Source organism: Lynx rufus, unplaced genomic scaffold (assembly GCF_022079265.1).
Source record: "Lynx rufus isolate CCGP_SWC_20201006 ecotype Redwood Valley unplaced genomic scaffold, mLynRuf1.p SCAF_8, whole genome shotgun sequence".
Taxonomy (NCBI): domain Eukaryota; kingdom Metazoa; phylum Chordata; class Mammalia; order Carnivora; family Felidae; genus Lynx; species Lynx rufus.
Window position 1 is genome coordinate 50,046,111 of NW_025814896.1, and position 60,948 is coordinate 50,107,058.

At 42.7% G+C, this 60,948-nt stretch overlaps 1 protein-coding gene and 1 pseudogene across 4 annotated transcripts; both read left to right on the plus strand.

The window, feature by feature from the left end:
* The first annotated feature begins 1,761 nt into the window (after nt 1-1,761).
* LOC124503414 (40S ribosomal protein S24-like) lies at nt 1,762-2,205 on the plus strand (annotated as a pseudogene).
* A 17,982-nt stretch (nt 2,206-20,187) lies between these two features.
* ENTPD6 (ectonucleoside triphosphate diphosphohydrolase 6) lies at nt 20,188-59,724 on the plus strand. Of its 4 annotated transcripts, none has more exons than XM_047068838.1 (15): nt 20,188-20,282; nt 22,551-22,636; nt 32,425-32,745; nt 34,340-34,416; nt 36,484-36,627; nt 37,768-37,843; nt 38,503-38,538; nt 39,441-39,529; nt 40,326-40,405; nt 41,058-41,122; nt 51,821-51,922; nt 54,446-54,586; nt 56,224-56,280; nt 57,464-57,576; nt 57,687-59,724. In XM_047068838.1, exons 3-15 carry the CDS (start codon nt 32,454-32,456, stop codon nt 57,783-57,785), a joined length of 1,371 nt encoding a protein of 456 aa, XP_046924794.1. In that variant the 5' UTR covers nt 20,188-20,282; nt 22,551-22,636; nt 32,425-32,453; the 3' UTR covers nt 57,786-59,724. The 4 variants fall into 4 exon arrangements, with proteins under 4 accessions (XP_046924794.1, XP_046924795.1, XP_046924796.1 ...); XM_047068839.1 differs by having other exon boundaries at nt 54,449-54,586; XM_047068840.1 differs by lacking the exon at nt 54,446-54,586.
* Nucleotides 59,725-60,948: the final 1,224 nt, after the last annotated feature.

The following is a 60,948-nucleotide window of genomic DNA, read 5'->3' on the forward strand; positions in this document are numbered from 1 at the left end:
GGCTCCAGGCTCTGAGCCATCAGCACAGAGCCTGACGCAGGGCTCAAACCCACAGACAGTGAGATCATGACCTGAGCTGAAGAGTAGAAAGGAAAAGCAGTGAAGGAAAATAAGCAGAGCCTAAGTCACCTGTGGAACACAATCAGGCATACCAACATATGCAGAATGAGAGTCCCAGAAGGAGAGGAAAGAGAGAAAGGGAGAGAAAGAATAGTTGCAGAAATAATAGCTGAAAACTTTCCAAATCTTATAAAAGACATTACGCATTTAACAAGCTCAATAAACTCAGAAATCCACAGCAAGGCACCTTATAATCAAACTGTTGAAAGACAAAGACAAAAAGAGAATCTTGAAAGTAGCAAGAGGAAAGTGACTGTTTCCATACAACACCCAGTGCTCCTCCCAACAGGTGTCCTCCTCAATGCCCATCACCCACCCACCCCTCCCACCCACAGCCTCAGTTTATTCTCAGTTTTTAAGAGTCTCTTATGGTTTGAATAATTTCAATTGTCTCATCTTCCATTTAGTAATTCTTCTGTCTACCTGTTCAAATGTGCTATTGAAATTCTCTTGTGAATTTTTGATATGTTGTTGTATGGAAACCAATTTGACAATAAATTTCATATTTAAAAAAAAACCTCCACCCCAAACAAACAAACAAAACAAACAAACCTTCCTATAAAGAGAACCCCAGGCTTAAACCCAAAATTTAAAGAAACGAAAACAAAAAAACCACAATGCATTTTCACCCCCAAAAATATAATGGAAGGGAACATTTTTCAACTAATTTTACAAATCACGTTTTACTCTGATACCCAAACCAAAGACATAACAAGAAAAGAATACTATAGATCAATCTCTCTTATGAATATAAATGCAAACCTCTCAACAAAATACCAGCAAACCAAAGACACCAACACATAAAAAAGATTATGTAGCATGACCAAGTGTAATTCATTCAAGGAATGCAAGATTGGTTATATGAAAATCAGTCAGTGTCAAACACTGTATTAATAATTTAAAAAAGGACAAAATCACATGATTATCTCAGACACAAAAGCATTTGACCAAAATCCAACATGCTTCATGATAAGAACTAGGAATGAAGGGAACATTCTCAAACTATTAAAGGGTATCTATGAAATCCACAGCTATACTACCATAAAGACAAACAAACCAATAGAATAGAATAAAGAGCACAGAAGTAAGTCTGTATATATATGTTAAATGATTTTCAACAAAGGTGGCAAGATCATTTAGTGGGGAAAAGGGCTATAATTGAAGCAATCTGTGTGTGTTTATGTGTCTGTGATCCAAAAAGACCTTTCCTTCTCATTATGTAATTAATTGTGTAATGTTGCCTTATCTTGAGAGAGCATTAATAAATTAGCTTATAAAGGAACTCTTTTCCTGGTTGGCTTATAGAGCAGTTGGATCATTTTTAGCCCATTCCAGCAATCCTTGCCTTTTTATTGGAATGTTTAATCCATTTACATTCCAAATAATTACTGATAAGGTAGAATTTATGTCTTTCATTTTGCTATTTGTCTTCTACATTCTTACATCTTTTTGGTTCTTCTATTACTCCATGACTGCCTTCTCTATTTAAATATTTTCTAATATATCATTTTAATTCCCTTGCTGTTTATTTCTTTCTTTCTTTTTTCTTTTTTTTTTTTTTTGGATAATTTCTTAGTGATTGCCCTGGGGATTACAATGAACTTATTAACTTAAAATAATCTAGCTCTTTTCCTCCCTGGCTGCCTAAAGCTCGACCACCATCATGAATGACACAGTAACTATCCGGACCAGGAAGTTCATGACCAACCGACTACTTCAGCGGAAACAGATGGTCATCGATGTTCTTCACCCCTGAAAGGCAACAGTACCTAAGACAGAAATTCGGGAAAAACTAGCCAAAATGTACAAGACCACACCAGATGTCATCTTTGTATTTGGATTCAGAACCCATTTTGGAGGTGGCAAGACAACTGGCTTTGGCATGATTTATGATTCCTTGGATTATGCAAAGAAAAATGCACCCAAACATAGACTTGCACGACATGGCCTGTATGAGAAGAAAAAGACGTCAAGAAAACAGCGGAAGGAACGCAAGAACCAAATGAAGAAAGTCAGGGGAACTGCAAAAGCTAATGTTGGTGCTGGCAAAAAGTGAGCTGGAGATTGGACAACAGAAGGAGTAAAGATGCTTCAGGGACTATCTGGCGTTTGTGCAGATTTTTCATGAGAGGATTCATAAACTAAGAACTTTAAAAAAAAAAAACTTAAAATAATCTAGGCCCAGGGTGCCTGGGTGGTTCAGTCAGTTAAGCATATGACTCTTGATTTTGGCTCATGTCATGATCTCATCGTTCATGAGCTCAAGCACTGCATTGATCTCTGCACTGATAGCATGGAGCCTGCTTGGGATTCTGTCTCCTTCTCTCTCTGTCCCCTCCTCTGCTTGCTCTCTCTCTGTCTCTCAAAATGAATAAATAAAAATAAACAAAATTTTTGTAATAATCTAGTTCTAAGGCTAATAAATTTCAGTAATACACAAAGACTTTGCTCCAGTGTAGCTCTGTTCCCTGCTCCCTCTTTTGTCCTATTATTGTGAAACAAATGACATCTTTATATGTAAGGAGTTTATCAATACAATTTTATAATGATTGCTTTATACAGTTGTGGTTTTTTTAATATTTATTTATTTTTGAGAGAAAGAGACAGTGGGGGAGGGGCAGAGAGAGGGAGACACAGAATCCAGAGCAGACTCTGGCTCTGAGTTGTCAATACAGAGCCCGATGCAGGGCTCAAATTCACAAACTGTGAGATCATGACGTGAGCCCAAGTCAGAAGCTTAACTGAATGAGCCACCCAGGCACCCTTATACAGTTGTCTTTTAAATCATATATGAAAGGAAAATGCTTACAAACAAAAATACGGAATACTGTCTTTTATTTTAATCTATATATTTATCTTTTCAGTATTCTTTGGTTTTTCATGTGGATTCAGATTATTGTCTAGTGTCCTTATATTCAACTTGAAAAACTCTTTTTAGTATTTCTTGTATGGCAGGTCTACTAGTGACAAACTCCCTGGGTTTTTATCTGAAAATGTCTTAATTTCTCTTTCATTTTGAAGGGTATTTTTGTTGAATATAAATTTTGTGGATTTTTTTTCTTTTCAAACTCAGAAGACAGTGTCATTTTGGCCTCCATGGTTTCTGATTGAGAATCCATCCTAGGTAATGAATCACTTCTCTCTCACTGCTTTCAAGATTCTCTCTTTGTTTTTGGCTTTCAGCAGTTTGTTTATGGTGTGTCTTGGTGTAGATCTCTTTGATTCTACTTGGAATAGTTTAGCTTCCGAAATAGGCAGACTAATGTTTTCCATAAAACTTGGGAAGTTTATTACTATTGTTCCTTCAAATCTTCTTTGTGCCCCTTTACCTCCTTTCCTTCTAGGGATTTAATTATGTGTATGTTTGTATGGTTGATGGTGTCCCACAGGTCTCTTATACTCTGTCATTTGTCCATTTTTTTTTCTTTCCAATCCTCAGACTGATCATCTCAATTGATCTATCTTCAAATTTGCTGATTCTTGATTACATTAGTTCAAATCTGCTATTGAACTCTTCTAGTAATTTTTCACTTCAGAAATTGTCTTTTTCCAACTCTAGAATCTCTGGTTCTTTTAAAATAATTTCTATCTCTTTATTGATGTTCTTTATTTGGCAAGACATTGTTCTCCTACTTTCCTTTAATTCTTTAGACATATTTTCATTTGAACAATAGCTGGTTTAAAGTGTTTGTCTAGTAAATCCAACATCTTGGCTTCCTGAAGGATAATTTCTACTACTACTACTACTACTACTACTACTACTACTACTACGTTTTTCCTGTGAATTTGTCACCCTTTCCTATTTCTTTGCATATCTCATTCTTTTTCATTGAAAACTGGACATTTTAGGTAATATATTGTAGCAATTCTGGACACTTATTCCAAGGCTATAATCACTTATTTGCTTACTGATTTGTCTGGAAGTTTTCACTGTCTCTTTCCCCTCATATAAACAACCTTTTATTTCACTCCTCAGAGAGCACAATGTTCGACACTTTCACAGTCACTTTGACCCTTCCTCTGTCCAGGGATGACAATGGTCCTAGTTGGACTTGCTTTGACTTCTCTTTCTCTGAGGAAAGAAATGTTTCCTTTATGTTTCTAGATCATCTGTCTCTACCGATATTGTATCCAGATTTAACTTCCACTAATTGCTAGCTGATTGTTCTGTTGTTTCTGACAACATTCTGGGGCATAAATTGCTCTATAATCTGATCCAGTAAAATTTGGGGCCCTTTAAAGGATTAAAGTAGGTTTTGAATCAGTGTTTGAGGCTTGCTCTGACTCCAGTGGGGATCTTCCTAGCTACCTCTTTCCCTGGTTCTATTGAAAGCATAACTGGCCCACCATTTCCCTTGTTGCTACCAGTCTCCTCTTAATTGCTAACCACCAAAATCTCCACTGCTTTTTAAAATTTTTTTAATGTTTATTTATTTTTGAGGTGGGGGCAGAGAGAGAGGGAGACAGAGGATCTGAAGCAGGGTCTTCGGTGTCAGTGAAGAGTACAGGGCTCAATCCATTGCTTTTGAGACTATGATTAGGCTTGAACTTCCCCACGTTCTATTCCATGTAAAGTCAGTCCTCTTGAGGAGAACTACAAAGTCTTTGTTATTCTTATGACCTGTCTCTCTTCCTCACAGAACCTCTGCACCACTGCCTTGTTTCTGGAGGTAGGGACAATCATCCCCCCGCCCTTCTCTTAGAATGATGCTCCTGCTTTACTAGAATGACACTAGAGCAGGGATATAGCCCTCAGCTTTCTGAGGTTTTCTCAGCCTGCTTTTTCTGGAATGGAAAGTCTAGCTTATGAATGAGCTGGGGCAAGGGCAACCAGGACCCATTATTCCTGGCCTGCCATACCTGGGGTATAACCTGTGCCCTACGTGTGGGTGCGCCTAGGTGGAAGAGGGTAGCCACAGACCTCTTGGCTACTCTTATCTGAAATAGAGCTTCTGCAACATGGAGCTGGAGGGAGATGAGAAATGTTAGTAGTCTTTCCCTCCTGGGGTGAATGTGTAACCCAAGATTGAGAACTGAGGAGAGGAGTCCATTTTCTTGATTATACCCACCTAAAATAGAGCTTCATGGAGGGAGAGGAGACGGATCATGATCATGCCTCAGTGCCACAGACACTCGCTGTTCTTACCCAGAGTTAGTAGAATTTCTTGAATAAGTGTTTTTCCATATGCTGTATGCCCTTAGAATTTTCAGACTTAAAGTGGCTATTACTTTTAAATATTTTTTTTACCAGTTTTGCTTGTTTTGCTTGGGAAAGGGTCTGCAGTGCTCATTACACCACCATTTCAGAAATGCTACTACTGTGTGCACTGAGTTTTAGGATGGTTTGTTACATAGCACTGTGGCAATAGCTAACTAGTACAACAAGGCTTTTTCTCCTAAAATAACACCTAACATTTGTTGTTTACTCTGTGCTACCCAATGGTTAGATATTATTTTTAATCTTCATTTTACATAAGAGTGATAGGCAGTAATTTCTCTGACATTGGACATAGCAATTTTTTTCTAGATAGGTCTCCTGAGACAAGAGAAACAAAAGCAAAAATAAACTATTGAGACTATATCAAAATAAAAGCCTTCTTCACAGCAAAGGAAACAACCAACAAAACTAAAAGACAAGCTACTGAACGGGAGAACATATTTGCAAATAGCATATTCAGGAAAAGGTTAGTATCCAAAATATATAAAAAACTTATACATCTCAACATAAACACACCAAAAAAACCCCCAAATAATCCAATTTAAAAGTGGACAGAAGACATGAACAGAGATTTCTCCAAAGAAGACATACAGATGACCAAGAAGACACATTTAAAAAATGCTCAACATCACTCATCAGGGAAATACATATCAAAACTACAATGAGGTATCACCTCACACCTGTCAGAATGACTAAAATCAACAACACAAGAAACAATGGGTATTGGTGAGGATATGGAAAGAAAGGAGTCCTCGTGCACTGTTGGTGGGAAGGCAAACTGGTGCACCTACTCTGAAAAACAGTATGGAGATTCCTCAAAAAGTTAAAAATAGAACTACCCTATGATCCAGTAATTGCACTACTGGATATTTACCCAAAAAAATACAGAAACATTAATTCAAAGAGATACATGCACCCTTATGTTTGTAGCAGCATTATTTATAACACCTAATTGTAGAAGCAGCCCAACTGTCCATTAATAGTGGGATGGATAAAAAAAAGGTCATGTGTACACACACACACACACACACACACACACACACACAGGAATATTATTCAACCATGAAAAGAATGAAATCTTGCCTTTTGCAACAATATAGATGGATCTAGAGAGTATAATACTAAGCAAAATAAGCCAGAGTAAGACAAATACTATATGATTTAATTAATATGTGGAATTTAAGAAACAAAACAAATGAACAAAAGAAAAAAAATAGAGAGACCAACCAAAAAACACTGTTTTTAATATTTTTAAAAAAATTTTTAACGTTTATTTATTTTAGAGAGCATGAACAAGGGAGGGCAGAGAGAGGGAGATACAGAATCTGAAGCTGGCTCCTGGCTCTGTGCTGTCAGCACAGAGCCCAATGCAGGGCTCAAACCTGTGAACTGTGAGATCATGACCTGATCTGAAATCAGATGCTTGACTGACTGAGCCACCCAGGCACCCCAAAATCAGACTCTTAACCATAGAGAACAAACAGATGGTTACTGGAGGGGAAGTGGGTAGAGTGATAGGTGAAATAGGCAAAGGGAATTAAGAGTACACTTACTTGAGGAACACTGAGTAATATGTGGAACTGTTGAATCATTATATTGTATACCTGAAACTAATATAATGTTGTGTGTTATCTACACTGGAATTTAAATTTTTCAAGAATAAAAATAAATTTTAAAAATAAAATTAAAAAAGAGTGAAGCTCAGGGAATTTGAGGAAATTCAGGAAATTTTTCCATCTGAGTTTCCTCTTTATAACTGAGGATACAATGTTTATCCCTGATTCCATTGGGAGAGGGGGAGAAAGTAGACTAGATTGTCTCTGAACTCCCTTTCTGCTCTAATGCCCTAAGATATTAACTAAGAACCAGGTTTCCAGTACCCTCATAAATAGCCTCCAAATCCCACCTTTCTGATATCAACTATAGTTAACTCCAAATGTCCTGTCTGGTCTCTGTGCCTGAGGGCTCTTCCGGAGCCTGCATGTACAGCAGGCCAGATATGCAGAGAAATTAAATCTTGGCAAATGACTGACAGAAGCTGATGTATACCCCAGTTCCCTCCTGCTTTAGACTTTGGTTCCCAAAGGGACCCAAACTAAGACTGAGAATCTGGAAATATTACTGTGGAGCAGAGGAAATTTGACTGAGTGAAAGTTGGAGCTCTGCCAGGTATGGAGAAGGAGTGCATGGCAAAGTCTATGTTATAAGGACACAGTTGGGTCAGCAATGGGGAATCAAGACAGTGATGACCAAGAGCCTTTCAAGAGTTTGGGGCACCGGGGTGGCTCAGTCAGTTAAGTGTCCAACTTTGGCTCAGGTCATGATCTTGTGGTTCATGGGTTTGAGTCCCACATCAGGCTCTGTGCTGACAGCTCAGAGCCTGAAGCCTGTTGCAGATTCTGGGTCTCCCTGTCTCTCTAAAAAATGAATAAACATTAAAGAAAGTTAAGAGCCTTTCAAGGGTCATAAAGGGCTTGAGAGAAGACAGGTCAAAAGAATTGGAGGGAAGGACAAAGGATCGGGAGTAGGTCTGCTCAGATAAAGCCTTGAAACCTGGGAGTCTCTAGCCCTAGATGAGCTTGGACACTAACAAACAGGGATGTATTTGTGAAGCAGGTATGTAGCTCTTGTTCACATGGCATTCCAAAATATAGATCAACTCTTTTTGTCCATGACTCAATTATAACAACTCTTTCACTATGCTTCTACAATGTAAGTGATGGATATAGCCAAGAAATCAAGATTGGGGGAACATCATGACCTCCCAACAACTACAAGGAACTTACCCTCAGAATGAGGATTTGGAGTGATAATCTCAAGCCGGTCCAGCTCTGACACTCCAGAGGACAGCCAGGTCAGCACAAGCCATCCTCAGGCCACCGTTAACAAAATTATCCAGAGTAATGCACCAAGCCCCAAGCCAGACATACTGATAAAGAAGCTTAGCCCATTCCACTCCACCTTTCTGTCCATCCTCATATTCTCTGCCCTCCAGTGGTTCTCCACAGGCCAAGCACATCAAGTCTTCTAGCCCCAACAAGTTACTTTTGGTTTGGCAGCTAAAAGTGTTTGCTTTGGAGCCAGAATGTCTGGGTTGGGATCCTGGCTTATTAGTATGATTTTTGGCAAGGTATCTACATCATTGTGCCTCAGTTTGCTCATCTATAGAATGAAGATAATAATCATTTTCTGAAGAATTAATTTGAAGGGTGTATGTAACAAAGTGAAGAAACCTAGCAGATACTATCTCAACCAAGTGAGTAAAGTTAACATCACCAATAATGAGCTATCAGGGCTCTGAGATGCGCTGAGAACACATCACTTTTGTGGTAAATCACTTCTGCCCAAAATACATAACCTGAATTGAATCATGAAGACACATCAGACCAACCCAAACTGAGATACATTCTACAAAGTAACTGGTGCATGTTCTTCAAAAATGACAAGGTCATGAAATACAAGGAAAGGCTGAGGGTCTATTCTAGATTGAAAAAGACTGGCAGAGACAACTAAATTCAGTACATGATCCAGAATTATATTCTGGACCACAAAGGAAGAAAGATAAAGGAAAGAATTTTTTGTTGTGTTGTGTTTTTGCTACAAAAGACACTTTTGGTACAATCAGTGAAACTTGGTCTGTGTGGGTTCCATGATAGTACTGCATTAGTGTTAAGTTTCTAATTTTGATGAGTGCACTGGATATGTAGGAGAGTGCCTTAGGAAGAACCTTAGTAAGAATACTAATTATAGCATTTAAGTTAAGCAATTAGTCTGCTCCATACAGTCTATTATATATAGTTTTGTTGCTTAACTGTTTAGCAGACAGATGTTTGATCCTTGAGGGTGTTACATATTTGTAACAATCCTAAGATCTAATATATTGGCATACAAATTTGTTTACCCAGCAGACACAAATTGAGATTTTAATCTGAATTTGCCAGCCACTGGGCCAAGCATGGGAATGCAAAGAGATGAGTCCCAGGTCCTCAGAGTGTGTCTGTTCTAGTGGGAGAGGCTGAAGGTCACCTTAAGGGAAAAAGCAAGAGGATGCAGGGTACTGATTGGTGAGACAAGAAGAATAATAGGAATTAAAAGGAGGGAAAGGAATGTGTATAGAATAAAGATAGAAATGAAAGGAAGACATAGTAAGATCAAAAAGGCCTTGTTTAAAATTACCTTTTGTGTGTTTTCTATGAGGTGAGTTTGGGCTTGCCTTATAGGTAAAGCCTTTATAAGGTAAAAAGACAAGAGGTGGCATGTGTTCAAGGATAGATAGTGTATCATCATTTATAATTATTTTAGAGAGAGTGTGTGTTTGTGTGAGTGAGGGAGAGAAACAGAGGGAGAAAGATAGAAAGAGAGAGAGAATCTTAAGCAGGCTCCATGCTCAGCACAGAGCCCCATGCAGGGCTCAGTCCCATGACCCTGGGATCACGACCTGAGCTGAAATCAAGAGTTGGACTCTCAACTGACTGTGCCACCCAGGTGCCCTTCCAGGGTATACTGTTAAATGAAAAATGTATATACAATAATGTGCATAGAATGCAATCTTTGATGAGAGTAGGGGTTTTATTAAAGGAAATGTATACACTTCTTTCCTTACATTTCCTAGAACTTCACTAGAAGGGAGTAGGAGAAATAGGGGAGTCATTGTCACCAGGACAGAGGGGAAGCATAGCTGTGGGCCTGAGGCAAGGACCACATGTAGGAAAAGGAGTCAATTAATTTTTTTAAAGCAAGGGAAAATCTAAAGCATGGAGAAAGTAAGGGTGCTTTCATTGTTACTTTAACACCTCAGATTATAAGTACTGTGTGGGTTTAAATCATTTGAGGCTAACAATTTTGAGGGAGGAAACGTGCACATGCATGATCTTGGAAGGCTTGTAGGGGAGTCTGGAGTGGCTCTAAAATTGTGTTTTTCTCAACAAACTAAAGTCCCGTGTCAGATTTTACACTCAATTTTTATAATAGATTTAAAATTCAACCAAGCCCTCATTTATTAAAATTGGGTAGCCATTTACCTACACACATGCACAGACACACATGCTCAGGAGACCTGTTGTGCAGAGGATAACCATGTGAAACTGCTGTTCAATTTTTGGAAAGATCCCCCAACACACACACAACCCACTCCTACTCTCACCCTCCACTCTGCCTCCATCTTCTGGTAATATACTGCCACCTAATGTCCCATAAACAAACTGACACATCCTCAGAAATGTGAATTCAGAAATAATGGAATATATAAGGTTAAGGATGATGCATGTTACTATGATTGAAAAATACATTAGAAACAAGTCTATATATACGCATGGATGCTTTTGTATATATAAAATACCTCTAGGGAATATAAACAAGCTGTAAACCAGGAAGGGGAACTGGGAAGCTGAGAAAATTATTGCTGTACATAATTTTGTACCTTTAAAATTTTAAGCCATAATAATGTATTGTCAATTGAAAATAATTAAGCAGTTTGAAAAGAAAAAAAAATCTGTTTATTAAATTTTGCTAGTATGTTAACTAGGAGGGCATCTTTTCTTCATTCATTGGTTCATATATTTAACAAATACTTAGTAAATGTATACTGTATGCTGGGCACTGTCTGGAGGAACAAAGGTGAAGAAAACAGATACATTCCTGGCCTACTGGAATGTAGATGCTGCTGAGAGGATGGCCTTAGACAGCACATGTTGAGCATAGCAGTGCCCATGAACGTGGGTCCTAGGATGACAGATGGTAGGGAGCAGGGCTCCCAGCCCTGCATCACTAGGATGGCAAACAATCATCTTCTATTCTCTTTAGACCTATGGTGGGATCTCATTTCAGCACTTCAGCTTACCAATATCACAAGTGTGATATAGTGGGTATTTTATTCACTCAACATCTGAAACACACACATTTTCCTCAAATACCCTTCTCAAATACAACTTAAAATTAGTAGATGCAAAGCTACTCTCAATAATTTTCAAAGAATGGATATTATAGAGATTACATCCCCAGGCTACAATGCAATCAGGTGAGAATTTACTAAGTAAAAGGTTAATTTTAGAAATTAATTCAAAAAATTTAAAACATATTTTTTTAATTTTTTAATGTTTATTTTTAAGAGAGAGAGAGACAGAGAGTGAGCAGGGGAGGGGCAGAGAGAGAGGGAGACACAGAATTCAAAGCAGGCTCCAGGCTCCGAGCTGTCAGCACAGAGCCCAATGTGGGGCTCGAACACACAGACCACGAGATCATGAACTAAGCCGAAGTCAGATGCTTAACCGAGCTACCTAGTCACTCCTAAAAACATATTTCTAAATAACTCATGGGACAGAGAGATTTTGTAATGGAATTTAGAAAATTTTTCAAGCCAACAATTATAAAAAGACAATATAGCAAGATTTGTAGGATAGAGCTAATGTGGTACTTGAAAATTTAAAGCTTTAAATACGTTACGAAAGAAGGCTAAACAGTAATGAGATGATTAATTAGAAAAAGGGAAAAACTGAATATACTCAAAGAAAGTAGGAAGACAGATAAAATAAAGATGAGAGAAATTTTAAAATATCACACAGATATAATGGAGTTGTTTAACAAAGCTAGAAGTTAGTTCTTGCAGGGAAAATGTAACCAAATATTTAAATTTCTGGAATGTTGATCAAGAAAAGAAACAGGACAAAAAGAAGTAATATTATTAGTGCAAGAGAGATTATAACTACAAATGCTAAGGAGATAAGATATGAGCAATGTTATGCCAATAAAGTTGAAAACTTAGGTGAAATGGGAAAATTTTTCACCAGAAATATACCAAAATTGCCTGAAAAATAAATAGAACACTTGAATGATTAGAAATGGAATCAGCAGTTTAAAATGTTTCACGTAGAAAACAGGCATATTCTCTCAAATGTGCAAGGAATAGAAAATTCAAAACAACACAAACTCTCTTAGGAGGTTGTTGTTGTTGTTGTTTAATTTTCAATTCCCTTTGTAAGGCAATATAACCATGACCATATATCCAAATAAGTACAATGTATGAAAGAAAATTAGAAGCTAACCTCTTTCATGAACATAGAAACAAAGAGCCTAAAGCCCATATTAGCAAATCAAATCCAACAATGTATAAAAAAAAAACAAAAAAACAAAAAAAACCATACTTTCTATTGGGAATCAGGAATGATTCAACATTAGAATTTGGGGCACCTGGGTGGCTTAGTCCATTGGGTGTCCAACTTCAGCTGAGGTCATGATTTTGCAGTTTGTGAGTTTGAGCCCCATATCAGGCTTGCTGCTGTCAGCCTGTCAGCACAGAGTCCACTTTGGATTCTCTCTGCCCCTCCCCTGCTTGTGCTCTCCCAAAAATGTACTAAATACTTTTTTAAAAAGAATTTAATTTATCACATTTACAAAATAATGGAGAAAACTCATATGATTGCCTCAATAGATTAATAAAATGCACAAAATAAAATTGACATCCACTATGATTTTTTTAACTCTTAAACTAAACTAAAAGTCCTTAAAAGGAAGTTTTCTTAATCTGACAAAGGGCATCTTCATATTTAATGATTAAAAAGTTAAGCCACTTGAGGAATTAAACAGGACAATCATCCACACAAGTCTGTCTCTTCTCTTGATAGTTAACCCAGTCACCCAGAACTTTACCTATGCTTCTTATACCTGCACTTCTTGGTGCCCCAATTAGATTTTCATTATGGTACAGGTGGCCTCTGTTGAGCATATATCAGGAAGTCAAAGGAGATCTTGTGATGACCAACATGGCAGGTAGAAATAAAAAGTCCACCTCCTCTAGTTAAGGATAAGGTTTCCTTCACATCTTCTATGTGTGTACTAGATTTTGGAAAATGGAAGACTAGCCATGAGTGCAGAGGATCTGACTTTTCTGGAGAGTTAAAGAAAAAGAATTTGGATGAGAAAGTAATTTGTGGTTATATTCTTCAAGGAATCATAAGTGACTAAGATATTTTACTTGGTATTATTATCAAAATGACCTATGAGCAATGGGTGTCTTAGAACAACCCACCCCATAGGGGTGCCTAGGTGGCTCTCTCGGTTAAGCATCCAACTTCAGGTCATGATCTTGTGGTTTGTGAGTTCAAGCCCCGTGTTGGGCTCTGTGCTCAGAGCCTGGAGCCTGCCTTGGATTCTGTGTCTCCTCCTCTCTCTGCCGCTCCCATGCTCATGCTCTGTCTCCCAATAATAAACATTAAAATTTCTTTTTTAAAAAAAAGAACAAACCACCCCATAAAAATAAATCCTGAGAAAGGAGTGTAGTTTACTCGGGAGGTGACCTCAGGGAACACCAGTAGAGTGGGAAAGTTAGACAGGGATAGGAAGAAAGCCAATATGGGTCACTACTTTGCACAACTGGGGCTCGATTCCACTGTAGAACATGCCAGAGTATTGTCCCACTTGAGGGGCAAGGAAGGGAGTGGCAATGGATCTAAGATATTCACACCTGTCATTGGCTGAGGGGTAACATTAGCTCCCTAGCACTTCCAGTTGTTGTGCATGCTTGGGCCAAAAGAAAGCTGTTATGGGGAGAATCACTGGTGCTTCCAGTAGGAAGGATATGGGTAAGGGATACTGTGGTACCATCTACTATCAGGACACTATGGAGTCCATGTTATACTGTTTTGTGTAACACAGATTTGCAGATGTCCTCCTGGATTGATGTGAGTAGATGGACAAATATGAACAGGCAGCTGCACAAAATAGTGGGCATCCTCCACTCTGTCCTTAGTCACATTGGGTAAACTGAGGGAATTTAATCATTCATCTACCTCTTCTAAAATATTCACCTCCCAAAAGCAGGGCTTTTGGTGACAATGTTTGCTACACCTCCCTGCTGTCAGAGCACTTGTACACATTTTCTGCCACAGCCCATATCATAGTTATCTGTCCCATTTCCTGCATGTCCACAATAGGTGTCGATTGGCTTCCATCATTTTCCACCTGCAGGACTGAGCTGCTTCTTCCGGGATCACCAGTGAAAGCTGAAGAAACACTATAATTAATCTATGCATTTCTTCAACAAATATTTACTGAGCATTGCCTTGGTTTGGGTTTCCTCAAAGATAGTCTGAGACAAAAGCTTAGGTGTAAGAAGTTTATTTGGGAAAGGGCACCAAGGCAGAAGGAAAAGTCAACCCAAGGGGTTGGGCATGACTGAGCTAGTTACCACCATGGGCAACTAAAGCTCAATACAGCCCCTATGAAGCATGGAAGGCTGAGGCATTCAACCCCAATAAGTTATAGGTTAACTTCCTTCAAGTTCCAGGCTGTGCCAGCTCCAGATAAAGTTCTAAGGTAAGCTCTAAAGAGGACAGCAAAGAGCTAACTGAGGTGGCAGCATTCGTGGGAACTCTCCACCACCATTGGAGAACGGAAGTCAGAAGTGGGCTGAGGAGATAAAGTGACAATGTTTGCTATAGGAACCTACCACCTGTCAGACAGAATGCTAGGTGCTGGCCATGCAACAACCATCAGGACAAATCACTTCCTTGTTTTCGTGTAACTTACCTTTCAGTATGGTGTACAAACCAACAATTAAATAATGATGGGTTTGAAAAATACTATGAAGTAAATAATGGAAAGAGGGGAAAAACAGAACTACTCTAGATTTATATTCCAAACAATTATTTGTTTGGAAGAGGTGACATTTGAGCTGAGTCTAAAGGATAAGAAAGAATCTATGTATCAGTCCATTCGGGCTGCTGTAACAAAAACGCCATAAACTGTGTGGCTTATAAATAGCAAACATGTATTTCTCACAGTTCTAGGGTCTTGGAGGTCTAAGATCAAGGTGCTGGCAGATTTGGTGTCTGATAAGGGCTGGTTTTATCAGAGGGCTAGCTTCTCATTGTAATCACACATGACAGAACGGGCAAGGGATCTCTCCAGCACCTCTTTTACAAGAGTACTAATCACATTCATCTCCAAAAGGCCTCACGCACTAATACATCACCTTAAAGGTTATGATATGAACACATGAATTTTGGGGGTACACAAACATTCAAACCATACCAGTTTACTAAGGAAAGACCTAGGGGAAGAGCTTTCCAAGCAGTGAACAGCATATGCAAACACCCATGTCAGTAAAATTGACAAATTCTAGAAATTCTAAGAATGAAATATGGTGAAGGTAATGTTATGAGTGAGGTGGACAGAAGAAAGGTCATCACATTTCCATGAGTAGACATTTCAAAATATTAAAATAAATTCAAATGGAAACTGTGAGATAGAATTTTATAACAGTTGGATTGGCAAAGATCCAAAGGTTTGTAAAGACTCCACTGGGGAAAACATGGGGAAACCTACACTCCTATACATAACTGTGGGTGTATCAGTTAGTTTAAAATGGCTAAGGAGCAATTTAGCCACATGTATCTAATATTTAAAAGAAAAGGGGGTGAGGGACACATCCTTTACGATAGCAATTCTTCTAAGAATTTTTCCTAAAGATACACTCACACATGCACACAAAAAGTCTCAGGACTCTATAGCATTATTCAAAATAGCAAGTGTCTGGAACAAGGGACCATATGGGCTAACTGCTATATAAACAACCAAGTCTCAGTGGTTTGACTGGTGAAGAAGGGCAACGTGCAACCAGGTGCTCACAATGATGACATGCCCTGTACCCAGTCCTAGTATATGCACATGGTCCCTACACACTGTCTGGTTAGCACCCACTCATTCTCAAAAGTGCCACCTCTTGACCACAGACTTAGGAGCACCATGTGCTTCAGGAGCCCATTAACAGCCCTCCCCGGGTCTCCCCCAACCAACATCATGATGGAATGGGTTTCTGGGCCAGGCCCAGAAGGGGCACACACACAGCTCATTGGCCATACACTGGCACTTGGGCAGCCCAGCCACAAGGGAAGATGGGAAGGTGGCTCCAGCTCTGGCGGGAACACACTGGGACCCACAGAGGGGACATGTGGGCAGCCCCTACCACAATTATCCTTAAGTACACTGGGGGCCTCTGTAGATGACTAACCCAAGTCAGGAGCTGGCAATCTTGGTGACTTCTAGGAAGAGTTAAGAAAATGGGGGGCACCTCTGGGACGCAGCAAAGGCAGTCATAAGAGGGAAGTATATAACAATCTAGGCCTTCCTAAAGAAGAAAGAAAGGTCTCAGATACACAACCTAACCTTACACCTTAAAAAGCTGGAAAAAGAACAGCAAATAAAGCCCAAAACCAGCAGAAGACAGGAAATAATAAAGATTAGAGCAGAAATCAATGCTATCAAAACCAAAAACAAACAAACAAACAAACAAACAAACAAAAATAACAGTAGAACAGATCAATGAAACCAGAAGCTGGTTCTTTGAAAGATTTAACAAAATTGGTAAACCACTAGCGAGTTTGATCAAAAAGAAAAAGGAAAGGACCCAAATAAATAAAATCAAGAATGAAGGAGGAGAGCTCACAACCAACACAGCAGAAATAAAAACAATAATAAGACAATATTATGAGCAATTATACGCCAATAAAATGGGCAATCTAGAAGAAATGGACAAATTCCTAGAAACATATAAACTACCAAAATGGAAACAGGAAGAAATAGAAAATTTGAAGACCTATAACCAGTAAAGAAATCCAATTAGTAATTAAAAATCTGCCAAAAAACAAGAGTCCAGGGCAGATGACTTTCCAGGGAAATTCTACCAAACATTTAAGGAAGAGTTAACACCTATTTTCTTGAAGGTGTTCCAAAAAATAGAAATGGAAGGAAAATTTCCAAACTCTATGAAGCCAGCATTACCTTGATTCCAAAACCAGACAAAGACCCCACTAAAAAGAAGAACTATAGACCAATTTCCCTGATGAACATGGATGCAAAAATCCTCAACAAGATATTAGCCAACAGGATCCAACAATACATTAAAAAAATTATTCACCACGACCAAGTGGGATTTATACCTGGGATGCAGGGCTGGTTCAATATCCACAAAACAATCAATGTGATTCATCACATCAATAAAGGAAAGAACAAGAACCACATGATCCTCTCAATAGATACAGAGAAAGCATTTGACAAAATACAGCATCCTTTCTTGATAAAAACCCTTAAGAAAGTAGGGATAGAAGGATCATATCTCAAGACCATATCTTTCATATATGAAAGACCCAATGCCAATATCATCCTCAATGGGGAAAAACTGAGAGCTTTCTCCCTAAGGTCAGGAACAAGACAGGGATGTCTACTCTCGCCACTGTTATTCAACATAATATTGAAAGTCTTAGCCTCAGCAGAGAACACAAAGAAATAAAAAACATCCAAATCGGTCAGGAGGAGGTCAAATTTTCACTCTTCACAGGTGACATGATATTCTATATGGTATCTACCCAAAAGATTCCACCAAAAAACTGCTAGAACTGATCCATCAATTCAGCAAAGTGGCAGGATATAAAATCAGTGCACAGAAATCGGTTGCATTCCTATACACCAATAATGAAGCAACAGAAAGCGAAATCAAGGAATAGATCCCATTTACAATTGTACCCAAAACCATAAAATACCTACGAATAAATCTAACCAAAGAGGTGAAAATCTAGAGAAAACTATACAAACTTATGAAAGAAATTGAAGAAGACACAAAAAAATGGAAAAATATTCCATGCTCCTGGATAGGAAGAACACATATTGTTAAAATGTTGGTACTACCCAAAACAATCTACATATTCAATGCAATCCCTAACAAAATAACACCAGCATTCTTCACAGAGCTAGAACAAACAATCCTAAAATGTGTATAGAGCCATAAAAGACCCTGAATAGCCAAAGCAATCTTGAAAAAGAAAACCAAAGCAGGAGATCACAATCCCGGACTTCAAGCAGGAGACATCACGATCCCAGACTTCAAGCTGTATTACAAAGCTGTAATCATCAAGGCAGTATGGTACTGGCACAAAAACAGACACTCAGATCCATGGAACAGAATAGAAAACCCAGAAATGGACCCACAAACATAAGGGCAACTAATCTTTGACAAAGCAGGAAAGAATATCCAATGGAATAAAGACAGTCTCTTCAGCAAGTGGTGCTGGAGAAACTGGACAGCGACATACAGAAAAATGAACCTGGACCACTTTCTTACACCGTACACAAAAATAAACTCAAAATGGATGAAAGACCTAAATGTAAGATAAGAAGCCATCAAAATCCTCGAGGAGAAAACAGGCAAAAACCTTTTGGACCTCGGTCACAGCAACTTCAGAGGCAAGGGAAACAAAAGCAAAAATGAACTATTGGGACCTCATCAAAATAAAAAGCTTCTGCACAGCTAAGGAAACAATTAGCAAAACTAAAAGGCACTCGACGGAATGGGAGAAGATATTTGCAAAGGACATATCAGATAAAGGGTTAGTATCCAAAATGTATAAAGAACTTATCAAACTCAACACCCCAAAAACAAATAATCCAGTGAAGAAATGGGCAAAAGACATGGATAGACACCTCTTCAAAGACATCCAGATGGCCAACTGACACATGAAAAAATGCTGAAAATCACTCATCATGAGGGAAATGCAAATCAAAACCACAGTGAGATACCGCCTCACACCTGTCAGAATGGCTAACATTAACAACTTAGACAACAACAGATGTTGGCAAGAGAAAGGATCTCTTTTGCACTGCTGGTGGGAATGCAAACTGGTGCAGCCACTCTGGAACACAGTATGGAAGTTCGTCAAAAAACTAAAAATACAACTACCCTAGGACCCAGCAATTGCACTAGTAGGTATTTATCCAAGGGATACAGGTATGCTGTTTTGAAGGGGCACATGCACCCCAACGTTTATAGCAGCACTGTCAACAATAGCCAAAGTATGGAAAGAGCCCAAATGTCCATTGATGGATGAATGGATAAAGATGTGGAATGTGTGTGTGTGTGTGTCTCACACACAATGGAGTATTACTCAGCAATCAAAAAGAATGAAATCTTGCCATTTGCAACTATATGGATGGAACTAGAGGGTATTATGCTAAGTGAAATTAGTCAGAGAAAGACAAAAATCATATGACTTCACTCAGAAGAGGACTTTAAGATACAAAACAGATGAACATAAGGGAAGCAAAAATAATATAAAAACAGGGAGGGGGACAAAAACATAAGAGACTCTTAAATATGGGGAACAAGCAGGGTTACTGGAGGGGTTGTGGGAGGGGGGGATGGGCTAAATGGGTAGGGGGCACTAAGGAATCTACTCCTGAAATCATTGTTGCACTATATGCTAACTAACTTGGATGTAAATTTTTTAAAAATAAATTAATTAAATAAAAATAAAATGCTTAGAACAAAAAAGAAAGAAAATGGGGGGCAAGAATAGGAGATTTATCGTGCTGTCTATTCTGTTGCATTTTCCATCACATATTACCTTAAAAAAAAGAGAGGGGACTTTAGCTATGAAAGGACCCAAAGAAAATTCAAAACTTCCACGGGCTAGTTAAGGTCAAGGTTGTGAGGTTGTGGTGGTAATTCTTTGGCCAGCACCATGGCCGGCTCTACCGCACAGAGGAAACCCTACAAGACAGGGCAGGAGCCGAATACGGCCCGTGAAGGACGCACTTGGGTGGTGGAGGCCAGACAGGCTGAGACCTCATTCAAGCCCAACACTAGCCGAACCGCCTCCGGCAGGGAACCACAAAGACCTACCCAGGCAGAAAATACGGCTTCACCGCTCAGCGGATCCAGCTAAGCCCCGCCCACACGCCGCTCCTGCGCGCTGGATCCGCAACGTTCTGCTTTGCCCCGCCAAAGACGTGACGTGCACGTAGGCGGGGCCTAGGCTCCCAGGATCCGCCGGCTCTTGGCCTGTGGGTGGTGGCCCTGGTAACGCCGGTAGGAGAGGAGAGTCGGACGCTTCCTGGGTAGCCCGCCAGCTTCCGCGAAAGGGAACCTCCCTCCGTGGTGAAGAGGGGACCCTACAGGGTAAGTGCGGGGGGGGGGGGGCGGGGACGCTTGTGGGGCCGGCGGAGTTTGCCGGACCCGGGGGTCTGCACGTGGGCCGCCCGGAGCGGGGGCGCGGAGTGCAAGAGGGGTCCAGACCCACGCGCCTGCCAGCTCCTCGTGCTTTAGCGGCGGTGCTTGCAGGCGACATCAGGGTCATTCGCACCCGGCTTTAACCTCCTGCTGCCTTAACGTCCTGGTTCCATTAGTCCTCCTTGAACTCTGGGCTCCGCTGACCCGTGAGGGGAGCGATTCGTGTTCTGGAAACTGGGTGGGCCAAATAGTAGGGGTCTCTGCCCCCAGGAAGCTGGAGCCCTGCTACATTCATTCATTCAGCAGCATTTGCTGACCGGTTCCCAGAGCTGTGCCAGATGCAGGAGATCCAGTAGGGGAAGGACTGGCAGGCCCAATTCCCTTCTGGGCCTCACAGCCCAGGTGGGAAGCCCAGGTAACGGGCAAGATCATGCCATTCTGACAGTACTGCGGATGTGAGGACAATAAACTCTGGCATTGCTGTAGTGACCAGGAATAGACCTCATAGGGTGGTCAGTCGGATATGCTGAGGCATGAGCCAGGAGTGCTCCAGGCTACCAGAGAGAGAGAGAGAGAGAGAGAGAGAGAGAGAGAGGCCAGAGGTGGATAGAGCTGGACACCAAGCTGGACTTCCTTCAGAGGAAAGCCTTGAAGCATCAGGAAGGTAGAAGAGAAGGGAGAGATAGGCAGGGACCATGGAAGGAAGGGTGTTTTTTATCTTAAGTTAGAAGCCATAGAATGGTTTTAAGGGTTGGGGAAAAGCCTGAATTGTTTTGTGAATGATGGTGGGCACAGACCCCATATCCTGGGCATCCACCCAAAAGAATCAGTCACCTAGAAGTGCCTGGGTAGTTTCAGTTGTCTCTCCAGACACTTGTAATCCAGAATCATGCATATCATGCCACATATCCTACATCCTTCAGGATGCCATGGAGGTCCTAACCCATAGCCACCCAGTGAAGGAAACTGAAACTTCTAGGAAAGAGGTTGCTTGGGGATAGGTGGATATCAACTGTGATTACAAGGACCTTCTGACGCACTGTGCAAGACTCATGATGGATGGAGGGATTAGGGTTTGTCTGGGGGAGGTTCTTGTTTTGCTGTCACCAACATATTAACAAGGTTCATGGGGGAGAAAAGCATAGTGATACAAATCCAGAAACTGTTTCTGTCTCCCCCCCACCCTTATAAGCATCAGTTGGCTAATAAGGTGTGTGTCTCTCTCCCTTGTGGAACCTCATATGACAAACCAGAGAGGTGGACAACCATGTAAAGAGATCTGGAAGAACCTCCCCTCCCACTCTGTCTTGTGAAAAGGAAACACCGGGTGATGTTAACAGGGCTGACTCATGTATGTATGCTTTTTTTTTCAGAGAAGGGGAGAAAAATCCATTTAAACCTACCAGGAGAATAAGTAGTGGTTTGTTAATGTCATTTAATTTTGGATAGGTTTTTAACATATGTGACAGTCATTTGCACACATGGCCCTTTTGTGTATTTTAACTGAAAACCTTGACGAAACTGTCCAACATATTGTGGGGCCACTGATCCAAATCAGATGAGCTTGTATTTCCAGAAGCTCAGCTACCTTCCCTAGCTTCTAGAGCGATAGCCAAGGGATGGCCAGGCACTTGTCTCGGGCACCATTGCTCCACACCCAAATTCTGCTCTGTGACCCCACCCTCCCTCTGATGGAAGGTAGCCCCCAGCTGGAGTCAGCTGGGAGCAAGATATGCTAAGCCAAACCTCTTTGCCTTTGCACACCTTAGATCCTGCCCCACCCTACTCCCAGCCTACTCTTTATTCCCCACCTGGTTTACCTTCCTTATAGCCTTGTTCTAGACTCTTCCTTTAAAGGACAAAGCTAAAGTGAATTGTTTTCCTTCTAGGGAGGGCCTGATCAACACATTTATACTTATGGTGTTAGTGGTGCCCATGGAAATGCAATTTTCCCCTCCAGAAGTTGTCTCATAGTACTAGTATCACTGAACAAACATCTTAACCCAGTGGAGTGAAACTGGCTTTTAAGTTTGGGTCTCCAGGATGTGGAGGTTCCTGTGGGCCAGGCTGTTCCTGGCTCTATGCTTCCTAAATGTTATTTTCTATTTGGACTCTGTTTATGTCATGCCAAACTTCTTGGTGTGTAACTTTAATGATGATGTGTAATTCCATGTGAGTATTTTTTTTGTTGTCTAAAGTAGAGTCTTACATTAATAGGGTAAGTGAAGTGATGGAGCACATTTGATTTGGAGACAGAAGCCAGAAAGTCTGTGCCTCACCACGTGCCAGCTCTGTGATTCCAGGCAAGTCTGTTTTCAAACATTTTCTGGGCCTTGGTGCTGTCGTATGGCAATAAGTTATGTAAGTCATATGTTATGTAGTGTAAGTGCCAGCCTTGTAGGCCTTTGGTAACAGGATATAGCATATGTAAAGTGTATTTTTTAATGGGTAGACAAATGTAATAAAGAGCAACCTTTGCCTCAAAATTTGGTATTCCACCTGTTTATCTGATCATGTAGGACATGGTTCGTAGACTAACACAGGACATGATAAAATGTGATTATGAAAAAGGGTCTTCTACCCGTCTTCTAGCCTGTGAGAGGGTAGGGTGTAGGGTGAACACTGGCTGCCTGGGGATGGGCATTCCCCAGGTCACATCTCAGCCTTGATTGTTGCTGGATCTTCTCTCTGTAATTGATTTCTTCATTCCTAATCTTAGCTAACATCTCAGTGCAGATGGTTCCCCAGGTCACAGCCCCAAACCTGCTCTCTCACAAGGGTCAGTTCCATTTCTGACCATGCCCTGCTGTCATTTCAAACTTGTAGAAAACCTGGTCACTATTGTCTCCTGCCCAAACAGCCCCTTCCCAAACAGCCTGCTTCTGTTGGTGGCCATCATCTGGGTCATGAAGCACTGTTGATGGCTCCATCTTTCCCTGACTACCAGAGAATTCCTAAGCCATCATCTAGCCTCCTTTACCAGCAAGTATTGGCTTACTGCCTGTGGGCTCTGGCCTTGTGTTGGGGTTGGGAATGAGTGGGCTGGTCCTTGCTTCTAGAGAGGCACTCTAACCAGAAGGAAGAAAGGCACAAATGAATAGCTCCACATACCACTTACTCAAGGAGGGGAAATGCGTAGAGCACCAAAGAGCCCAAGAGAGAAGCCTCTAGCTGCCAGGGTTTAGAGTGGCAGTAAACATCTTGGGTAGATTTTGTAGAGATGTGGAGAAAAGACAAGAGAAATAAGATCTTTTTAAAAAAGCAAAACAAAACACTCAACCAACTGAGCCACCTACGCTCCCCTCTTCTGGGAGTTTTATAGTTTTAGGTTTTATAGTTAGGTCTTTAATCCATTTTGAATTAATTTCTGTATATGGTATAAGGAAAGGATCCAACTTCAGTCTTTTGTGTGTGTGTATCCAGTTTTCCCAGTACCATTTCTTTTTTTTTTTTTTTTTTAATTTTTTTTTTTCAACGTTTATTTATTTTTGGGACAGAGAGAGACAGAGCATGAACGGGGGAGGGGCAGAGAGAGAGGGAGACACAGAATCGGAAACAGGCTCCAGGCTCTGAGCCATCAGCCCAGAGCCCGACGCGGGGCTCGAACTCACGGACCGCGAGATCGTGACCTGGCTGAAGTCGGACGCTTAACCGACTGCGCCACCCAGGCGCCCCCCCAGTACCATTTCTTAAAGAGACTATCCTTTCCCCCATGAATGGTCTCGATACCCTTATCAAAGACCATTTTACCATGTACGTAAGGGTTTACCTCTGGATTTTCTGTTCTGTTGGTCTATGTGTCCCACTAACACAAGCTTTTAATTACTGTGGCTTTGTAGTATGTTTTGAAATCAGGAAGTATAAGGCATCCAATTAGTTCCTTTTCAAGATTGTTTTGTGATTTGGGGGTCCCTTGAGATTCCTTATGAATTTTAGTATTTATTTTTTTCTGTCTCTGCAAAAAAGTCATTAGGATTTTGATAGGAATTGCATTGAACCTGTGGACCATTACAGATAGTATTGATATCTTTTTTTTTTTTTTAATTTTTTTTTTTTTTTAATGTTTATTTATTTTTGGGACAGAGAGAGACAGAGTATGAACGGGGGAGGGGCAGAGAGAGAGGGAGACACAGAATCGGAAACAGGTTCCAGGCTCTGAGCCATCAGCCCAGAGCCTGACGCGGGGCTCGAACTCACGGACCGCAAGATCATGACCTGGCTGAAGTCGGACGCTTAACCGACTGCGCCACCCAGGCGCCCCTTGATATCTTAACAATATTAAGTCTTCCAGTCCATGAACACGGGTTATCTTACTATTTATTTGACTCCGTTTTCTTTCAGCTATGTTCTGTAGTGTTCAGGGTACAAGTCTTTCACCTCCTTGGTTAACTTTTTTCTTTTTTAAATTTTTATTTATTTGTTTGTTTATTTTGAGAAAGAGAGCATGTGTGAGTAGGAGAGAGGGGCAGAGAGAGAGTAAATCCCAAGCAGGGTCCATGCTCAACACAGCCCGATGCAGGGCTTGATCCCATGACCCTGGGATCATGACCTGAGCCAAAATCAAGAGTCAGATGCTCAGCCAACTGAGCCACCCCAGGTACACCTTGTTGGTTAATTTTATTCTTCAGTATTTTATTCCTTTGATGCTATTGTAAATAAAATTATTTTCTTAATTTTCTTTTCAGATTGTTCATTATAGTGTATAGAAACAACTGGTTTTTGTGTGTTGATATTGTGTTCTGTAACCTTGAATTTATTAGTTCTAACAGTTATTTTCCTTCCTTGTGGAATCTTTAGGGTTTTCTACATATAAGATCGTGTAATCTATGAACAGATCATTTTATTTCTTCTTCCCACTTTGGATGCCTTTTATTTCTTTTACTTTCCTGATTGGTCTGGCTAAAACTTCCAATGTTATGTTGAATGAAAGTGTTGAAAACAGACATCCTTTCTTGTTTCTGATTTTAAAGTAAAAGTTTTCAGTCTTCCACTGTTGAGTCTGATGTTAGTTGTTGGGTTTGTATATATGGCCTTTATTATGTTGAAGTATTTTCTTCTATTCCTGTTTGCTGGTTATTTTTATTATTAAAAAGTGTTGGAGGGACGCCTGGGTGGCGCAGTCGGTTAAGCGTCCGACTTCAGCCAGGTCACGATCTCGCGGTCTGTGAGTTCGAGCCCCGCGTCAGGCTCTGGGCTGATGGCTCAGAGCCTGGAGCCTGTTTCCGATTCTGTGTCTCCCTCTCTCTCTGCCCCTTCCCCGTTCATGCTCTGTCTCTCTCTGTCCCAAAATAAATAAACGTTGAAAAAAAAAATTAAAAAAAAAAGTGTTGGATTTTATTAAATGTTTTTTCTGCATTGATTGAGATGATCATACGGATTTTTCCCCTTTATTCTGTTAATATGATATATTTGCCTTGGTGGGTTTTAAATCTTGAACCATTCTTGCATTCTAGGAATAAATCCCAGTTGGTCCTTTTGCTGTGTGGTTGAATTCAGTTTGCTGCTATTTGTTGAGGATTTTTGCATCACTATTCATAAGGAATGCTGGTCTGTATTTTCTTGTAGTGTCTTTGTCTTGTAGTGGCTTTGGTATTAGGGTAATGCTGGCCTTATTGAATGAGTTAAAACGTTCCTTTTCTTCAATTCGGGGGAAGATTTTGGGATTCTTCTTAAAATGTTTGGTAAAATTAGTAGTGACCAGATCACTAGTCATTTGGTCCAGGAGTTTTCTTTCTTGGGAGATTTTTGATTACTGATTCAATCTCCTTACTAGTTATAGGTCTTCAGATTTTCTATTTCTTCATAATTCATCTTGGTAGGTTGTGTTTCTAGGAATTTATTGATTTCATGTAGGTTATCCAATTATTGGTGTACAGTTGAACATAAAACTCTTATAATCATTTTCATTCTGTAAAATCAGTAGTAATGTTACCTTAATTTCTGATTTTAGTTATAATTTGAATCTTCTCTCTTTATTCCTTAGTCAGTATAGCTAAAGGTTCAGTTATGGTGATCTTTTCAAAGAACAAGCTCTTGGCTTCATGGATTTTTCTCTGTTTTTCTATCTTCTGCTTATCCTGCTTTAATTTTTATTGTTTCCTTCCTTCTAGTTTTGTGTTTAATTTGTTCTTTTTCTAGTTCCTTAAGGTGTAAAGTTAGGTTGTTGGTTTGCAATCTTTCTTATAATGTAAGCATTTACAGCTATAAATTTCCTTATTGGTACTGCTTTCACTGCATTCCAAATGTTTGGTATGTTGTGTTTTCATTTTCACCTGTCAGAAGGTATTTTCTGATTTCCTTTTTGATTTCTTTTTTGACACATTAGCTAAGAGTGTGGTGTTTAGTTTTCCAGCTTTCCTTCTTCTATTGATTTCTAGTTTCATTCCACTGTAATCAGAAAATATACTTTGATTGTGATCTTTTAAAATACATTAAGACATGTTTTGTAGCTTCTCATCTTGTCTGTCCTGGAGGATGTTCCATGTGCACTTGAGAAGAATGTGGATTCTGCTGTTGTTGGGTGGTCTGTATGTGCCTCTCAGGTCCAGGTGGTCTTTAGTGTTGTTCAAGTTCCCTATTTCTTTATTGATCTTCTGTCTGGTTTTTTTATCCTTTATTGAAAGTGGGATATTGAATTCTCCTACTATTATTGTACAACTATTTCTCCTTTCAGTACTGTTTGTTTCATATATTTAAGAGCTCTGTTGTATATGTTTATAATTGTTATGTTAGTGGAGACTTGACCCTTTTATCATTGTGTGTTTTTATTTTTTCTGACAGTTTTTGATTCAAAGTCTGTTTTGTCTAATGTTAGTATAGCCACTTCTACTCTGTTTTGGTTATTCTTTTCATGGAATCTTTTTCATTCTTTTACTTTCAGTCTGTATATGCCCTTAGATCTAAAGTAAGTCTCTTGTAGAATGATACGGTTGGATCTTGTTTTTTTATCCATTCAGCTACTCTATGTATCTTGGTTGGAAAGTTTAATCCATTTACATTTAAAGTACTGACAGGGAGGGGTGCCTGGGTGGCTCAGTTGGTTAAGTGTCCAACTTCAGCTCAGGTCATGATCTCAGGGTCCGTGAGTTTGAGCCCTCTGTCAGGCTCTGTGCCGACAGCTCAGAGCATGGAGCCCGCTTTGGATCTGTGTGTCCCTGTGTCTCTGCCTCTCCCTCCCACATGCTCTGTCTCTTCTCTCTCAAAACTAAATAAACATTTAAAAAAATTTAAAAATTAAAGTACTGACAGGGAAGGACTACTTTTGCCATTTTATTTTGTGTAGATCTTATAGCTTTTTTTTGTCCCTCATTTCCTCCATTATTGCTTTCCTTTGGGTGTAATTGATTCTTTTCTAAGGACAGTATTTATTCCCTTCTCATTTCCTTTTATATATATTTTCTAGATATTTTCTTGGTGATTACCACAGAGATTACATATAACATCCTGAAATTATAAGTCTGTTCTAAAATTTATCCCAGTTTAGCTTGAATTACATATGTTAACTCTTCTCCTTTATATCATATATCTTCCTAATTTGTTTTTGATGTCACAGCATTTGTTTTGCTTTGTTTTACTTTTATTTATTTTGAGATAGAGAGAGTGCAAGTTGGGGAGGGGCAGAGAGAGAGAATCCCAAGCAGGCTCCACACCGTCAGCACGAAGCCCAATGAGAGGCCTGAACTCAAAACCTGTGAGATCATGACCTGAGCTGAAGTCAGACACTTAACCAACTGAGCCACCCACATACCCCTCAGCATTTGTTTTTTTTTAATGCTGAAGAAAATAAAAAGTGGAGTTACAAACCAAATATACTGGTTGTTGTGTTTGTCCACGTATTTAACTTCTTTGGAGATCTTTATATTTTCTTATGGATTTCTGTTACTGTTTGGCGTCCTTTCATGTCAACCTTTAGCATTTGTTGTAGGGCAGGTCTGCTGGCAAAGAACTCCCTCAGCTTTCATTTATCTGGGAATGCCTTAATTTCACCTTCATTTTTGAAGGACAGTTTTACTGAATATGAAATTCTCAGCTGACAGATTTTTTTTTAGCAGTTTGAATATATCATCCCGCTGCTTTCTGATCTCCAAAATTTCTGTTGAGAAATGGGCTAATAATCTTATTATTTAAGGATTCTTTGTACATGATGAATTGCTTTTCTCTTGCTGCTTTCAAGATTCCTTCTTTTATTTTCTGGCTTTCAGTGGTGTGATTACAGTGTATCTCAGCATGAGTCTCTGGGTTTATCCTCCTTGGAGTTCAGCCATTATTTCTGTCCTTCTCTCTGTGTTTTCTTCCGGGGCTCCTGAAATGTGCCTGTTGGTCCCTTGTGGTGTCCCATAAATCCCTTGGGCTCTGTCACTTTTCTTATGTCTTTTTTTCTTTTGCTCCTCTGATTCAATAAGTTTAATGTCCATGTTCAAGTTCACTGGTTCTTCTGCCTGCTCAGATTTGCTGTTAAACCCCTCTTGTGAATTTTTCAATATATTTAGCCCCACAATTTGGTTGCTTTTTATAATTTCTATTTCTTCATTGATATTCCCATTTTGTTGTCATATGTCATATTCCATATTTCTTTCAGTTCTTGTGTTTCACCGTATGTAAGACGGTTGTTTTAAGTCTTTATCTGGTATATCCAATGCCTATGTTTCTTCAGAGACAGTTTCTGCCACCTTTTCTTCCTTTGAATGGGCCAAATTTTCCTGTATCTTGGTATGCCTTGTGATTTCTATTGTTGAAAAGTGGAACATTTAAGAAAATAGCCACCTCTCCGAGGCTTTGCAGACTGGTTCTGTGCCATGAAAGATCTTCACTAATTAACAGAATGTGTCTGAGCCTTCGAGTCAGTCCAGGGCAAAGGCTTAAGGTCCTCTCAGGATTGTTACCTGGGCCTGTGTGTGTATTAGTTTCAATTCTCCCGTATGTTATGGTTGCTTTTAAATGTCTTAATTTCTTAAACGGTTCCATCCACACTCCTTCTTAGGTGTTCAATGTTTTCTTGTTTCTTACACACACACACACACACACACACACACACACACACACACACACACAAACCTGGCCTCTTGCCCCAAGCATGTGTGGTTCTGCAGTCACCCCGTGACTTTCATAAGAAGTACCCATAGCTGCCTTCCACGGTTTTCCCCCATTGGAGCTCTGAGCTCCAAGTCAGGCAAAACAGAGACCTGTCTCTTGGGCAGCCTGAAGATAGGTTAGAATGTTGCTCTGATCCCTCCAGTTTGAAGGAAGGAGATAGGTAGACACTGAGCTGCTGCTTCCTTTAGACTGCACTGTGCAGAGAGGGGTGGGGGCAAGGATGAGTAAACACCACTGAACTTAACGAACATTCTGAATGTGATTTCTTGATTCGGCATTTGCTTGTAGAAATCTATGGATCTTTGACTGTTTTTCAGAATGCCTATAAAATATTACAGCCAGTCCCAATTTTTTTCTAATATTTCTGTGGGGGAGCAAGGGCCTAGAGCTCCCTATTCTACTGTCTTGCTGATGTTCCTCTCCTCATTAAAGGATTTGAAACAGGGACTCTTTTTATTTTTTTTTAATGTTTATTTTTCAGAGAGAGAGAGAGCACATGTACATGAGAGAGGGAGACAGAAGATCTGAAGCAGGATTTGTACTGACTGCAGAGAGCCCGATGTGGGGCTTGAACTCACAAACTGTGAGATCATGACCTGAGCCAAAGTCAGATGCTTAACTGACTGAGCCACCTGGGCACCCCAAAATAGGGACTCTTGTGTGTCTGGTGACAGTATGGGAGGTAGACAGGGATAGAGGTGCATCCTCCATCCTTCTAGATAGGGACCTGTGTTGTCAACTGAGCTGCAGTGGCGCAACCAGGGTAAGTTCCTGACCTTGAAGCTCATGGCGTAGAGGGTGACATGGACCTTCAGGAATTAATCCCACAGATCCTGGCATTGTTACAGATTATGGGGGTACCAGGCCAGAGGGGGCAGGGAGTACAGAGGGAGCATAATGGGGGTGAGGATCTTTCAAGTTGAGGGTGGTCAGGGATGGTGGGGACAATAACATTTCAGCTGAGGCTTGGGGATGAGAACAAGGTTGACTGGGTTGCACGAGCATTCTGGGAACTGGTAACAGTGTGTGCAAAGGGACTGAGGCAGAGAGAAGCTGAGTTCTAGGGACAGAAGGAGGCACTAGGTTCTCAGAGCACTATGAGCAAAGGCAAGAGAGGATGAGAGAAAGGTACAAAGGCTGGTGAGGATCCAGGGTGTGCACCACGATCCTAAGAGCAGTAAGAAGCTCCCAAGTGAGACCCAAGAGAGGCTCAAAGTTAGGCAGGAATAGGGGTGGGGAGGAGGCTTGCTCCTTGGTCCTGCCAACATAGACTTTCCCTCAGCCCTGTGCACAGCAGATGCTCAGGGAAGGGTGATTTGCCCTGCTCCCTGCCTAAGCTTGGGTGGTGGGCCACTGGTGTCCCCCTGAGCAGGAGCACAGAGACATCCAAAGGTTTGGGCAGTGCTCTTGGATCTGAGGGCATCCAGGTGTAGCTGCAGGGCTAGATCCTGGAAAGGAGTGGCCACAGAAGTCCTGGACTCCCTTCCCCACCACCCCAAGGGCCACTTTCATTCCATTTCTCCTCTGCCCAGACAACCTCAAGGTTGGTGTGAAGACCACCACAGGCTTGCCCCCTGCACTTTTAACTCTGGCCCCTGCTTTTCTTCTTCCCAGAGAGTGTAGTCACACTATCTTCCAGCACTCCTGCCTGTCACTGTCCCTGGTTCCAAGGGGGGTGTTACCTCCAACTACCCTGCTATAAAGCCAGCATTGAATATGGGCTGGCACATTCTCTGTGTCCTCTTCTGAGCACATCACACATCTCATTGTATCCCCAAACAGCATCACAAAGCAGCTTTCCCCCTTACAGATGAGGAGACCAGCCCTCATGAAGGTTAACTTGCCCACAGTCACATGCTGCTATGGGCAGAGTATAAACCCATGTCCTGCTTTCAGCCTTGTACTTCCCTGTCTCCTTACTCCTAGGAGAGTCCACTCCATTTACAACTTACAGAGTGAGGGATGGACAGACAGGTGGACATTCCCCAAGGGTAGGGAGCCCTGAGAATCAAGCACCCTGCTTCTTATTCTTTGAAGCTTCAGGTTCCCACATGGTGTCTTATACCAGAAGCTGCTAAGAAAGCTTGAATGAATGCTTTATTTGAGGGGCTAAGGGGTATTGAACCAAAGACAGTGGCGCGGAGTTAGTTTCTTTTGCTGCTCGGGTAGGATTTCATAGGCTGGGAAAGCACATAGGCATTATTTCCTCCTTGGCGGAGTATTCTGCCTGAGTAAAACGAGACATCTCCTGTGAAACTTCCAGGAAGATGAGCTGCATTTCTCAGATGTGGCTGGGGCTCTCTGTAGTCCCCAAAGGATGAGACTTCAAGCCTTCTGAGAAGTGAACACCTATATAGAAGAGGAAGCGAGAACTGAAAGAATGGATTGGATACATGTTCCTGTACCCTGAGAGGTTTGGGGATACCATTTACATCTGGCTTTTTAAAGTGCCCATAAATCCAAAAGCCACTTGTCTGGAATAGCACTTGCCTTAGAGCTGGCAGCTGTGGATCTGTGCCCCGAGTCAGCCTCAGCAAGACCTCCCGCCTCGAACAGATTATCTAGTCTTATAAAGACTATAGTCTTATATATATATAAATTCTTAAAATTTTTTTAATGTTTATTTATTTTTGAGAGACAGACAGAGCATGGATGGGGGAGGGGCAGAGGGAGGAGACATAAAATCTGAAGCAGGCTCCAGGCTGTCAGCGCAGAGCCCGATGCAGGGCTCGAACTCACGAGCTGCGAGATCATGACCTGAGCCAAAGTCGGCCGCCCAACCGACTGAGCCACCCAGGCACCCCCTCTTCTCTTCTATAAAGTGGGCTCATACCTTCTAGAAGCTCTTTGAAGACCAAATGAAGCTTTTCATTCCAGGCAGAAAAATGCAGACCAGTTTCTGGCTGAATGTTTTGTCTCCGAGCACAAATGTTTGTCTGACTCGCCCTGGAAGCTTGCTAACATGTTTTTCCTGCTTTCCCTCCCTTTTCACCAACAGCTTCAGCACAGTCCTCAGCAGATAGAGACATGAGAAAAATACCAAATAATGGGAACCTGAAGATGACAAAAGTGGCTTACCCTCTGGGGCTGTTCATTTGCCTGTTCATCTATGTCGCCTATATCAAGTGGCACTGGGCCTCCGCCACCCAGGCCTTCTTCAGCATCACTGAGGTAGCGTCTGGGGCCCGGAGGGGCCAGCAGGCTCATAGTCCTCTGGGGACAGCTACACATGGTCATGAGGTTTTCTATGGCATCATGTTTGACGCAGGAAGCACTGGCACCCGTGTGCACATCTTCCAGTTCACCCGGCAGCCTGGAGGTATGCTGGGCAGAGGGCCCTGGCCATTCACTGCATGGTTCTCCTTGCTCACGTCAGAGCTCTTGGGATCTCTTCCACTTAGAGACAATGGTTTATCAGCATGTGGGCTGGATGCCCTGCCTCGGACTCATCTGGGAACTTGTCAAAAATGCAGTTCCCAGAGAAGCTGGCTCCGGTGTGGTTTGGGACCCAGGAATCTGAATTTCCCTGGAGCACCAGACTGTCCATACTCACACTAGCATCTGGTGACCACCTCAGGGCAACTGAGATCCCCAAGGGTATTGGGTGGCCTGTCCTGTCCCAGTGTTTACCAGCATGTCAGATGACTAGGACCATGACTTAAGCCAGAAGCTGCGTTGGGAGAGGTTAAGGCAGGAAGTTGCCCCAAACTCAGACTGGTATGAGGCAGCAGTCTGGGTAAGTCATGAACTGGCACGGACCTAGGACCCAGGCTGACATGGTGCTGCCCAGTGGGTCCAGGAGGAGAGGGGGGTGACAGACGAGAGTGGCCTCAGCAGTGCGGAGGGAGCTGGAGTCTGAGCCCCATCAGCTTTGCTTGCTAGGGTGGGGACCACAGGCTTCCGGCAAGAAGGAGGAGGGAGTTTGTGTATGTTCGCCCCCTAACTGCTCCTGTGGAGAGACACAGTCACTGCCCAGCTCTGAACTCTTTCCCTCCCCACTTTGATCTCCTTCTCTAGCGCCCCTTGTACCCTCCAGCTCTAAGGGCCACCCTCCAGCTTCTAGCCAGTGAGTGTTTTCCCCCTGGCTGCTCAGTAGGTCTGCTGGTTGTGTCTGGTTCTTTGCTGACCCTCGAAACATTTTGAGTAGACACTATTTTTGAGCTGGTGGCAACGGACACCATTAGTAGTTCTCTCCAAAACTGTTGTGGCATGTTTTCTCTACTCTTCATCTGCTGTATTAATTAACTCATTTCAGTAGTTAAAGTTTTATATGCCAGACCTACATACTTCCCATAACGGTTTTGAAGCTTTTAAGACAATTCATATTCAGAATGTAATCCTTTAGTAGCCATATTCCAGTATTTTATCTCTGGAGAGACATCCTTTCAAAAAGTTCTGTCCCTGATTTTTCCTCCTGGGTCTTCATGTCCAAATTTGGACCAGCATCCCTTGGCCACCAGTGTACCCCTGAACACTCCCTTGCTATATGCTCATGAGTCCAGGCCCCTTATGGTTTAAAAGAAGGGAAAAAATAAATGTTCTTTCAGAACCTGTACTACATCCATCCTAGAACAGAGAAATGATTTTCATGTTTGCAGTTTGGAATCATCTGTCCTGCTCCTCTGTTAATTTCACGAAAACCATGTTAAAATTTAGCACTTTAGATGGATACAGTTTTGTATATAAATTATACCTCAGTAAGGTTGACTAAAAAAAAAAAATATTCTGACCAAAGCCTCAGGTGTTAACATTCATCTTGTTTATCTGAACTAAAGAGGCAGCATCCCAGTCACCCTGGGATTGGTCTGATTTCAGGCGTCTGCTTTGAAAAGGGCAGCAAGCCATTGTTGTATATATTTATATATTCATGTATATATTTGCCGTGTACCTTTTTAAACATGTTTCCCCCTTAGAAACTCCCACTTTGACCCATGAGACCTTCAAAGCACTGAAGCCAGGTCTTTCTGCTTATGCTGATGATGTTGAAAAGGTAATTATTTTCTCTCACATCTGTTGTTCTTCACATTTGTCTTCCAACTGTATAATCTGTTAAAGCCAGCTCCCTATCTGTTGAGTGCAGTAGGCCTTCTTCACAGAGAAAAGCATCTCTGACAGTACTAACCTGGGACATCTCCTGCTGTTTAGAATGATCAGTTGGAGGAAACTGGTACTGCACGTGAGGCTCAAGGAGGGCTGCTGCCCCCACCCTAGGGCCTTCCCCCAGCCAACACACATGCCACCCAGAAGTCTTAGTGTGGTTCAAAAACACAAAGCCTACAAACTTGACAAAAAGCATTATTTGAGGGGCGCCTGGGTGGCTCAGTTGGTTGAGTGTCCAACTTTGGCTCAGGTCATGATCTCACAGTTCTTGGGTTCAAGCCCCACTCTGCTGACAGCTGAGAGCCGGGAGCCTGCTTTGGATTCTGTGTCTCCCTCTCTCTCTGACCCTCCCCTGCTTGTGCTCTGTTTCTCTCTCTTTCAAAAATAAACATTTAAAAAAATTGCTTTAAAAAAAAGCATTATTTGAGAGTTTGTTTTTGTTTCAGTTCCTCTGATTGAGGGTGACAAAAGTTGACTAACACAAAAAATTGAAGTTAAAAATGTATTATGTAAAATCCACAAAACCAAGTAAGTGTGAAAGATTTATTTAAACTGTCAAACAATGATTTTTGTAAGTTTGTAGCTTTTATATTTTTTGAGTCCCTAAAGCTTATAGCTGCACTAATACTGGACACCTATATTTCCACTAAAGCACTGATGAAACGGACTAGTTAGTGATATACCTATACATGCCTTTTGGCTCAAATATGTCTTAAAAGCTGATGTATCATTTTTGCCCACAAGTGTCTCTTGATCTCAGTGAAGTCATACCCTGCTTTCCTGTGGCTTGGTTAAAATTGAAAACAAAACTGAAATGAGTGATGCTAGAGTAACCATAAGGTTACACATGATTAAATTAGGTGTCTTTAGAATAAACTCATAGGACTTTTAAACTCTTATTTGTTTTAGTAGGCAGTACACATTCAAGTGGGACATATTTCACAGCTTCACAGGGCAGACAATGAGAACTCTCCTCCCTCTCTAGTCCCCTCCAGGAGAGCTGGTGTCCCTGGTTTCTTATGTGTCCTTCAAGGGCTAGGTGATGTACCTATGAGCAAATACATCTATATTCTTCCCCCTCCCCTATTTTTACAATAGAATGGCATTCACATTGTTACATACTTTGTTTTTGTCCTTCAGCAGTATAACATGGAGAACATTTACTATCAGGATATGAAGAGCTTCCTTGATTTTTCTGGCAATGATATTGCAGTATGTGTGGGCACATTAAATTACAGAACCAGTCCCCTCCTGAAAGACATTTGGATAATGTCTAACACTTTACTCTTAACTGTATAAGGCTGCAGTTTGTCACCTTATATGAACTTCATTACCCACACATGCAAGGGCATTTATCTCAGATGAATTCTTACAATGGGATTTCTGAGTAAAAGGAATGTATGTTTTCTTGGACAGACATTGCCAAATTGCCCTCCCCCACACCACCCCACAGCATTGTACCTATTGATAATGCCCAGCAATACTTCACCAAAGTTGTTTTGCCACCTATGCACTGACACAGGGCCGTAGCCAACTTTTGGACCTCAAGCATTCTGGCAGGTGTAAATGATTCCTCTGTGTAGTTATTCATGGGATTTTAGCACCATGAGAGATTCCCCACGATGTCCAGGGGAATCACAGCTCATCTGAGGTCACCCACTGGGGGTTGGTGATGGGGGCTGGGTGGGGTTTTGGTTGCCAGAGTATAGAACAGCAAGACCCCTATTGTGTGTGTCCTTATCCCACCATGCTCCACTGCCAAGGGTGTTTCTCTGTACTCACTTGGTCCCTGTTGCCCCTCACACCCACCAGCACCACTTAAGTCATTTTCTGCCAATTTGGAAAATTAGAAGAAAATGTATTTATGAGTTAATAAAACCAAAAGGGTTGGGGGAGCATCTGTGACCCTGTATGCTGATCTTTGACAGATTCTACTTTACTTTTACCACCTTCACAGAGTACTTCGGGAATTCAGGAATTACTGGATGTTGCTAAAAAAGACATTCCTTTTGACTTCTGGAAGGCTACCCCCTTGGTTCTCAAGGCCACAGCTGGTTTACGTCTATTACCAGGAGAAAAGGCTCAGAAGTTACTGCAAAAGGTGATCTTATCCATTTACCCCTGGGGGGGGGGGGCGGAGGTGCATAGCTTATGATATCTGGAAACACCAAATATTCAGCCATTGTCCAAGCAGTCAGACGGGCTATGTAGAAGCTTCTTGAGGAGGAAAACACATCAAAATGTTAACAGCATCACTTTTAGCTGTTTGTGTTTTCTAGAATGAATCTGTTGTATGATAACAGCAACTTTGTTTTAAAAATACATTGAAGCCTTTTGAAGGGCTTCCTTCCATGCAGACTTGTTCCTTGTAGAGGGCTGTGGAAGCCAAGTTCCTGACATTTCATCTCCAGCCTGCTTGTTCTCACGGAAATTGCTAGTTTCCCTCTTGGTCTGATCCACAGATGTAACTGCTGAGGAGGCCTTTAGCCTTCTCCGGCCCTGTTCGTTTCTCAAATGGCCAGGATTGTCCCCAGAACCAGCGGCAGCCCTGTAAAGGGGCTCTGGACCCTATCTCTAACAGGTGCCTGAATGGTTCTTATTGTCAGGCACATTAGGGAAACTGCTCTCAACAATATGGTCCCCTTATCCTCTGTACTGTTTCTAAACTATGCAACTGCTAAATGATGAATTTTTGCACATTTTTCAAAGTCCCTTATAAAAATTACCTTGCATGCTCAAGTCGGATGGTAGGCCACAAGTGCAGTTGGAATGTGCAGAGTACTGAAGTTTCTGTGTGTCAATACTTGGTAAAAAAAAAAAAAAAAAGGAGAAGGAAATACACCCAAATGCAGCTGCTCCTCTGCCTTCACCTTCCCTCTGTGGGACTGTCTCCTGAGTCCCAGGCTAAACTCTGCCTTGAGGGGTTTCTTGTCCCTCATCTCTAGTCTTAAAGCTGGGCAGTGTTTGGGGGCCCAGTAGGCTCAGGATGCCCCTGAGCAATTCTAGCCCAAAGTGGCTTGAAGACAGGGCTCTTCAGGGTAGCCTCTGCCTCTGCCAGCCCAGAGAGTAGATTAAGGAGGATACCACTTGCCAAGGATTAGAGAAATTTAAAACAAGAGTTTTGTTACTTCACAGCAACAGCTGCCATCCTTTGCTGTTTTGTCACCTGCTGAAAACACAGCATATTTGGGAACTTTGAGTCTAGATTCTGAAGGATAAAGACATGTCTCTTTACATTTAGGTGAAAGAAGTGTTTAAGGCATCGCCTTTCCTTGTGGGAGATGACTGTGTTTCCATCATGAATGGAACGGATGAAGGTAGGGTCTCCCAAGCTCTCTGTCCCTCGAGACAGGCTGTATGCAGGGCTGCTGTTGGCTTCCGAGTGGGAACTTTCTCCTTGGTCAGACACAGGCAAACAAAAATGGCAGTCCCACTCAATTCACAGTTCTACTGTCTCAGAGGATCTTTGTGGGCCAGTGTTAGAGATGGGTTCTCATCTTGACCAGCTCCAAACTTGGCACAGATGAAGTTTCTGAAAACAAATCCTCTTCAGTTTTAAGAACATTTAGAGAGAATCCCCACTTGCTACCCTATTTAGAAGTTTGCTGTTACATTGTTATTGCTAAGAGAGAAAAGGTCAGGTTCCTCACCAGCCCCTGATTTTAAATATGACCAGGGGAGGGGAGAGCAACATTTGGTTCTCTTCCAAAAAGTGGAAGTTGATGATAAAGAATAGGAGGGAGAGACACAACATTTGACAGAGTATTTATTGTTTTAGTGTGGTGTCTTCTAGAACAGTCTTCCAGAAGCTGTTGGTGACTTGATGACTGATGCCTCTTCCTGTAGTTGGTCTGGAGACTGAGGAGTGATGAGTGCTCACTTCCAGCTCCTGGAATCTGAAAGTGGTCATTTGAGTGCATGTGTTGTTTACAGCATCTCAGGTTATTCACATGTTGTCTGTGACCCTCTCTTATAGGCGTTTCAGCGTGGATCACCGTCAACTTCCTAACAGGTACATTCCTCCCCACCCGCCAGAAGCTGACAGTCCGCAGATGCCATTCTTGACAGCAGCAGCCTCATTTCTAGTCTTTAACCCCTTAGGGTTCCCCAGTGTTGCTACCCAAAGTAGGGTGTTGGGATGGGTTGGGGGCTCATCAGGGCAAGCATGGAGCTTGCAGATAAAAATGCTAGGAAAAGCAGCTTCTCTGTAGGCTTGGTTTTCACCAGCATGGTTCCAGCCTCTTGTCCTGGAGCCACACCTGCCTGGGACCCTGTCCTCTCATTTCTTAGGGAAGTCATGAATAAAACCAGTCATGCTTTCACATAGTAAATGTGGTGTATGCTCATCACCTTAGAATTGAATTCCTGTGCTGTAGACAGAACAGGGAACAAAAACATTAGTTCTTGGATCAAGGTGGCAAGTTGTTGTTATTCTTAGATTATTCTCAGTATGTGTTGATTTTTGTCTCTTTATTGTAATTATGGCAAAGACTAGCGCATGTGATGCATATATGAAAAAGAAAGAAGCTTTGTGGCAGGATTTGCCCCTTGGGGTGGAGAGCCATGTTAGGGGCCAGATTGGGAGTGCTGAGCTAGGGGAAGGCATGCCTCTGGGCATGAAGGGACATCATGGAAGTCTGTCTCCTGAGGGGTGAGCAGTAGATAAGGGCAGGCCCCACTTCTCTGCTGAAGATCAGTGTCATCCTATATTGTTAAAGCCACAGCCAGTGGAGCCACGTTCATGTCCCTTAAACATGTAGTGCATCCTTCCATAGAGATTGTTAAATACAGCTGTTTTTCTGTTCTTCTTTTCACTGAGGGGCCTGGCTCCTAAACTCTTTTTACTTTTTTGGCTGTTCTGGTCTAATTACTAACGCGACAGTGCTATTTTGGTTTCTATTCACTATGCTCCAGGCAGTTTGAAAACCCCAGGAAGGAGCAGTGTGGGCATGCTGGATTTGGGTGGAGGGTCCACTCAGATCACCTTCCTTCCAAGAGTCGAGGTAACTGGTCTCTGTCACCCCACTGTGGCCCTTACCCCCCCCCCCAAGGCTGCCTGTCCCCAAGAGTTGCAGCCCCTTAGGGGAGGCCCATAGAACTGGAGCCTCTGGGCGTGTGTAGTCAGTTCCTGTCCTGAAGGCCAGAGTCATTCACAGTTAATGCTTCTTCACTTGATTTTAACTCTGCCCGGGGAAAAAAATGGAAATTTGGTCTTCAATGGGATAATAAATTAGATGCTACCTGGAACCCTTTGGGCCATAGGATGTGAGATGCTCCCCTTCCCCACTAGGGCAGCCAGAAAAGGGGCTATTAATTAAGGGGCCAGTAGAGCTTGAGAGAGCTCAAGCCCTGTGTGATAGACCTTGTAAAGGAGATAAAAATGCTCTCAGTCAAGACCATAGTTAACTACAGTGCCTTCCTCACCAACCACTTTATTGCTATTCTTAGTTTTCAGTGGAAGAACATTTAAATTTACTCATAATTGTCTTGATTGGGCCATATTTGTCAAAATGGTAAATATTACTTATAAGGAGGAAAAACATAGTTTTTCATTTTGGACATTTTATTTTTCATTTGCTTGTTCCAAACTCTTTCATAACATGTGACTTAACAAAAAACTAATTTAATTGAATACATCTGTCAATACCCTGGTCTTTTTCTTTTTCTTTTTTTTTTTTTTGGATATGTATTTATTATTTTTTTTATATGAAATTTATTGTCAAACTGGTTTCCATATACCCTGGTCTTTTCAAATGAAAGACCAGCGGGAAGGATAGTGATCCTCACATTCTTCCTCAGGACACCCTCCAGACCTCCCCGCCTGGCTACCTGACGTCACTCCAGATGTTTAATCGGACCTACAAGCTCTATTCCTACAGGTTTGTTTTGGGAGTGGGGGCAGAAGGTTGCCTGTCCAGGAGTGTGGCTCAGCCAGCCCTGTGCAGTGGCCAGAGCACCCGGTCACAAACAGGCCAGGCCCCAGAAACCCCTCTGCTGGATGCCCCACTGGAGGCTCTCCCTCCTCCTCCTCTTCTTCCTCCCTGCTATTCCTCCCTTCTCCTGCCTTCTCCCTGCTTCATTTTTCAATTCACCTACAGTAAAATCACATTTCTCTTTTTTGTGCTTATTCTCCTCTGCTTTGGAGGAGGTTTCCAAAAGGTGGGAAGAGCCCATGGATTGTGCAGGAATTTTCTCAGCCATCTATTTACTACGTGGCACCTTTAGCAGATTATTGGCATAAAGCACATGTGCTCCATAAAAATCAAGGCGCATCTGTGTTGTTCACTGGTGCCCACAGCTCCTAAGCAAGCTCTTGTCAATTAATAGGCTTTCATTTGTTGAACTAAATGGCCTGAACTCCACAAAGAGAGGCTTCTAGGAGCAGAAAATCTGCTGCCTCGGCACAGGTTTCCTCCCTCTCCCACTTATTTTGGATCCAGGCCGGGTGACCATACTGGAGGTGGAGTTGAAGATGGCACCGAGTGCTTCCTGTGGCAGGCCAGTCCCTCACCTAGGATTTTCTTTCCACAGCTACCTGGGCCTCGGATTGATGTCGGCACGGCTAGCAATTCTGGGTGGCATGGAGGGGAAACCTGGTGAGTGGAATGAGAATTCAGAGCCCTCCTTGCTCAGCAGCCTTCAGGGGCCCTTCAGGAAAGGTGCTCCCACCCTCCGCCCTCATAGTAGCCCACTGGGCCCTGGGGGACTGGGAGAGCCCAGGAGGGATGCATATGGAGGGACGCACCCCACATCTTGTCAGTGGGCACTCTGATGGTGATGAATGGTGATGTGTTTTAGCTGTGTACATGCTAAGTTATTTTTCAAAAGGAAGAGATGCTAGTGAAGTTATTTCTCAAACACTGAGCTGGGGGATTTTAGCCAAGAAACTGTATAATCATCACCTGTGTTTGGAATGGACTGGTTTTTAAGGATCTGGAGGGAACATTATTCTTCATGACAGTACAGGAGGGACCATGAGGAGGTGATTCTGAGGCTGCTGCCTTGGAGCTGGGGTTGAATTCCCTTATTCACAGCAATTCTAGTCTTGTGAGAGTGTCCCTCCATCTTCTCTTGCTCTGTGAAGGATCATTAAACATGGGCTTGGCCCTTCCTGCAAACATGGCATTGGACTAGAGATGGAGCCTATGTCAGGTCAGGATGTTTCCTCCCAGGCCTTTTCTGATCTTCTCTGACTGGCCTGGCTGAGGAGAAGCCTGGTGCTGGCCACCAGCATACATGAACTCTTATGAGGTCTTAGGAGATCACTTAGGAGACACTTAGGAGTTTCCCGATTTGGGGGGCACTAATCTGATGCTGGCATTGGCCTCTCTTTACTGATGGCATCGATCAAGGCCCAAAGGCCTTGACCCATGCCTCTGGTCCAGAAATGTGTGTGTGAGTGCACACCTGTGTTCCAGCCACAAGCCCTTCCCTCAGCCCTGCCGCTCCCTGCTCCACACCCGCTCCCCTCCATAGGCCTAGCACTTCTCTGCACTTCTTCTAAGGGCCTGGTTGTTCTGACAGGGTGGTAATGTTCAGCAGGAATTCTTGTTTTTCACATACATCTTATTTCAGTTCACTTATTTCAAATCCTAGTGTTTAACCTTATTATGGTATCTATCCCCTTTGTTGCAAACCAGAAACATGTCCATGTCTCAGGCATACCTGCAGACTTTGTTCTGGGACCAGAAAACACCTATTTAGCCAAGAAGAAGAAGGCAGGTAGCCTTGTCCATGGCTAGCCTTGGAGTCCTGTCATCTGCATGAAGTGCCCACTTGGGACACATAGGACTGTAACACCTGCCATGAAGGGTGTGGACAGCTCCTGCCCCAGAGGAGTCATCTCCCTATTGTGTTATCTGTTGCTGCACAACAAGTACACACCAAATTGGTTAAACAAGCAAACAGCAGTCATTGTTGTATCTCGTGATTGCACAGGCTTGAGCTGGGCAGCACTTCTTCTAGGATCCCTAGGGTGTTGTGTGGTGACACCTGGGGTGTCTGGGTGAATGTCTTGCAACTCAGTGCTCCTCCATGTGGCCCCCCCCAGCAGAGCAGCCTGCATTTCTCCCTAGCAGATCAGGAAGGAAAATGCCCTGAAGTCACATGCCATCATATCCTGCACATTCCATGGGTGAAAGCAGCCCCAGGCCAGAATCAAGGGCAGACATAGGGACTCACTTCTCAGCATGCACATCCTCGAGGGGTGGCATCGTGGGGCCTTGGAGGCCAACCACCATGCTTCCTTTGCAATTTGTGGGGCCTCAGGTTTTGTCTTGTGGGGCAACACAGATGCATGGCATGATAGCATTGTCTTGGCCCTGCCAGGTTACTCACTGCCTCATTTGTCCATAAAATCAAGTAGTGTTGGCTCCCCTTTTATTAGCATGGTTGTGACAATTGACTGAATAGCACTTGACCCAATGCCTGGAACCCTGAAGCCCCTCAGTGCATGTAAGCTTGTGGTGGCTATGTTTCTAGAACTGATGAGGTTTTGCTGCAACTTCTGTGATAGAAAAAGTCTTTGCCTCCCCTAGTTGACCTGGAATCCTTCCACAGGTCAGGTCTAATCTGGCAAAAAGAAGCATGTTCCTTTAGCTCTCCGATGCCTTCATTACTAGTATTAGGAAAATTTTTTCTTTTGGTCTATTAATTAAATTGACATAAGACAGATTAATAGGAGAAAAATTTAATTATGTACGCACAGGACTCCATAAAAATATGATACCCAAGGACAAGTCAGGCAATTGAGGCTTACGTGCCATTCTGAGCTAAGGAATAGGATAGAAGTCTAGGGCCTTAAAGGGGAAGAGGGCACAGTGAGGTCTGCGCAGGTCCCAACTTGTTTGGGGTTTGGGGCTTGGGGGTTACTATCTGCCTCAAAGCAAACTAGAGCATTTGTCTTCTAGGAAGACAAAGTCATCTCTGAAAAACCTGCTATATAGTTGGCTTTGGCATCTTCCAAGAATAGGGAGGCTGGGATTAAGGCCTCATGAGTCTGGGTTTTCAGCTGAGGTAGAGAGGGAAGATAGTGCTTATACCCAGAAAGTCCATAGTTGGGTATAGTTACCTCTAGGACTCATTACTGTTAACCCCGCCTGGGTTTCATGACAGTCACAGAAGTGGATTACTTAATAATAAAATAATAACAGTACAGTTTAAAAAGGTGAAGGGGATGGGCATTCACAAGACAATAGGAAGAACAGATGTTGGGTCATTAGATGTGTTTGCCCTCCCATACGGAGGTCATTCTTAACAACTCTGGTAACAGCTCTCTTTCTGGGCTAGACCCCCTATCTAAATTCTTTTAGTATTTAAGAGAAAGGTAAAAGTCTTTCTTGAATCTTCTGAGTATTGATTATCTTTAGCTCAAAACATTCCACATGCCAAAGTGGCATATTTTGGGGTCATCTATTCAACTCCCTGTTAGTCCTACCTTTGAAATTTTTCTAAGAAGTTTCACAGTCCAGAACTCAAGCTATTAGATTGTTCCATATCACTGAACCAGGCTCTTAGTCCTGATAATGGATGGGTTCAGTTAGATAGTTGTGTCTCATTTCAGGAGGCAGTGATGCAGGTGGGCACCCAAAGTTAGGCCTGTGGTGCTGGAAATCAGGTATTTAAGTAAAATACATTTCTGTGGAAATAAACATAGTGGCTAATGACTGACAGATTGTAATCCTAGTTTCTGTTCTGAAGGCAGCCATTTGAGAAGATTTCTAGATGTTCAGCTTGAAGCACCTTCAGACAGAGTGAGGGCAGACAGCGGCAAACTGATAGGTTTTCCTGTTGCAGTTTGAATGTCTTTGGTGATCTTTCTGAGTGCTCCACACAGCAGCCGGCATGAAGATTATCCATATGTGAGCTGTTGTGATGATTCTCTGAAATTTATATCCAATTGTCCAGCCTAGGTTTAATGGCTTCAAAAAAGGGCAATTTAGCTCTCAATGATTCCAAGTCAGAGGTGTAGGAGAAAAACTGGAAATGTTAGTTTGGAGAGTTATAGCCAGCTATCCAAGAAGAGTAGAATAATGAGGCTCCAGTCCAACTTATAGGCAGAAGATAAAACCTCAGAGACAGCAGGAGTAGAAGTGTATACTGTGGTTTCTAATAGCCACCCCATTTCTACCAGCCACCCCATTTCTACCAGAGATAAACGCAGTAAGACTAATTTGTTTGCAGATTAAGTTTAGTTTCAATAAATTTGGTCTGATTACTTGCATAAGTGCAGCAAGAATAGGGATTGACCGTCATATAGGCTCTTTTAATCCTCTTTGCTGGAACTTTCATAAGGAATCTCAGATTGAAGTTTTTAAAATGGCCTCTTGAAGCTAGAACCATCAAGCCAAGGCCATCAGACTTAACCTGCAATACCTATAGTTTAGGTGAATTCCTCTTTTCTTGAGGTGTCTAAAATATCATAAGGTTCCTGCACCTGCCAGAAAACATTTACTCACCTGTAAGCATGCTAGGAACCCTTCAAGCAAGATATCAGGCCAGTTTTTTCAAGGTGCTTCATTGGCTTCATAACACCAGCCTTAGTTCCTTAGAATTGTCTGATCATGTCTGAGCTTACACACATCCTTCTCAAATATGACATTCTAGTAAAAACCTTGGTAATATAGCCAGTGTTTCCAGTTGTGTTCTGGAGACCCAGGAGAATGGATTCTTACTGAATTTACACACTAACTATATTGCCATGAAAATAAGCATATTCAGTAAGTTTCCAAATTCTGGAAGTATCAGATAGGGAGAAAAAGTAATTGTTTCATCTTTGTTCACAAAGGTATATCTTACCAAGTTGTTGATAGCTTAAGAAAAAAGAGAAAAAATGTTTCCTTAAATCTGGAAAAACAAGGGCACCTGAGTGGCTCATTTGGTTAAGCAGCCAGCTCTTGGTTTCAGCTCAGGACTTGATCTCATGGTTTGAGTTTTGAGCCCTGCAACGGATTCTCTGTCTCCCTCTCTCTGCTCCTCCCTGATTTGCGCTCTCTCAAAATAAATAAATATATTTTTAAAAATTTTTTTCTAAATCTGGAAAAACAGAACAGGCAATGTTTCAAACAAAAACTCATAAAAATTATAATCCTCCTTCTCAGTTTATTCAGTTCCATGTAATTAGTACTTGTTTCCCTTAAATCCCGTTTTCTCTTTAGCTCTAGAAATTCTTACCCAGCCCAGTTTTATGAACATAAAGTTATCAGAAACCTGGACTTGTCAAAGTCCTTTTCTTGAATCTCCTTGAAGGAAAGTACTTTTGTAGGAACACTTTTGCAAGAGTAAAAATAGTAACTGTAAGTGACTATTAAAATACCCATTGTCAAAGATCTGTTGAGAGTTCATTGTAGTGGAATTGACAAAGAGGTCTGGTTATTTCTGTGGTGTGCAATATTTTAAGGTAACAGAATTATGACACAACATTATACCAGGACATACCAGAATTTTAGGAATTTCTTAACAATTTCTATAATATGTATGTTAGTAACATTTACTCATATGTTATAATCTAAGAAGGCTTATCATCACTTATCTGACATGCTTTCCAGGTAATTTAACATAACAAATAAACTCAGTGTAACATCTCTTTTTATAGAGAGAGCGTGTCTTTTGAGATGTTATCCGTGCCCTCTTAAAAATCTCAAACTTAGTTGGAGGCCAAAAAAGAATTCATTTAGAATTTGATTTTGGAAATTTGTCAAAAAAACACACAAGATTTGTACACTTGACTAATACAAATTACTGGTCATTATGAAACATTACTTATCTGTTTAACCAAAGTGACAAAGGTAAAATCCTTTGGGAGGGCAAAACAGAAGGTTACATAGTTGTGAGCAAAACTGGTCAAAGACCTGATAAAACAAAATTATTTTGATAAAACATAATCTTTGTTTTTTGTAGGCTGGTTACTTAAAAGGTAACAAAAAGCCTTTCACGGTCTTATCAGGAGCAGGCCAGTTACTAGTCCCAGAAAACTTTGTCCTTTTAGTAGGTGAAAGAACATTCAATTTTGGTTTCATATAAGTACACTACTGATTTTAAAGCTTCATTTTATAACCTAAATAAATTCATTCAGTTTTAGCCAACTTAACCACACAAGGTAAGATTTTATCTTTCCAGCTTTCCATTTAATTTGTCTTTATTCTTCTCCTGCCCGTTTGGAAATAACCAGTTTTACCTGGAACAAATTTACTTTCTTTCTCCTTAACAAAAATGCATCTTCATACCTCATACCTCTTCTTACTGAAAGCACATTTTACTGTCTTTGCATACAGAGTTGTTTCCCTTATTATTGCTAGTAATTTTAGTTACATATATTAATTAGAATTAACTCTTAGAACCCCTAAGAAGTTAACAGTTGTAAACTATGTCACACCAGCATTGTTTAGATTGGCAAACTTATGAATACATTTAATAATTTCTAGGGGTGCCTGGGTGGCTCAGTGGGTTAAGCTTCCAACTTTGGTTCAAGTCATGATTCTACCATTTGTGAATTCGAGCCCCATATCAGGCTCTGTGCTGACAGCTCTGTGCTGGAGCCTGCTTCACATTCTGTGTCTCCCTCTCTCTCTGCCCCTCCCCCCCCAAATAAATAAACAATAATTCTTAGAGACATATGCTTCCTCATAGCACAATTTTTTTTTTCAGTATGGCATAAGATATGTTTACTCATGATCCAAATACCTTTTAGTTCTTCTGCAAAAGGAAATAAAAGTGTATAAATCTATGTTCAGTAATTAATGTTCTAGTATTTTCTCTTAATTAGAAATGGTCTGGATAGTCAGTGAATTTAACTTAAATCATCATTTAGCAAAAGTTTAAAGCTTTAGCTTATCCAAAAGATTTGGGAAATTTTTTTAAGTACACATACCATAAAACATAATTATTGTGGAAAAGTTCACCTAAAAATCTCATATACTACTTGTATCTATTTAATTTACTTGTTCTTAACAACTGTGTTTAGACTGCTTTATGAGACCTTAGACAAAGTCAGCCATCATCCCAAGCTATTTTTCTGGCTGATAGATTTTTGTAAAAGATGGCATGAGCTTATTTGACCTTAAGTAAATCAAGGTGGAATAAAAGTGATATAGTGATATTCATAGTGATATTCATATTTAATACTAGTAACTTTTTTTTTTTTTAATTTGAGAGGAAGAGAGAGAAGCTTGAGCAGTTTTCCATGCTCAGCATGGGCTCAGTCCCACAATCCTGAGACTGTAACCTGAGCTGAAATCAAGAGTTGAGTCGGACACTCAACCACTGAGCCACCCAGGCACTCTGCCATACTGATTAACTTCTGAAGACCTGCCTGTTTTAATCAACAAACTTAAACTAGTTTTTATTTACTAAAGGTTAATACTAGATCACATTAACTTGAAAACATTTGGGTTAGTTTCTTTTTTTTTTTTTAAAGATTTTGTCTTTGGGGTGCCTGGGTGGCTCAGTCAGTTGAGTGACTGACTTGATTTCAGCTCAGGTCATGATTCCAGGGTCATGGGATCAAGCCCTGCATCTGGCTCTGTGCTGAGCCTGGAGCCTGCTTAAGATTCTTTCTCTCTCTCCCTCTGCCCCTCCTCCTCTCGCAAGTATGCATGCTCGTTTTTTCTCTCTCTCTCTCAAAAAAAAAAAAAAAAAGAATAAAGTATTTTATTCTTTAATTTTTTTTTAAGTAAATTCTATGCCCAATGTGGGCTCTAACCCATGACCCTGAGATCAAGAGTCACATGCTCCACTAACTAAGCCAGCCAGGCATCCCTAGTTTCTGTATATTTTTGAGAATTCAATTTATGTAAACACTTCATTTCTTTAAGCCAATTAAATAGAGCTCTCTTACAAATTAGTTTTGTTGACACCATTTGGACATAGAAGATATCACCCAATTACAACACATACATATAGAATACATAAACATATCAACAGATGCAAACTGAGACCTTACAGTTTCCATACACTTAAAATTTCCTATGAGCCCAAGTTCCAAGTGACCATTCCCTTTTTTGTTTTACCTCCCTGAATTTTGTACTTTAACATTTCAATTTCAAAGGCACAAGGAAGAATGCATGTTGATGATAAATTGAGGGGGAGAGGATTGGTGAAAAAGAACAGGTGAGCTTTGAGCTGCCTGTAAAGCTGCATTGTTAGTTTTGCAAAGATTTGTAAGACAAGGACAGTTCTCAATTCTTTAAAAGAATTGGGTTGCAGCTTAAATGATATCATAATTTGATCCACCCATCCAACTATATTAATATGTTTATATGTATATATATATGTATTACATATATATGTGTGTGTGTGTGTATATATATATATATAAGAGCTTTGTAGTGTTTTAGTAATAAAACTTTTTATAGAGGCTTCAGAAGATTTTTCTTTTCCTCTGAGAACATAGTTTCATTTTAGCTTAGGGGAAAAGACCTAAAAAATCCTATCAGTCTCTGAATATCATTTTCCAGTCTGGCCGGTCTCCAGGCACAGAGCTATTTAAAAAAATCTTTTAAATGTCTTGGCAGTTTTCAGTCTGGACAAACAGCAGATGTTTTCCGGGATTAATGCAGTATGCCTTTGTAAAGTCTATATATAGTATTTTAACAAAGGCCTCCTTTCTGGGTGCACGTTTCAACCTTGGACCTTCATCTTAGGAAGAAAAGCCTATCAGCCCCTAACATCAGCCTTCAGCTGATCATTTATAGGAGGTCCTAGGAGAAATGCTAGTCATCTGTTTCCTTGGGTGGGGGCAGGGGCTTTCAGGGAGCTATCTGGCTTGTCTGATAACTACAATATAACCATGGATGGAAAGAATGCCCCTTAGCACCCAAACAAGGTCCCTATGAGTAGGGTTGTAAATGGACATTAATCTGGGATTTTCTTTTAATTTGGTAGAATCCAATGAAAGTCAAGACTTTTAAGGCCCTTTAAGGGCTTTACAATTTTAAAAATCTGCTATCTAGGGATATAAATTATTTGGGTGGGAATCTAGGATGTAGCTGTAAAGGACATTGCACAGGAAGGCCTAAAGCTAGCAGAGCCTGATTATAGCAAGAAGCTTTCTCTCTAAGCCTTATTGTCTACCTCGGGTGCTACTGTTAAATTTGTTTTTTGACTTTTAGTATTTATATGAGTAACTTGTATACCCTGGGCGTAGAGATCAGGCCAGAGTGCTCTCTGTAAATCTTGTAGGGAAAGGGAAGCTAAAGTAAGCAGTTCGGTGTTTAAGGGATTTTCTGGGGAAGGTGAACGAGTTTGGGAGTTAAGGGAATTTGCTGAGGAGACAGGGCCAGATTTCAAGAAATTTATGTTGGATGGGGACTTTCATTTTTGTTTTAAGTCTAATTTCCTTTCTTCCCCCTGCCCCATCTTATTAAAGGAGTCCCTAAAGCTTAGCTGTTACATTTCTTCGTGTCTGTTTTTTTTTTTTAACTTGGTCTTTCTGTAGGTACCAATAAGACAATTATTTAGGATAATAATTGAGAACTCTCAAAAATATTTTTCTTTCTTTCAAATATTATCAATCCAAAGGATTCATTGGCCATTGGTGAGCAGGATTTTTATATTAATCTCAATAGTGACTCAAACCAATAAGCCTTTCTATGGCTTAACCATGAACACAAGAAGTGTCCCAAAAGATGATGGGCCCTTATAAGATCCAGAAAGTTTACTCCCAGAAATAGTCTAAGAAAGTAAAGCCTTTTGTTGTTGCAAGCAGTAAGAATGATGGCATGAAAACACTTTCCAGTTCCCCATGAGAACATGAGGCACCTCCAGTCACACACCTGCTAATCAGATACCAGGTAGGCACTGCTAAAATGGGACTTTTTCAGCACTGACAAAACAGTGAAGGTTGAGATGACAAAAACCCCATATGGACCAGGACCCCTGTGACAAACTCTCCTGAGAGCTGGCCTGGTCAGACAAAGAGTGCTTCTTGTGACTTAAAGTCTCGGAACCACAGACTACTCAGCTAGCCACCGAGATGCATGTGATGTGTACAGAGAGAATATTCTCACTGGTCATAAAGACAAGCTCTCAATACATAAACAAAATGAAAGGAAAGCCCTTTATAGGCACATTAACAGCTTTAGCTGAGCCTTTGGTGTCTCAGCCAAACTGTACCTGAGAGGGATGTGTTGCTGGGTTAGAGATTGTGAAGTGTTTTACAGAGTACCTTGTATGGCAGTTTTCTCAAGGTTCACAGGTGACCTAGTGTCAGTCTGGCCTGTTTTGTGACTAACTCATCCTAACACAGCAGTCTTTGGGTTAGACAGGGAGCACTCTGACAGCTTTTAAGTGCTTGACCCATGCCTACCTGTTTTGTGGCTTTGGCTTCCAAGATGTCCCCTAGCAACTTCTTTACCTCATGTGCATATTGACCCACAGCAACATTTGTCTAAACAGACACTAGTCTGGTGGGAACTGTGAACTCAGCAGGCTTATAGGACCTAGGCTTGCGTTCTACCCTGTGGTCTTCCTTCTTATGACAAATGATGACAGACCAGAGAAAAGCAGTGACCATCTCTGCAACAAAAAGGATCAATAAAAAAGTCAAGAGTGTTAATAATAAATCTTTACCAGAGTCACCATACCCAAGGAACTTGTACAAATATTTTCTCCTGCTAATCTAAATTTAAAAGGGTGGGGGGAGATTTTCACCACTCATTTCCACTGGACCCTACAGGCAGAGATTCAGGAGCCTGACAAAATTTGTACCTTGTGCCACACCTGTCAGAAGTCTCAGGATCTCTCAGCTGCAGCAGCCTCAGAACAGGCAGTTTGCAGCCAGTGAAGTTTTTCCTGGCTGGCTCCCCAGTTGTTGGGGAGGAAAAATTTTTCCTGCCCTTCTAGGTTCTTCTGGCTAGTATATTAATTAAATTGACATAAGACAGATTAATAGGAGAAAAACATTTAATTACAAATGTATGGAAGCCCCAGAAGAATATGACACCAAGGACAAGTTGGGCAATTGAGGCTATGTGTCATCCTGAGCTAAGAAATAGACCAGGGGCCTGGGGGCTTTAAAAGGGAAGAAGGTGATTCACAGGACACAAGAACAGAGGTTTGGTTATTAGATGTTTGACCATCCATACAGAGGTCACTTAGATTAAAATATCTCTGGTAACAGCCCTGTTTCTGGGCTAGACACACTATCTAAATTCTTTTAGGTAGTTAAGGGAGAGGTAAAAATCTTCCCCTCACTAGCCTATAATCCTCTGTGTTATAGGCCTCTTCTCAGGAGAATCCATGTGTGCCCCATTCTTACTGTGATAACGTGCCTTTCTTCTTATCTCTCTTTATTTCAGCTGAGGATGGAAAGGAGTTGGTCAGCCCTTGTTTGTCTCCAGGTTTCACAGGAGAGTGGCAACATGCTGAAATAACATACAGAATTTCAGGACAGAAGGCAGGTATGGTGGAGTTTTTGTTCATCAGTGGTTTATGAGGGTTAAGATCCGCAGCCTTCCCTCTCTTCTGTACCTTCTGAATACCTCTCAGAAGCAGGGAGGCTGTTGCCAAGCCTCATTCACAGACAAGCCCTCACTTGCCCATGAAATGGAAGCACCTCTGTGAACTGTCAGGGCTGCAGGAGGCCCTTGCCAGAACACACTGGGAACACACTGTTGGCTCCCATGGGGTCTCTGCACAAGGCTCCCTTGTCTGTCGCCACATACTTTCTTCCAAAAGACTGCACTTCCTAACAAGCCTCCAGTGAGGAAGGACCTGAACATTCTACCACTCTTAAGACAAATGGCCAAGTTGGGGCTGTTGGCCCAGTAGCAGTGTGAGCTTATCTCTGAAAAGAGGGAGAAATGGCTTCTTCAGTGGAATCAGTTCCCTCCACCTATCACCTCATGCTGCCTGGTGAGCACAGGAGAGGCTGCTCCAGGTGGCATAGCGCCCCCAGCCTGTGACATTGGGTGTGCTGTCTCACCAGCCTGACCCCTCTTGCCCCACGTGGTCTTCGGTTGCTCTGTGCTCCTTTAGTTTTTGCTAAAAGAAACATTGAACTGTTTCCAGGCTGGACATAATGGGCATGAGGTTTGTCTGTCTTTGGTGACAGAGCTATTTCTACTCACATTTCTGACACCAAATGTGGGCAGGGGAGGGGAGGGAGTTCCCCACACCCACCAGTTCTCCACACATGAATAATTCTGTTCAGACTCACCCCGGAGTTAGTGCAGACTGCAGAGGTTAAGGGCTCAGACCTGCGAGGCTCCCCTCACCCCCCTCTGCTTCAGATGCAGATAGCAAGTCCTGGGCCTCCTATACTTCTGACCAGCTGACTACAAATTAGGGGTTCCCACGAACCACCACCACCACCCCCAAATAATTTGCCAGAATAGCTCACAGAACTCAGGAAGGCAATTTACATAATATCACTGTTTTATTATAAAAGGCACAAGTCTGGAACAGCCAAATGGAAGAGATGTATAGGACAGGGTGTTGGAGAAGGGGTGTGGAGCCTCCATGCACTCCTTGGGGACACCACCTCCCAGTACCTTCATGTGTTCGCCATCCAGGAAGCTCACGGAACCTATTGTTTAGGGCTGTATAAAGCTTCACTACACAGGCATAGGTCATTAAATCATTGTCTGCTGGTGATTAACTCAAGCCCCAACCCCCTGCCCTCCCTGAATTTTGAAGGGTGGGCTGAAAGTTCCAACCCTCTAATCACGTGGTTGGCTCCTCTGACAACCAGCTCCCATCCTGAAGCCACTCAGGGACCCACCAACAAGAGCCCACTCATTCACATAAACTCAGGTATACTTGAGAAAAAGGGGCGGATTTATCCTGAGTAACAGAAGATCTTCCTCTTATCTCCATCCCTCAGGAAATCCCAAGGGTTTTAGAAGCTGTGTCCAGAACAAAGACCAAATATATGTTTCTTATTATTGACCATGGAGGTCACCGACTCAGCCAGCTGCTCATGCACGTCCTATGCGTCAGGCCCTGTTGCAGCCACTGGCATACAGCTGACATTTCAGTGGGAGGAATTGATAAACAAGAAAGTAACTTGAAGAAAGAAACAGAAGGGATTGTGGGGAGGGGGAACCTGAGAGGAAGATAACTTTTAAATATGATGGCCAGGGAAGGCTTCATGGAGTGGTGTTTGAGCCAAGACCTAAAGAGATGGAGAATAAGGCACACAGATGATCTAAAGCAGCAGTTCTCCAGGCCAGAGGAGCAGCAAGTATAAAAGCCCTGGGATGGCTGCTGTGTTTAAGGAATGAGGAAGTGGAAGTATGGCTGTCCTGACAAGGGACAGTGGAGGGAAATGAGATCCAGCGGACAAGGACAAGGGGAGAACTGGCTGGAGCTACTTTCAGGCCATGGGCAGGTCTGTTGGGGGAGATGGGAAGCTGAGTCCAGGGGTGGGCTATGGGATATCCACGTTTGATAACCTCTGGGGCTCTCTGTTGTCCTTCTTCCGAGCAAGGGGTTAATTGCCAGCTGTGTGAGCTTGGCAAGCTGCCTGGTAGGCCTCAGTTTCCTCATCTGTGACATAAGGAGGGTGCAGGTCTCACTTCCACAGTGGCTGATGGGATAGCCTGCATGTTCAGAGCTCAGTAAGGGCTAGCAGAGAGTAAACAGTGTGAACTTGAACCCATTGGGCTGCATTAGGACAGCTGTATGTGCTGAGCCAAGGGCCGATGTCCTTCAGGGTTGAGGACCACACCATCTCTGGCCACCTTCATGCTTTGGGTTTCTCTCCCTTGACCTGGGCCCACAGTGCTGTGGCTCCTGAAAGTTTGCTGTTGATATGTGTGGTGTTGATGAGCACCCTGACTCAAGGTAGGTGCTATGCAGGCTTTTTGCCCTGCCACACCCTCCAGGTCAGGGCCTCAAATCACTGGACAGAGCCCTGGGGGCTGCGTGGCCCAGGTGTTGAGCCCCCAAACTGCTATCTTTGTGCTTCTCCTTTGCCTCAGCAGTGAACCTCCATGAGCTGTGTGCCAGCAGAGTGTCGGAAATCCTTCGAAACAAAGTGCATAGAACAGAAGAAGTGAAGGATGTGGATTTTTATGCTTTTTCCTACTATTATGACCTTGCAGCAAATGTTGGCCTCATAGGTAAGGGTGGGGCTGAGGTGTGCAGAGGGCCCACGGCAGAGAGTAATCATGTCATCAGTGACCCTCACAGCTGGAAGTAGACAGGAGGGCAAGTGTCTTGTCATCCGTATAGGCAATAGTAAGCCCCCTTTTCAAAAATAAAGCAGGTTTTTGAGCCACTTAGTAATACAATGTCAGTGCAAAAACAGTTACTTGCTGTTGAGTCGTTCTGCTCTAAGGCAGAACTGACGCACCTGTGTAACTCAGACCCTCAGCCATTCCTGCCTGGCCCCCAGGTCTCTAGCTGAGGGAGCCCTTGGTGACATGGCCATCTTTCCCCATCTGGCACCTAGGCTGGCATGGGGAGGGGTCAGCCCACTGACCAGCTTCAGGAGCTTATGGGCACTGTGGCGTCTCCAGGCTCCCTGAGCCACCTGCTGCCTGGGACCAGTGTGGAGCACTACCACCCAAGGGTGGGTAGTCCAGGTGGAAAATGACCTCTATTCACCCTTTGCTCAGGCCCCAGGTCTCTCTCTCTGGCATAGAGCAAGCTACCTCCTGGTAGCTGGCCCTATGGCCACTTGACCTGCCAGGCCTGAGGGCCCCTGCAGGCTCCCTATACCTGGAGCAACGTTAGTTGATCCCCACTCTCCTGACTGTGCCACTGGCTGCGGACATTACGACGCTCAGGGCCTACCACACACAAATTTGGCCTGGCAGCACACTGGGGGACTCCACTCTCCTAGGCTGGCTTGAAGAGACACCTCCCAGCATCACCTTATCACTGGCTGCAGGTTGCCCTTTCCCTAGGGGACCAACAACCTCCCAGAGTGACCTCGGGAGATGCTAGCCTGTTCAGAAAAGCTCTTCCAACTCCCTTTTGTGGTCACACATGGCTCTGAAAGAGCTGCTTAGGTCTGTTTTCAGAAATGGTATCCATCTTCAATGTGACATTTGCTGACTGAGCAAATGCCCAAAGTGAAGGAAAATTCAGCTCACTGAGCAGCTTCCCCCTACAAAACATAAGTGTGTGAGATATCTCAAGGCCCCTCTTTGAAAACTAGAGGTTTTGGGGTGCGTTGAAGAAACAATCACCATTCTTGAGAGTTGGGAGACACAGCTGCCATGCCTCCCTCCCTAGGAATGTCACAGAAGGCTGGGGCCATTCCCTTCTGGAGAGCCCTGTAAAGTCTCTCTGACCATTTGATCTAAGACCTGGCAAACCACTATTTGACTTTTTTTATAGAATTTTTTTCCCACATTCATAAAATTGATACCAGAATACCATTGCTGAACTCTGGGCCACAGCTTGAGAAAATGTATCCAATTCTTCCCTTTTATTTTTTTTTAACTTAAAATTAAGAGATTGCCCAGTCTCTGGGGTCCAAGGATCCTGGTGCCTTTCCTCTGAGGGACCCTCTAAGTCCCATGATTGTGCTAATCATCCCCATGTGGTATCCTGCATGGAACACCTACCCACCCCCAGCCACGTCACTTTGGACAAATGATCAGTGCATGGGAGGGCCACTGCCCCACTTGTAGTCAGCCTGGATACGCCGCCTTACATCATCCTCTCATGGGCACCAGCCTCAGGGCATTGGTGGCATCACTGCTTCAGGGATGCTGGTACAGACCAGGTGTTTGGTCTTATCCCACAGATGTGGAGAAGGGAGGCAGCCTCGTCGTGGGAGACTTTGATATCGCAGCCAAGTATGGTGAGTGATGGCTGCACTGCCCGGGTGAGAAGAGCCAGAGCGGGAGACAGGGACCCAGTCCCTCTGTGTGGCAGATGTACCTTGGTGCTTGTGAGGCAGTACTGAGAACTTCTGGATTTAGTTCCTGATTCAGCCAGGCAGATGAATGTTCAGAGGTGGGAGAGGGTGCTTGGGGTCACTGTGCTGGGCCCAAACCACAGGTCAGCCACATCCTGTGCGGCCACGGCAGGGGGAGAGGGGAGCCTCAGTGTCCCTGGCTGTGATACGGCATATTTCTAGTTCTAAGGTTGTTAGGAATGGACTCCCTTGATTTCACTGTTTCTGACACCTCTTCACTGCAGTTCAGGGATTTCCCCTGATATTGTCCCAGCAAATTCACAATTGTCACACCAACAACCCCTGCACAGCAGAGCCCAACATGTAGGGAGTGAAGAGCTATTCCCCTTGAGTTTGCAGGTAGCTGACCCAGCAGTCCCCCTTCCTCTCCTCCTTTGTCCATCACACTCAATCTGGCCGGCTGGGGTGTGAAATGAAGGCTGTCTGTAAATATTCTGCTCTTTGGTTGTTGTTGTTAATTGCAGATCAAAAGAGTTAAACTTCATATGTTTCTCTATAGAAAGTCCTTTCTTCCCTTCCCCTTCAAAGTGGCTTTTTTTTTTTTTTCAAGTTTTCTTGTCACTTAAGGGTTTGTCATGACTCTTCAACAGGAAAAGTTTCTGAGCAGAATTCTGGGAAGGCTATTGGTAGGTTTGTTCATCCTCCTTGAGAATAAGAGTAGAATGTTCTGAGCCAGATTTGTTGGTGTTTTCATTCTCCAGAAAGCCCAGATCCACCCCTGAGAGAGGTATCTAGAAGTCATGGGTGCAGAGCTATGCCCTGTGAGACTTTGGCCTTAGGCCCATGACACCAAGATAAGACACACAAGTCCCTCTTGGTCTTGGAGGCCAGGCCCGGGGGAGGCTGGTTAGCTTTGAGACCCTACCCTTTGGTGTGCTCTTGGCAGATCACCTTCCCACTCTGGGCTACAGTCTTTTCTAAATCAGTGAGAACCTGGGGCCAACATAGAGCCCTGTGAAGGGTGGGCACCTGGGGTGGGTGGAGTCTAGTCTGCATAGAGCCCCCCCATCCCACCCAGGAATGAACCACTTGGAATCTGATTGGGAAAGGGCTCTCTCACCCCCAGTGTGCAGGACAGCGGAGACCCATCCTCCAGGCAACCCCTTTCTGTGCATGGACCTCACCTACATCAGCCTGCTGCTCCAAGAGTTTGGCTTCCCAGAGAACAAAGTGCTGAAGGTAAAGACTGTCTCTGGGTACTCCTGTGCCCTTTATGACCCCAAGGGCTGGGGGTACTGCTTCCAGCCTCCCAACCATGCCCACTCTGCGCCTTCCTTTGTGTTTTCAAGCTGACTCGGAAAATCAACAATGTTGAGACCAGCTGGGCTCTGGGGGCCATTTTTCATTACATCGACTCCCTGAGAAGACAGAAGAATCCAGCCTCATAGTGGCCAAGCTGCCCCAGCCATCCTTACAGAGCGGCTCCATCTCCATGAGAACAGACCTGTGTGGAACGCCTTGATGTGTTGGGAGGAAGCCACTGCTCGGGCTGCCACCCCTTTCCCTTTGGCCTTGCAGACCTGCCCCTGGACAGGCAGAGGGCTAGAACGTGACCAGGCCTAGTGTCTCCTCCTGCCTCAGCCCCAGGTGGGCAGTAAACCAGACAGGGCAAAGGGCACATGTCAAGTTTAGTATGACACAGGCACACCATCCCCCATCCCTCCCCTGTATGCAGGGTTGGGGTGACTGTAACGTGTTTCTGTGACAGGAGTCTTGTTTTGTCTCCCTGCCCCTGTCTGGTCCCTCCTCTCATCCCCAGGGTGGACCTCCACCTTCTCCCCAGAGACTTGGTAGGGAGGTTTTACAGGCTGTTCTGGCTGCTTTCAGGGTGGGCCAAGTGGCAACCACCATGTCCTCTGGGACAGTGAATTGGGCGGACCTGAATGCATTGGCCTCCTCTTTGGTTATGGACATGCGAGGTCATCCAGAGGTCTGTTTTCTCAGGTTCTTGGATGGCTTGGGGCAAGCTGATGAAGTTGGCCTTGTGAGTAGAAGAGGGCTGGGGGAAATACCTCTGTGTGTCCCAGCTCTTCAGAGGAGGTCTGAATGTGAGCATGACCTGCTTACAATATTTATGGCTGTGCTGTGTGAGTGACATCTCTGTTGTGTGGTGCTGGGTGTTTGTGTAGCAGCTGTGTTCTGAGCCCCAGTGAATGTATTGCTACCATGAGCCATTTGCAGCTGAGCAGTGTTGAAGACACACACCATCCCCCTGTGGGTCAGGTGGACTGCAGTCCCCAGAACTGCCTTCTTGAGGCTCTGCTGGGGTACAGGGCTATGCCCATTGTCTGGGGCCTCTGTAGGACACTGGCTCTGGGCCCTCTTGCATCGGGATGTGAAGTCTGTGAGACATAGGCCCTGGGGCCACAGTCGTTCTGCAGTGAATGTATGGTATATGGAATAAGCTGAACCTCATGTGTTCCACTCAAAATAAAGGGTTTACAAGGGTTTCTTCTCCAGTCACTCTTCTAGGTGAGCATCAGCAATGTTCATCCCCTGGTGGAAAAGCCCCTGAGATCCCTGTTTACTATAGTTGAAACAAAGAACTGTCCATGCCGGGTGACAGGTGGCACATTAACTCTTGTCAGTGTGCCTCATAAGGAGAAAACAGCAGAAGGGCATAGGGAGGCCATCCTCAGGCCATCATGCATGCCCGTGGTTATAGGCGAGCCCCTTGCCTTCCCAGCAGAGCTCCCCTCTTCCCTGGGACTGTGACCCGCAGCCACGTGCAGTGTGGAGTTCTCAAGCAGATGCTGTGCCCCAGCTTGCAGTGTGTTCTCTGAGGATCTGGCTTTAATCTGGGACAGCTGGAAAGGGGTCGCATGCCAGACAAAGACTGGGTGTGAGCATAGGGTCTGGCCCCTCAACTACTTAGGGCCACTGCAGGACCAAGACCGATGTGACTGCTGAATGAGCCCATGAGTGGAGGCCTGTGTTGGGGAAAGGGCTCTGCAGAGAGCTACAGGAGGTTAGTTTTACTCCTTACCTCCAAGAGCCCTTCATCCCCAGGGGTGGAGGCAGGGAGGGATTGAAGTGTAAAACCTTTGATGTTGAAGTGCTGTGCCCACGGAGATGGGGGAGCAGTTACCCCCTTTTCTGAGCGTCCTGATTCTGTGGTCTGATCGTCACTGGCCCAACTTCAGAAGGCTGGTGGAAGACCCCAGTACAAAATCCACTGACAAGATAAGGTTAATCACCCTCTGCCCAGTGGTTTCCCCAGAATTTAAACCCTGGGGCAGAGGTCTGGAGGTGTGCATATGACATAAGCAGAAAAAGACAAAGAAGGGAAAGTGTTTTACCTAAATAAAAAGCCACAGTTGGACTACAGCTAGGAAACCTTCATTTGAAAAGGGCAAGAAAATCCAACTACCAGCACCTCACCATCCCTGCCTTGGCAGGGTTTCCCCAGCCTTTTCCTTCTATAATATCTAACAAGTTAAATATTTAAGGAACTTCCAGAGGCCATGATCAAATGTGTATGAAGGTAAAAGTGAAAATTGATTTGGTCCATTTATAGGTTAGTGATCTCACATCTGAAAAAGTGGGAACAACTGGAAGTTTCCCAAAAGATCACCAAATAAGTCATGGAATATTTTTAGTTCCAGCAAAGTATGCAAGTCATTTTGCTGTGTCTTTTGTGATTATAAAGTAGGCTTTGTTTTTTAAAAAAGAAGTAACTACATATGCACCTCCTAACATGTAGTCAAACTAGAGATACAGTAAGAATTTTGTTCCCTCTGGTGTGCCCCACTTCACATAAGCCGTGTGCATCTATGTGCTCAGATCTTTCTAGCACGTCCCACACACCACCTCCTGCCCACATGTCCTGCACTTTCCTGTTCTCACTCAGAACAGCTACACTGTTGATGCACACTGAGCTGCCTCAGTCCTCCAGTGGCTGGTGTCATCCATATATCTGGATGACAGGACCCCCGGCATCAGGTTGTTTCCAGTACCACATCCATACGTGAGCCATGCTGACATTGCCAGATCCAAAGGCAGGAATGTTTTAAATTGTGACCATGTCGTCAGATGGTAATTTTCCTGTGCACTGGCCTAATTCATGTCATATGTATGTCTAAGAGCATTTCTTTTTCTGTGAAACATCTGTCCATGTCCTGTGCCAATTTTTCTGAGAGATTGTGGTCATTCTCTTACTAGAAGAATGTTTATACATTAGGGAAATTAGTCATTGTGACAGAATGTGTGGCAAGTTTTTTCCCATTTTATTACTTTTTGAATTTATGGTGTTTTTTTCAATGCACAGTTTTACTGTTTTTATGTATTTAAGTTTAACTAATTTATATTTTTATATAGACTTATGATGACTTCCAGGTTTTGTGATATAATTAGAAAGGCTACCCCACTGGGATAGTTTTCAAAGTTAACCAACAGTGTTGTTGTTTTTTATGGTTTTGATTTTATTACTTTAAGAACTCCCAATATATACTTATGAATACCCTTAGGCACAGTAAATCGTTATTTCAAGGTGGATTTTATTTTTAGAACCATTTCAGAGTCCCTGAAAGGCAAATGTGATGTTCAAACTAG

Bases quoted from the DNA above. Each gene is read 5' to 3' on its own strand.
- ENTPD6 (XM_047068838.1), top strand. From the start codon at position 32,454: ATGAGAAAAATACCAAATAATGGGAACCTGAAGATGACAAAAGTGGCT. The intron at 51,923-54,445 runs GTATGGTGGAGT...CCTTTGCCTCAG, and splicing joins AATTTCAGGACAGAAGGCAG to CAGTGAACCTCCATGAGCTG. The intron at 56,281-57,463 runs GTGAGTGATGGC...TCTCACCCCCAG, and splicing joins TGATATCGCAGCCAAGTATG to TGTGCAGGACAGCGGAGACC.